The sequence below is a fragment of the Aythya marila genome (assembly GCF_965140915.1).
Source record: "Aythya marila genome assembly, chromosome: 1".
NCBI lineage: Eukaryota > Metazoa > Chordata > Aves > Anseriformes > Anatidae > Aythya > Aythya marila.
Genome location: NC_139042.1, coordinates 122,057,807 through 122,116,715, shown reverse-complemented (window position 1 = coordinate 122,116,715; position 58,909 = coordinate 122,057,807). Strand labels below are relative to the sequence as shown.

At 48.1% G+C, this 58,909-nt stretch overlaps 1 protein-coding gene across 1 annotated transcript; it reads right to left on the bottom strand.

Annotated features, from left to right (window-relative positions):
• Positions 1-17,776: 17,776 nt before the first annotated feature.
• ATP1A1 (ATPase Na+/K+ transporting subunit alpha 1) lies at positions 17,777-42,912 on the bottom strand. Its single transcript, XM_082780887.1, has 23 exons — positions 42,700-42,912; positions 36,601-36,711; positions 35,370-35,429; positions 34,140-34,343; positions 33,669-33,782; positions 32,965-33,099; positions 32,647-32,764; positions 31,520-31,788; positions 30,273-30,471; positions 28,742-28,851; positions 27,182-27,316; positions 26,240-26,432; positions 25,639-25,814; positions 25,014-25,150; positions 23,053-23,203; positions 22,445-22,613; positions 21,875-22,029; positions 21,400-21,523; positions 20,470-20,615; positions 20,211-20,341; positions 19,540-19,641; positions 18,505-18,596; positions 17,777-18,115 (listed from the first exon to the last, which is right to left on the bottom strand). Exons 1-23 carry the CDS (start codon positions 42,709-42,711, stop codon positions 18,087-18,089), a joined length of 3,072 nt encoding a protein of 1,023 aa, XP_082637013.1. The 5' UTR covers positions 42,712-42,912; the 3' UTR covers positions 17,777-18,086.
• Between the last annotated feature and the right edge of the window lie 15,997 nt (positions 42,913-58,909).

The following is a 58,909-nucleotide window of genomic DNA, read 5'->3' as shown; positions in this document are numbered from 1 at the left end:
GGGCAGTAGGAAAGAAACCACCAGCGTGGTTTCCCAAGCGATCTGCCCTTTTACTGGAGGGCAAATTAGCTGACACAGGCAAGGGGAAATGTTTGCTCAGTTTGAGATCAGAGGCCCTTGTTTTGAAAGCTCAGTTTTATCCTCCGTCCTAACTTCTCTCCGCGCAGCTTAATCGCTGGTCTGGGAACAGAGGATTTGAATGGTCTCCAGAGCTATACAAGCAGATTTGGTGGCTCTCAGCAGTGCTCTGTAAATAAGTCCCAGCGGGCAGCTCTGTAAGTAAACAGCTTCTTTGCAAGCACCAGTGCCTTTCTCCATAGGTCACTCCATCTGGCAGAGGATGCGAGAGCAGGGCTCTGCTAGCTTTTGCACGGACAGCCCGAGCACCGCAGAGAACAGGCAGGGATGGGCTGCAGCCACCAATTTACAGCTTTACCCCCCGCTTCTTTGCAGCTTAGCAAGAGCGGGATTTCTATCAGGGAGCCAGGAGGCCAGCTGTGTGGCCAAAACAGCTGTGCCTTGACATCATCGTTGTCCCTCGGTGTGTGTGTGTTACGACACGGGCTTTAATTACACAAGCGTGAACTCACCTTACCTACAGGGCCTGCTTTGTCGCAAGGTGGTTTCTACATGCAGGAGGAAAGGTGTGGCTTGGGGATGAATGACCGAGGGGCAAATTCTCTCTTAGCACTTCATGGTAGGCTTCTAAAACAGGGCATTCTGCTGCAACCAAGAGCAAGGTATGCCCTGGGACCTTGCCAATATTTTCTCGAACGTTTCCCTTAAGAAATTATAGTTTTGAACCATTTGTATGCAATGTCTCAGAAATTCCTCATGCACACATGCATGTGGTTGAAAATTTAGGGAAAGGGAGTGCATTTGCATAAGCATTCCCTATGCATTAAGGTATTCAGTTCCATCCAAAGGCTGTTTTTCTTTTTAGATATATGTGTTTAAGCATTTTTCGTTTGTCTCTGTGTGTATGTGTATTTATCTTTATTTTTTTTGGTTATGTTGGTTGGGATTTTTGTTTGTTTGTTTTTGTTTTTGTTTTGTTTTGTTTTTTTCCCAGAGGGACAATATTGCTTAGCCCCCGGGGACTTGATGCTATCAGGCAAGATTCAAATTATCGAACCACCGAGGATATAAATAAATGCCGCTAAATGGTTTAGCTCAATGGCCTTTGCCCTTCCTGGGGGATGGAGCTCATCTTCCATCAATATGATTAGCGGAGGAGATTGTGTATTGATTAATTGTCCAGGCTCATTTCTCATTAGCCTGTGATGCATGACCTTTTCCAGCGAGGCGAAGCAGTGCATTTTACTCCTTAGCGGTTGGGTGTGCGAATCCCTCAAAGCTCTCGAGGGCCTTGCTGGTGGCTGTCCCTATGTCTCAGTGATGACCCCAATTCAAGGCATGCCTCTAGGGAAGCAGATGGGGTGAAACCTGCCCTGCTGCTCCTTTGCATGTAGCCTGCCCCGGGGAAAACATCTCGGGCATGCAGGTCTATGCAAAAAGCAAGCACAAAGCAAACCCAGAGAGCAGGTGTGCACAGTGGTGCATGCACAGCTCCCCCCTTGGCTGGTGCACTGCTGAATGGCCTGATCACCCTGCCTGGGCATTGTCCCTAAATCGTGGCCTTCCTGCCAGCGCTGTCAGCGGGGCGTTGCTCTTTTCCTGGGGAGGAACTGGCAGTCCCACAGCAAGGGAGGGAGTGCCGGCGCAGCTGGATGGGGCCCCAGCGCGTTCCCGGCACAACCTGTCCCCAGGCCCCCAGCCTCCGGAGCTGGCACCTTGCGCTGCCTATTGTGTGCACGGCTGGGCTTTCTGCAGGAGTGTTAACCTGTTCTTCAGCTCCACAATAACACCCGGGCACTGCCGCCGCACTTGGCCGGATATTTCTTTTTCCCAGGGGCTTGGCCCTGGGACAAGCGGGATAAGGAGGTGGCATTCGCAAGCTCTATTCCTGTCACTGCCACGCGGCGTGACCTTGGGCAAGGCTGGCGGGAGGTGAGGGGACACGGTCTTGTGATGCTGCCGCCAGGCTTTGCTGTGCTGGGGCAGGTTGTTCCTCAGGCAGCAAGTGGAAGCATCATTTCTGGGATGGAAACTTCATGGAGGAAGCAAACGTGCTCCACATGAGCGATGCTGCTCAGTGGCACTGTGGTGGAAAGCACGGCACCCGAGGGAAAGAGGCAGGGGAGCTGTGGGGAGGACTGGGATTCAGGCATTGCAGAGGGGAGCAGGAGGTTTGACTCCTTCAGAAGCATGAAATAAGTTTCACTTATTTGTAAAATCACCTGGCTGAGGTGATTTTACTTCATTCTAGGCCATCTGAAGATGTGGAAATCCCACTGCAGCAGGGATCTTACTCTCCCATCCCCGTCTCCCTTCCCTAATTGCAGCACAGAGGTGGAAATGCTTGGGTCATCCCTACTGTGCCCGCTGAGCAGACACGAGAGCAGAGCTCATCAGGCATGTTAGCAAGTTCTTCCCTGCTACTACGTAACGTGAAATTCAAGAAAAGGCTTTAAGACTGGGAATGGGGAGGAAAAGCAACAAGGAGGAATGAAAAACTAAACCCATCAGCGAAGGAAAAGAGGAGGTGGAAATAACACAAAGTCAGAGGCCAGGGAAACATGAGGATGACATCCAGGAGCTGCTAAGGAGGAGAGGCTGCAGGAGGAGCTGCAAAGGGATGGGGGAATGGACAGAATGGAGCCAGAGACCCCAAGGAGCACTAGGGCGAACAGGTCTGTGTGACTGGGGACTCTTTAAGAGGAATAATTGCCCTGTTACAAAGGGAATCTGGAACTGAAAAGGAGCCTGACAGAGAGAGAGACTAATCCAGTGGCACCCTTCATGTTGGGACAAATGATGGCCAGATTCTCACTTAAGAGACTTGGGAGTTTATGTGGGCTTTTTGTCTGGGACTTGTGTATTTTCCACGCCTGCTTTTGATGCGTAGTTGAAGGAGGAGAATGAGCTTTAAGACAAAGTGATGAATGAAGGAACATGTAAGAGGAAGTACGTAATACTCACTGCAGCAAGAAGCTCTGTCCAAGACGACAGACCCAGTATTCATTGGAAATAGTGAGACATGGTGTCAAGATTGTCATTACTACTGGTTTTAACTTCCCTGTGGGGAGAATAATTGCTACTAGCATAGGCTGGACCCTGGTATTCCTGTACTGGCTGATATATTTCTGCACCAAAGAGGCAGCAAGATAATCAGAGCTGCTGTTGTGTTTGACCTGCTCTTGGTAACCAGTGAGACATTACAGAACAATGTGGCAGAAGATAACTTTTAACCTTGACTGGGCACAGGCTGATTCTGTTTAAATTAAATGGAAGAGTAAATATCATGGGACCACAGCGAAGGTTTTTTCCAACTGTGAAACGGGAATCGTCACAGAAGCTACGGGGCTGAGGCGATGAAGCAATATGAGCTAAAAGTCTCAAGTACTTGTATGTGGAAGACTTTCAGGCTCAGCATTGCAAGAGCTAACTTGCTTTCTTCAGAAAGGAAGTAGATGGAGAGCACTTACTTGGAAAACATGCCTCTCTCTGCTGATAAAACTTCCTCAGTGAAAGATGAGAGCGGTCAGCAAGAACAAATACATTGCACAGGTCACAAAGTTTAGGGGAAAAGACCTGTCAGTCAGAGGAAATCAAGGAGAGAGAGACCTGGCAAGGAAAATCATAAGCTGCTGAAAGAAGTTTTTTGCATGGGTAAGAGGATCAAGGAAAGAGACCAGACCTTTGTGCAGTGAGGCTAAGATCAAGGTATGCCTCAGAAACCCAACATTTTGCCTCATTTTGCAGGGAAAATGATATGGAAGAAAGGGGTTGTAAGCAACAGCTAAAACTACCTGCAGATAGAAACAGTTCCATCAGAAGTTAAGGCAAAACTTGCAAGGTTTATTCAGATCATCTGAATAAATCAGATGATTTATCAGAGATCTGAAAAAAATGACTTCATCAAGTAGCAAGAAATCCAAAACCAAGGATGTTCGATCAACTTGTTAGACTGAAGTGTAGATAAGGATGACACAGTTGAACAGTACCAACTATTTTACCTAAATTTAAGTAATGAAACAAAAAAGGCATGCTGTTATTTACAGACCCGAGATCTCAGAACAACAACTCTTTTTATTCCCAACCAAAGTAGGAACAATTAAACATGATGAAGTTGTTCTGAGATCTCGGGTCTGTAAATAACAACATGCCATGTACGGAGAATGGGAGAAAATTCAAGCTGGTTAAATGAAATGTGGGGTGGTTTGGATTATCTTTATGTTGGAGGAGAGAAAACTCATTTTTAGACATCAGTTATGTGGAGTATTAAATGCACTTGTGTTTCACAAGGGTGGTTAGTAAGACATGAAAGCAGGGGAGTACAGGGATTCACAGCTGAATTAGAAAGTGGGCAAGGAATTACTTGATAAAGAGACACTGAAACATAGAGCAGGAGGCAATTACTGATGACATTCCTTCGGGGCTGTTTTTGGCACCAGTCAAATTCATATCTCCAGTAATGACCTTGGAGAAAGAAACGTAGATGTTTGCTGAAGAGACAAAACAGGGAGGCACTGCCAGTACTGAGGAGGACAGAGGTAGCTTCCAGAGCTGGAAAAGGAGTGAGAAAAATGTACCAAGGGCAAGGACCAGCAGTAGAGTGATCTGGAAAAAAGAAAGAGGTGATGGTAGGAGTCTAACGGTCTTTGCTTTTTTTAGCCTAGCAATATGAATGTTAAGAGGGCATATGATTGCTGCCTATTAATACATCAGGTGGGTAAATCCCGGCGAAACAGAACTGCTATTTGAGCTAAAAGACTGGAGAGTACTGGCATGCGAACATATATGCATCACCGACTTAAAATAGAGGCCAGATACTCAGAGGTGATTTTAACTGTAATAACATGGAGGCTTCCTTCTCACCGCTTGTAAGCTGTTTTCAAATGCAAGCCATAAAAAACAGCTCCGGAGCCAAACTTTCTCCCTCCCTCGACCAACCTGGAATAAGCTGTCCCTCTGCTCTGTTGTGGGAAGTTAGCTAAACCATGCTGCTGGCCACTCCTAACTCCAGCTGCAGAAGGTCAGTCTGCCCAAATGCCATAGATTCAGTGGAAGTGGTTTTGCCCAAATTAACCTGAGCTACAAAATACAAACCCTCTTCTCATGGTTCCAGGGATCTGGCTGCATGGCTGGCTGCTAATAGCTAGAAGAAACTTCTCGAAGGAGAAACTTCTCTGGTGACCTCCCCAAAATGCACGTTTGGCACTGCCTTCAAAGTTTTGCACTCTCTGATACAAGCGGACATGTTGCCACTGCTCCTCATGAGGCTCTGGGCAGAAGCCCAAGAGGTAAGGGAAATAAATACATATGGGTTAGCAAGATGTCTTCCACTGCAAAACATCTTTCATCTTCCCTTTTCATTTTTCTTACCCTGCGTACATGTGGAATCAGCTGGCCCATCCCTGCTCTAAAAATAACAGAGATCCAGGACCCAAACCCCAGAGGAGAGGCTGAGCTGTGTTCCTGGGCTGCTCGTGGAGGCCCCAAGACAGAGGCAGGTCTGTCCTCACATGTGTGTGCCTGCTAGGCTTCATGTGAGCTTTCCTGCCTGGCCTCAGGCACAGCCCAAATGGGGAAAAATAGCTCCTGGGAGAGCTAAAGGGAGAGGAGAACATCAGTCATGTGCCCCCTGCTTCGAATGATGTGGTCAGCTCTGCCTGTTTTACCTCCATCCAGCGACGTTCATATTTCATGCAAGGGTGGCCACTCCTTGCAGTTTGGCTGCTACGCGTGAATGCAGCCTGGAGACACAGCTTCCAAGGAGAGATTTGGTCTCACTTCATCTGGACTGTGTGCAGGCACGATCGCCAGCGTGTGGTGTTCCCACTGAGTGCTTTGCATGGTTCAAAACTGCAGAGGAGGCTGCGGCACCTACGCTGTTGCCTCCTCCATACCCTGCTGTTTGCTGCTCTCACTGGTTAAAAAATGATTTCCCTATCTTCTGAAACGGAGATACTGAAGCATCAACTTCAGATCTAATGTACTGTGCTTCTTTTGTCAGACGCCCTTATGGACAATGACAGATTTCTTGTAGCACACTTGAGGATATCTTTCTGTCTGTCTGTCTGTCCTTATCTTCCTGCACTATGCTGTGTGACCATGCAAGATCCTTTTTCTGGCACGTGGGGCTCTGTGTTTTTGCTTCTGAATCTGTCTCATCAGGACCGGTGTGCATCACGGCACGGACCCTATTTTGTGTCTCTGCATGCCACTCTGCAAGTTCCTCCCTCCGTACCAAGAACGTGAGAAATGTAATGAAGGTGAAGTCCTTATGCTAACACGCTAAAGGGAGTTGGAAGTGCGGCTGTTGTAATCCCACTCACCACCACCACTCCCATTCCCCTACCTGCCGGGAATTTAGGATGAATTTAGGATGTGCTGAGGGTAACCAGAGAGTTGAACCACCCTGCCTGCCCCTTCCCAAGGGCTATGAGGCATCAGGGGTCCCAATGGGAGCCAGCCAAGGCATCCTACTACCCATAGCCGATGCGGTCCTAAAAGATGCACTGTTCCTACACATCCATGAGCAACTTGACTGAGGTAGAGGAAAGAAGGGAGCCCTTTGTCGCTGCGCTGGGAACAATGCCCTGTCTGTGAGTCCGCGAGCAATCCTGCCCTGACCAGCATCAGCTGCCTTTTTTTCTTCCGCCACGCTGACAATGCACAGTTGCAGGGCTTCTCTCCCCACGCGGAGAATGGGATTTAGTGATACCATAAGTTAGTCGAACCGGCAGCCAAGACGCCAATTCAGGTCCCGTTCAATGGACGCAGCGTTTGCTTTGTGTTGTTTTTCTTCCACTTCCTCTCTTTCGCACTGAGGCTCATTTCCTCTCTCTTTTTCTCTGCAGCTTGAGCACCATGAACGCGCACAGGCTTTCACTCATCTCTCTCCCATTCGCCTCCTGTTTGGGAGGAAGCAGCTGCGAATTTATATTGCTGGGGAGATGGAGTGTTTTTACCAGCGCTGCCCTCCGAGAAAACAAACAATATTAATCATCGAAATTAGTGCCAGTGTGCACCAGCAGCATTGCATGCACCCAAACCACAGTGTGGCCGAGATTGGCAGGGACCTCTGGGGGTCAACTGGTCCAACCCTCTGCTGGAGCAGGGCCACCTAGGACACCTTGCCCAGGACCATGTCCAGGTGGCTTCTGAAGATCTCCAAGGAGGGTCTTCCAGCAATTTTCCTCTGGGGCCAGGAGAGAGGAGGCAGCCAGTCCCTGCTGGTCTCCTCTACGTGCAGCTTAGCTGCTGGTTGATGACCTTGCCTTGTCGTTAGATAACCCGCAGGGAAGAGCCAGCCGGGAGCTTTGTGCACAGCAGCTGTCCCGGGAGAGATGCACGTACCCTCCGTGTATATCTAGCCAGGAGGGAGGCATGCGGTCTGGCTAGATTTTGTCTCCCTCCACAAGCCACCTGCTTAACTGCTTCCCATTGCTACATACTCCTGTAAAATCAGGACAGTCCTGGCTGACTCTCATCCGAAGCGCTGGAGATGGGCCATGGGTAGAGGCACCCTTGCCATACAGACTAGCGCCCGGGTTGTGGAGGTGGGTTCACAGGTGGGAAGCAGCAGAGGGAGTTCACAGCCTGTTTCCCTCTGTGCCTGGACCAGGTGTGAGGAAACAAAACGTCCTCGTGAAGCAGCCTCTGGGCTTACAGCGGCTGGCTCGGGTGTACTCGATGGGTTTGGTAGTTTTAGGGGAGGAGGAAGGAAAAGGGGAGTGCAGCCAGCTCCTTTAGAGGAGACCAGCCCACAGCTGGAACCGAAAACAAGACGGGCGGCTGGAGAGCCAGAACTAACCCCGGCTGTGCCAAGCGACACAGCGCATCCCCTCCAAAAAGTGGCTACGGCCCAGCAAATAGGATCCCAAATCTGTTTGTAGGGCCGGGAATCCACAGCACTGCAAGAAAGGGACCTAGAGCAGGAGTTAGGAGCTGCAGAGCTCTGTGTGTGGGCCAAGATCCAAAGAAGGGCCTAAACTGGCCCAGAAACTTGCCTGTTTAACCCACCATGTCTGTTGATCTGCTGAAATAATTGATCTTAGGGTTATCCTGCTATCCCAGCGACATGCTCAAAGCACTGCTGAGCAACTAGTAATGTGGTGGTGTGGTGTAGAGTGTGTAAATATACATGCGGATAATAGAGAGAGATATAGATGTCTGTGTGTGCACGGATATTTGTATATGTAGGTATATATTTACAGGATACACTCGCAGGCATGGATATGTGACGATATCTATGTATGTTACAGTAGAGCACCTAACAAAGAGTATGTTTCTACCTGCTGACGTTACCTTCAAGAGAAACCCGAAGAGAAAGACCCTGCTGCCAGAGGCACTGGGGATTTGAAGCAAGTGCTGAGAGACAAGGAAGAGAAAACAAAAGCAGCCGCCCCAGGATCTGAGGTGAGGGAGCAGGGAAGTGCTATGGCAGAACCACATCCCTGAGCACTGCAGGGACGGTGAAACACCCAGCTGAGGAAAATGCCTGCTCCTGGCAGCAATTGCAGGTGCCCCGGAGGAGTCCTGCGAGTCTGAACAACAGCAGTGGGTGCTGCAGCAGCTCTCAGGCATCGCTCTCCAGGTGGATTGTCCTGGCTCTTCGTTGCTGTGCCCTGAGCTAGTGAACTCTGCTGTTGTTCTCCCACTTTGATCTGAAAAGTAAGCCTGGGGTGGGTTGAGGCCAGTGCTGCCTGGCCAAAATTAACACGCTCCTTATTGCCTCATCTGTGAGGGCCTGAAAAACCCTCCTGAGCACAAGCTGAGGGTGGAGGGCAGAGCAGCACCTTGCTGGAATAGTGCTATCGTGTGTCACCCTAGGCGAGGGTGTGCTTTTCTCACCACGTGTGATAACTCACTGGAAACCTTTCTCATCCCGGCATGCAGAACATAAAGGGACGCAATGGGATTGCATCTCTGGCTTCAGCACATGTAACTGAGCTTCCCAAATATTGCTTTAACAGAGAGTTGGACTCTGAGCCGAACGAGGAGGGTGTCTCCCTCACATGGCGTGGGGACACCAAGCCCAGTTTCATGTAGTTCAGTATAAAGGAAGAGCAGCAGCGAAAGCATCCTTGAGATTCAGCCAAAATCAGCTCCAGAGGGAGCTTCAGGTGCCACTTCTACTGGGAGGTCGGGCTGGTGCGTGCAAGGGCAGATTCCCGATGGAGGCAGCTCCATTTGCTGCAAGGAGACACCCCAGGACAGGCACACACCCTGTTAAATCTGAACTGGTTGGCTTGACCAGCGAGGAGCAATCAAGAAATGTGATCAATGTTTAAAAAAAAGGGGGGTGAGCCTGGGTTGCTCGGGACAGAGGAGATCAGACCGGACCAGGAGGTCAGAGGAGGGATGCAGCTGGATATTCCTCACCTTCATGCAACTCAGGATGGGTCAGAGCCATAAATGTGCACAGCAGAGAAGAGGTTAAGCAAGGAAGGGTGGAAAAGGTAAAGCCACAACTACTCCCATATGAAGGCCGGGATGGGAACATTCTGCTTAGCTGCCTAGGACAGAGGTTTATGATTTTTTCCTATGCAGTTTGGTGGTGTTATCCACCGTGAAAAATCATTGGCCGTGGAGATATCTGATAAGAGCTGAGCTGGCATCAGTTGGGAGAACAAAATGTCAAGAATGCATCGGGCTGCGCCCCCCACTTTTACCAGCGGGCAGGACATCAGCATGGGAACAGTGTGTTGCCTGCCCTTATCTCTAATTGTCCTGCCTGCTTCGTTTCTTTACTGCCTCCTAATGAGTGCAAATGCTGTGTTTTGAGATTCGATCTTCTGCCGAGAACCCCCTTCTCCTGCATTCCCCAGCGCACAGCCTTGGCTGGGGATGGGAAGCTCAGGGCACTGGGAAGCTGGGGATGATGCGGGTACAGAGGAAGGAGGACCTGCGGTTTGGCTAGCTCTGTGCTCCTAGGTGAAGGGTAACACTGTTTTCCCCAGAGAACAGCAAAAACCTGCCATTTATAGCAAAAGCTGTCGGCTCCCAAGTGCTTTACAATGGAAAAAAGCAATGAATGAGCCTGTTCAGACTCGTCTTCCTGACAAGAACGGAGATACGGGCTTTGGGGTGCTCAGCAGCCTCCGCCTGCACCACAGCCATCCTGGGTGCACCAGAAATGTCCCACTGGGTGTCAGGAGCAGGCAGCTGGAAAAAGAACATCTTCAATGCATCTTCATGCATTTATGGCCCCGGAAGGCACATCCTAAGCTGCTCCCTGGGGCTGTGGGCAATTCAGCTCGTTTCCATAAAACCTTGGGCAAAATACCTGCTTCCCTCTGCCTTTCTGAGCAGAGGGTGCAACTGCTGTCCCTGAGGGCTGCTGCACCCTTCCCACGCTGCTGCTGGAGGACATCCAGGGCCTGTAGGGCACGGCTGCTGGGGGTCAGGCCCCACCGATGCCCTGGGAGAAACAGCATTGCTGTGCTCTGCCTAAGTACTGGGACAAGCCCATTCAGGCCTGCAAGGTGGTCAGGCAAGGGTATTTAGACAGCTGTAGATGTAAGACATCTCTGGTCAGGTATGTAAACAACCTGATGTTGCCTGAGTGCTCAGGTGCTAATATCCCACTGATTTGGGTGAAGACAAGGTAGCTTTTAAGGGTTATGTGGCAGAAAAGTTCTGCTAAGTCCTGAAAATTTGGTTATAGCATGGTTGCTCCTTACAATGAGGGGGTGTTTTTGGGAGGTGTGTTCAGTGAGGATCCAGAAACCATGTGCATGTAGCAGTGTGAGTGGCAAGCTTCATGTGAGGGGCTAACAGGAGGATGATGCACAGAGAGGAAGAGATGCTGACTTCCTCATGATTTCGTAGTAATCTGGGGCTTTCACACAACCTCATCGGTGAAATGGAAGCAGCTACCTCATGACGGCATAAAAAGGGACCCTGCTGACACCAACACCAGTCTCTTGGTGCCAGTAACAATACTGGGGGTTAACAGTGTCAGTGAGTTCAGGCATCTGATTGCAAAAATGCCCTGAAACCCACAAGGAAGAAGGGAGGCTCAGACAAACCTCAGCTATCTGGCTGCTTCCAGAGGAGGTGGTGAGCACCCTGCCTTGACCAAAATCTATCTGTGACCAAAATTGACCTTACCCAGCAGATCCTGAGGGTGTTCATCTTCATGCTAAGTTTTCTTTCCTGTCAGACTTTCATATTTCCAGGTGAAAATAGCCTCAGTGGAGAACAGATCCAGGTCTCTGTTAAGCCTCTTTTCCTCCCAGGGCTCTGGGTTCGGGCACCGGGACAGCAGGGAGGGAAGAGAGATGCTTCCCAGCTGACTCAGGTCGTAGCTTGACAATGTGGTAAACCCCACTGCCGGGCTCCTGACATCAGATCAAACGCACCCCAGCCATGCAACACGAAGGGCAGATGAGTACAAACTTGTTGGTTCAAAATCGCTTGTGAATTTTGGAGAGAGCAATTCGGCACAGCCAGGCTTTACAGCTGTGCTGCTCTTTTTTTTTTTTTTTTTTTTTTTTTTTTTTTCTGGGTCAGACGCTGCCTGTCCTGTACTTGGGGCCAAGCCAGCACAAACACCACACAGTCCTCATGAATGGGCAGTTTGACCGAAGCGCAGCACCTCAGCCAGATCAGATTTATATGGGTGGGTAATGCAGACTTTGGGCTTTGGATGGACATAAAACGACCATATCCTCACCACCTTTTACATGTATAAACTCCTTTGGCTGGTGCTCTGGCTGAGGAGCTCCGTGAGGAGCTCTGCATCCTCTGTAATGACACTCTGTCTGCTCCTTGCTGGCTCCTGATCCAGCCCAGGTCCGCCTCGCCATGAAATCCGAGAGCAGCATACTGTGTCAGGCAGGTATGAAGACCAAGGTAAATAACCCTCAAAAGAAAACAAACTTGTTACAGAGAGAACGCGTGTTCGATTTCATAATTCACCTTGGGACTCACTCCCCTACGGTGGCTCTCAGCCCTTACAGCCGATGCCTATTTTTAACCGTGATTTCAGACAGCTGTGGGTTCAAGCCCATATAGATGACATGGTGTCAAGAATCCTTTCCTTTCTTTTTTTCTTTTTTCTTTTTTCTTTTAACATTTAACCCCCCTGTGTCGCTATTCTGCTGGCCATTCAACCTCTGCACAGCACCATGGGGAGGAGCCGAGCCGATCTGCGTGGCAAGAGGTTTCCCATGCCTCGTGGCTGATGGTTTCCAAAGGATCCCTCCCTCTCCACCTTGCCTTTGTGCCTCTTGTGAATCACCCAGCTTGGCGAGCACGCTGCACCTTGGGGTGCCAGCCAGGCACACCCCCCAGCAGGGTGACACCGACTTTCCATGGCGCAGGGACCCGAGTCTCGTGCTGCTGAGGAAGCACGGCTTTTTCCAGCCGTAGTAGGAAAGTTCCCATGGCATTTCGCTCGAGAGGAGGTTTTCGGTATCTGCCTCCTGATCCAGTCTCCCCTCTTGACTGTTTGAACTGGCTGTTTGCCTGACAGCAGCGTGAGCCTCCCGGAGGCTGAGGGAGATTTTATGTGTACCCTGCAGGAAATTTGGGGCCTTTTAAAGTGAAAGGAACTGTAGAAATGTGAGAAGCTATTGCTGCTGTTATTAGAGCTGGGCAAACTCCCCATATTTGCTTTCCAGCCTTCAGAGGGTTCCAAGGTTCACGCAGGTGATGATGTTGCTGTGTTTGGGACAACCAGGTGAAAGAAGCGGGAGGAAGGATGAGTGTGATGAAAGGGGTAGGGAAAGAGGTAAATTTTCCCATAATTAGGGACCCTTCACCCTGCAAAGCCCAGGAATCCAGAAGCTCCTGGGAAGGCACGTGGAGTAAGGCAGAGAGAGATGGAGGAGGGCTGCGGGGGCTGGAAATGATGAGAAGAGGGGAGGAAGAGGGCAGTGTCTGATGCAAGGGCAGATAGGATCTGATCTGAGGCCGGCAGCTGCAGGAGAGCACAGAAAGGGCCCCAAGCACTGCCCAGGAGCTGATGAAGTGTGAAGCTGAGAGTGGGAGCTACTGGGCCTCCCTGGTCCCTGGGGGGTGTGCTCAATGCCAGGCTCCTGGGGAGCCTGTCCCAAAGGCCCTCAGCTAATCACTCCGCTTTACTGTTTGCTTACACATTTCCACCTAATTGGGGTTAATCTGCTTGGTGTTTTGGCTGATCGGATGGTTCAGGGCCAGATACATTGGAGGGTGTGGGGGGTGTTTTTAACCCTTCCTTGTGTTTCCAGGCCATGGAGCCAGGGGAAGGAGACAGATGTGGTGTCAGGTCTGCATGAGGCCTGTCCTGGCGGCCACCGAGCCTTCTGCTCCTGCCTGGCCCTTCACCCTGCTGCCTCGGGGCCCCAGGCAGAGGAGGTGCGTGGGCCGGGCACCCGCCTCTGCTGTCCTTCTGTACCCTGTGAACTTTGCCTTCAGGGAGCCCTTCTGCACTCATCTCGGCCTCCCTTGCTATTTCGGGTCCTTTCGCTGGTGGGGAAGGGGTGAGTCACAGGCAGCTCGTGCAAAATGGTGCTCGTCGTTACGTTAAAGGAGAAACCGCCACCACCAGGAACTGTCACCCTGCCCGCTGAGGGTGGAAGAAGAGCTGTGTTTTGGGGGGGGAGCTCAGCTGTGCAGCAAGTGTTCATTGCACTAAGGAGAAGCTGTGGTGAATGCCACCCCTCCGCCCTCACCCGAGCTTAAAGAGCTTTTCCTGGAGGCTGTGATGGAGGAGCACAGCTCCACGGGACGTGCCAGCAGTGGCTGTGTCATGTTGTGTGGCATTTTGGACCTCCTGAAAGCAAGGCTTGCTTACTAGGCTGAGGACGGGTCCGATCCCTTCAGATGTTGGAGCTGGTGTCCAGACTGGTCCCTAAAAAAGTCCTTGCTCCCCTGGAAAGGCACCGTGGAAGAGACAACACACAGCAGCGTGTTTTGGAAAGCTCCCAGTTCCCGGGCAGGAAACAAAAGGGAGCCCCGGAGCTGATAAGTTGTATGAAAAGGGGCAGAACAAAAACTCGGCTGTCTCCAGGGCCTCTCACACAAGCTCCCCCCCCGCACGGCGACAAAACCGCAAGAGAAACTACGCCGGTGGTGCGACGACGCCGAGCCGGCTGCCGGCAGACACTCAAGGTCTGGCGGTGTTTAATCACAGCAGACACAAACCTTCCTGTTATTCAAACCCGTCCTGGTGCCAGCTAATCCCGAGCCATCCTGCAGCCCGCCACCCAGCCCGGCTGCCCTCCCAGGGGGGCTGCAGAGGACCCCGTGGGGCAGTGTGTGACCATCCCACTAAAAAAAAAAATAGGGATTCGGTGGCTTTGCCCTCCTGCCCCTGTGCATTTGGGTGAGCCCCCATCGCTAGCCGGGGAAGAAGCCTCTCAGTGAAGCCAAGGTCAGGGGAGCGAAGCAGCTCCAGCTTCTCCCTCCTACTGTTTATGCAAGACGCCTGCTGCTTGTGCTTGGCCCGCCTGCCAAGCCCATGGGGCAGTGATTAAAGCTCTGCGCCTGGCACCCGTGCAGCAAATTCAGGTGGTTTCCCGTTGGGCTTTTTTCACCTCCCTCCTGCCCACTAAGGTGGAGCGTGCCCTTGCCACAAACGCGGCTGGCCTTGCACCTCTCTGTGTGGTGGGGAGGCTGAGCTGGCTTCCTAAAAATTCAAGAGGGAAGCTCTGTCAGGGACATGTGGCCCATCACTCCTGAAGACACCCCAGAGGAGGTTGCTGAGTCCCTCTATCATGGGGCCATGCTGAATCAAAACCCCGTCTCACCACCCGCCCACCTCTGCATGGGGCAGGAGTGACCAAACGAGAGAAAACGCCCTCTGGTTGGGACACGATGACATGAAATCCTCTGTGACACAGCCCAGGCTTGTCACCTCCACGACCATAAGTCTAGCTGATGGCCCATGCACGATAGACCCACCAGGTTGTGAAGCGAGAGCTTCCACAAAGGTGGGCCTGGGTCTTGGGCCCTCTGTGGCTGCGCTGAAGGAACCAGCATGGGTTCAGCACATGAGAAAAGTCAGGACACTCTTCAAGAGCAACACCATTTAAGCATCAGCGTTTGGCGTCAAAAGCCTGGAAATCCAACATCCACGGCATGAAATCACCACCACGCTCTTTGTTTCAGTCTCTGCCTAAACTGATCTCAATCAGGAAACCTTTCTGAAGGCTTTAGGAGCCTGGCACCATGGGCTGCACTTCTCAAGGGCATGAAGCCCTTAGAGCAGAAAATCACAGGGGACAGATTAGTGTTGGTTTTGCAGGTTTTATGCCAGGCACTGTCACCATAAGCTACTGCTCTGCTTTGTGCACAGCAGCACTGGGCCTCTGCCTTTGGCTTGGTAGTGGCTATGCAGTCCCAAGCAGCTGATGCTGACTCTGTAAACATGCATGGAACAGAGCAAATATTGCTATCAGGGTGGTCTCGGCATGGGGAAAACTGCTGGAAGGAACCTGCATTGAGATACCGTGGAGGGAAGGGTTTGTGCCTGGCCTCATTCATGCAGTTTCATGGCTCCCCAGGGCCAGCGCTCCAAAGTGGTATGAGCAGTGTGTACAGGCCACCCCTTATAAAAGCCTGTTATGTTTTTAGCCTGCACCTTGTACTCCACCTTTGTTGCCATTTAATAATTTTAGCCACTAATTAATGGGCATTGCTTAGCTTGTAAATATTGACAGATAGCCGGAGGCTATATAAAACATCTTGTGTTGCCTACAGGACCGCACTGATCCTGGTTGCCTGCTCCTTCCCTAAGCATCAGTCCCCTTTGCCCTTTCTTCACTCTGGAAGAGACGTTACTCCAGGCTCAGCTTCAGACCAGTTCTCTTTCAGGAGATCACAACTAGGCTGGCCAAAGACAGCAGGAATTGCAGGAGAGCCCCTGGACTGCTGGTATCCAGGTGAGATATTAGGCTGAAGCAGCAGGCGTAGCCAGGAAGCATTCCTGCAGGGCATGGCTGCTCTCTGATCAAGGCGTTGGACCTTCGTTTAGCCCCCCCAACCTGCATTTTTTGTTCTACTGAGAGGCCTGCTGCTAAGGCTGGTTAAAGCTGAACTGCCAGGGGGAGGAAGAACAGCTTCCTTATTTTTTTATTTTTTTTTCTGACAGCATCAGCAAAACTGATTTTGCAACCCAGTAGGACTCTCTGATGAGGAAGGCTCAGGCGCTAGTCAAAAAGTTCAAGCAAGCGTCACTTCTGGGTGGAGCAAGTGTCATTTCTGCATCACTACCCCATCATCATCAGAGCCAGTAAAACTCATCCCACCTTCCTCCTTCAGCGCAACTCCTCATCTCCCCCTTCCCACCTAGCATCACCACAATTGCACGGATTCAGCTGTTGGCATGGGCACTCACACAAGTGGAAGACTTTTTCTTTGTTTTAATAATCTCCAGGCAGGGGTCCCACATTCGAGCATCTCAGCTAAGGTACAAAGTTCCACCCCCAGCTTCTCACTTTCTACAACCATAGCTCCCTGGTGTACTACTAAAACTGTTCACAAGCCTACAACGTACAGGAGATGACAGAAGTGATCGCTTTAAAATAACATCCAAAAAAACAACATGGAAGGATGGATGACAACATGAGAGTTTTAACTGCAGATGCTTTCTGTAATATGGTTTAGAACAACACTTTGCAGAGACAGACACACAGGCAGGAGGTTCACAGACTTAGCAGTTCAGGGACAGGACTAAGGGCCTGAAGAACCTTCAGGTGGTTTAAGAACAACAACACAAGGAACATGAGGTTAGGACTTTGAGATGATGACTGTCCACACATGAAACGCCAACTCTCCCACAGAGCTCTCAGCAGTCAACCATACAGACATTAAACCATAGATCATAACATACAGAAAACAGCTGGAAATCCAGAGTGAAGCAGCATGACCCCCTTGAGCCCAGAGGCAGATTAGAGACCAGACAAGCACTGCCTTACAACAGCGATGAGTTATTTAAACCATTCGTGATGTGGCTGAAGAGAGAGGCGTTACCACTTGCTATTTTGCCCACCCTCGGTGATGAGACGAGGGTGGTGTTGAGAAATGGAGATGGGGTAGTGTGACATGACTTCCTCATTCTCACTCTACTCTGGAAAAAAGCAACATAGAGAGCTCCAAGAACAGAACCAGCTTAAAGTAAGAGAGGGAAGTAGGAAGCTTTGCAAGATGGACTTAACCACCCCCACTCCCACTAGAGACATAAAACCTAACCCCTGCTGCCACTGGCTTAGGGGCAGCACACACGCTCAGTGTGTATCCAAAAAGGGTGCTAGGAAACATGAGCCCTTGCTTGGCTAAGCAAGCAGGAAAACCACAATGGCAGGGCTGGGGGAAGACAAGGGTTTGGGGTCAAGTGCCAGCCAGTGGAAGCCTGTTCTCATTCTGAGCCCAGCCCACAAGTCACAGCCCGTGGGAGCAGGCCAGAGCAGACATTTAGCCACCACTTCTCTGCACCTGACGTTACATTTGCATGGCAGAAAACTCTTCCAGAAAGCAGCCAAGATACATAGTTAGAGGCCAGGAAGCTTCCTAGGCTTAAGGCTTTGCAGTGCGTTTGCTAGCAGGTTGTCCTGTTCAGCACTGACCTAGGCAGTGGAAAGGCACCGTGGCTCTTAAACTGCAGGTGCTGTTGGATCCAGCTACAAGAAGGGGAGGCCGAGGGCTGGAAACCTACGCTGTCAGTGCCACATCCTGAACGTTTTTTTTGCCTTGAGAAAAACAGCTGCCTAAGACCATGTGGGGGCATCCTCTTAGAATCCATCTTTATTTGTAAAAATCCACATATAAAATCTTCTGTTTCCTTTTACAAAAAAACAAAGGCACGTAAAGCTACTCAATCTCTCATCCCCATGGACTGATGGTCTGACACTTCCCCCCATTCTTCCCCCTTGCTTTCTCCTCCAGTCCATGTTTCTTCGTGCTTCCTCCAGTTTCAGCTCATTCCTGCCCAGGCACAGTTCTGCGCTTGCAAAGATGAAGTACATGCACACAGGGGAGATGGTGGAGAGGTGGCATGGGCTGTGCGTGGAATGTTCTACAGGCGCTTTTTAGTAGTAGGTCTCTTTTTCCACCCAACCTAGAAGATAAAAGGAAGGAGAAGTGAACTTTACAGCCTTGAGACTAATGCAGAGAGCTTATTTCAGGCTCTGAAAACTTGCACAGCCATACGTGTGCTAGAAAGGGACCTAGTCACATAAACTCTTGCCAGGTAACTGGGGTGCTGCAGCTTTCGGGCCTTCTCCTGACTTTTTAGAATTTCCCGAGCATTAATGCACAGAATTAATGCTTGAGAATTAAACTCACCACAGGTTAAGTGGCCCAAGTTGTCAAAGAATAGTAAACGCAGCAAAACACACCCCCCAAAACACACCCCCACGAGGTGCTCAGCACCGGGGGTCCCCAAGCACACCTCAGCAGCACGAGGAGGTAGGGAAGGGAACACAGAAATTAGCAACACATTCTTACCACCAGGGTTGCGTCTGATAATGAGCTTTCTGATTTCATCGTAGAGGAATATAAGGAGGGAGTATGGGAAGGCGCAGAACCACCACATGGGCCTGTTTGGGAGAGGAGACAATGAGAACACAGGCAGAGGAGATGCTCTTTGCCTAGAAGAGCTCTGATTTGATAGCACAGAGGAATACAGATCTTGAAGGCTGGCTAGCCCCAGCTTGCCAGTGCACCCACTCCCACGAGGCTGTGGTTCAATGAAAATGCTCCAAGCCAAGAATTACCACCTTTTTACTGCAGTAGATTAATCCACTTTTGTATATTAATTCCAACACAAGGTGTGTCACAGCACCTTTGTTCGTCTCTGTACCAGCACCTCCCCACCTATTAATCCAGCAACATTTCCTCTAAGTGCCTGTAACCTTTGTACCCATGGTCTTGCTCATTCAAACTGCGCTGCTTTCCCTTATGACTTACATGTGCTAACCTCCAGTTGCTGCAGGCACTGGGCAGATGCCAGCTTTTTGTTAGGAAATTCTAGCACTTCAGCACTTAACTCCAAACAACACTTCTGAGCAGAACTCAAAACATACCAGGAGTGGTTTTTTGTTGTTGTTTTGTTCTTGTGTTTATTTTTTTTTTTGTCGTGAAGATTTCATGGAAGTTAAGTGACAGTTAATCTGAGCCTAAATCCTGCTGTGAAATGTTGCAATGCTGTTGGGCAATGCTTATGCTGGCACTCTCTCAACCATTAGGATTATTAGCATGCACCAACTGATCTATCTGCACCTATGCCTCTTAAAAGATTTTGTGCTAATTCTTCGGAAGGTAGGATAAGGCACAAGATGTCATCACCAACTCTTCAGTAAAGAGGAGATAGCTGGCCTATATGTTAGAGCAATTCAGCTTGCTTTCTTTGGAGGTACAGTCCCCTACCCATAAAAATACCCCCATACAAGTGCAAGAGTAACTGCTCTTCTCTTATCTCCCTACTCAAGCACTCTTGTTCTGTGGTGTAGCCTGCCGCACAAGAAGCGTGATACAACTTACTTGAGGGGATACATCCTTAGAGCAACATCCATCCCGGGACAGTAGGAAAGGAAAGCAGCCAGAGCAGTCTCCTCAAAGAGACCAAATATTAAGATCTTGTTCCTAACAGAAACAGGAAAGAAAACAGTCAGGCTCAAAATGCTCTTGTGGATGATATCCTAGAACCCACCCTCGTTACCACATGGTAGTGACTGGAGCCAGACGTTCTGGGCTAGCCCAGAAGTCCATCAGGTGGGGGCTGTCAGGCAGTCCAAGCTGCTGGCATAGCTGTCAGAAGGGTCCTGTTGTGCCTCTAGAGCGAGTATTTCACAACTGCACCAACCAGCAGTGGCCTTCACCACAAGTTCAGAAGGCAGCTGGGGTTCAGGTCAGCAGCTCAAGACCTCGGCTGCTCTGTCACTGCACAAAGCTGTTGTGATGGAATATCTCCCTGCCACTGTCATTCGAGGTGAGTTAGCTTCTACAGACAGTGTCAAAACAAGTCAGCACTCCACTCTGTCTCAGCCCAGACTGCAGCAGGAAGAACGAGAAAGACACCTGATGCCTTTACCCACCACCAAGGCAGACTGTTTAAGACTTGTGCCAAGATGCCCAGGCACTGCTAGGATGGTGAACTGGAATGTCACGTGCTGTGGTCCCACCCCAAATCCTCCACAGATGGCCCTACTTACTTCATTCCCTGCTGGAAGACAGAATTCCTTCGGGTCTTACAAATGATCAAGTCCGCCCACTGCACAACCACAATGCTGACAAAGAAGGCTGTATGGCAAGTGAACTCCACTATTTTCCTCTGTTCATAGGTCTAGGGAACAGACAAAGCAGAGAACATTTGTTCAGGTACACTGCTTTTGCTCTCTGGTCTGAGCACCAAGTCCAGCAGACGCATTACTGATCTGTCTGGCAGCCTCTCAGCTGTGCCTCAAAACATACCCACTGCTGTCCGTAGCTGTCTTCGACGTCGTTAATCCATCGGTCATCCCACTGGACTCTGATTCCTAGCAATCCAGAGGGCCAGAACCCATTCTCTGCCATGATTACAAAATAGGTGAAGAAACCTCCAAGGGCCTGGATCATACCTGAACGGATAAGAAAAGGGAAGACAAAATGATTAAGCTACCGCACAGTGCAATTAACAGAAAGCAGTTTACTGGAGGCCCCAGGCACCTCAAAAAATTGCTCCCTGTGGGGCTCAGTCTCCCAAAACAGCAGCTGTGGAACTAGTTCATGCTAACAAACTCAACTGCAGACATTTGCTGAGCAGTTTCTGCTCCCAACTTTGTACACAGTTACTTCTGTTTTGCTCTGTACCGTGAAATGCATGGTACTCAAGGACAGCAGATAAAACTCTCTTTGTGTTCTCATTAAGCCTCATCCACCCCCCAGTCTTTGCAAAATACAGGCAAGAAGGTTCCCAAGGTCTGCTGCAATTAAGCACGAGCTCCCATCCTGTGAACCAGGCACGTCTCTGTAGCTGCCTTTAATCAAGGCTCCTAATGCTGTGTGTTTAGGGATATGCTGGAGAGAATCCTTTACTTCTAATTAAACTAACAATGGGATCTATGTTCCTGCTGAACAAGTCTGAACCAGAGGCGAGCTGGTTGTCAGCCAGCTCCTTTACAGTGCTATGCAATTAAACAAAATTACTGTGAAAGCGATTCAATGGATCAGGCTGCACAAGCCACTGCTATGTGCTGTAGGGGCAGGATCATGGAAAGTTCTCAAAAGCCTGAAGGTTCTGGTTTACACAGCCCAAATTTCAACCCTACCAAAATAAACACAACAGTCACTGACTCAGGATGGCATATAATCCCCCACTACCACCAAGTCCAAGACAGTGCCAGAGCAACCGGAGCAGCTTACCGATCTGCCCGTAGGCCATGCTGATCAGCCTTTCATTCACCAGCTTGTCTGTTTTGGGATTTCTGGGCTGCCTCTTCATAATGTCACTCTCAGCTTGCTCGTATGCCAGGGAGATAGCAGGGACCTTTGAAGGTGACAGGTTTGCCGTTAGAACCACTTCTGTTTTTTGTTGTGCATAGCCTCATCAGGCTGAAAGTATGAGGCAGGGGAACAGCACTGCCTCAAAACCCAAGATGTGGCATTTGGTAACGACCTCCACCCTCCCCAGCATGTCTTTACATGGAACTAAAGGATGCTCAGACTTGGGAGAGCCAAGAAATAGGGAGTAGGTTCTACAGAAGTATCAAGTGGGAACTTATTTAAAACAAAGCACTCAGGAAAAACTGTATTTGAACATTTCCTTACACCTGTTTTTTTAGGGTACCTAAAAACATCCACAGTTCTTTTTGAGATAAAAAAAAAAAAAGACATTCACCATGTCAGTGCCCAAGTCAATGCAGAGGATGGTGACCGTTCCCAGTGGAAGGGGGATGTTCGCAACGATGAAGATCAGGAAAGGTGTGATTTCAGGAATGTTACTGGTCAAGGTGTAAGCGATGGACTTCTTCAGGTTATCAAAGATCAGACGCCCTGGGGCAGGGAAGAGAAGAGCACAACCCTTGCTTATCAGGAGAAGTAGCTCACAGGCATCTTCATTAATAACAAGGAATGGCAAAGTGCTAGTGCAATAAATTGAAGAATTCTCCTGCATGTAAGGGTGCTGTACAAGGCAACAAGGACTGCGTACATCAAGCATTAAATCACCTGTTCAGAAGTAGCATTTTCTGGTCAGTGCAATCCTTGTCTGCAAGGTTAACTGCAATACAGCAATATAATACTGAGCCCTGCTTGCTGGAGGTCAAACAAGAGTCCTTGGAGGTACCTCACCCCTTCTGCTCTTCTTTGAGAGGATGACCATAGGGCCAAAGCACCAAGCTTTTGTTACCCAATTGCTTTCCACTGTTAGCTGTCCCAACTGTCCATTTAGATGCAGTTATAAACTCACCTTCTTCAACGCCCGTGACAATAGAGGCAAAGTTATCATCCAGCAGAATCATGTCAGCTGCCTGCTTGGAGACATCTGAGCCTGAAATGCCCATAGCAACACCGATGTCCGCCTTCTTCAGGGCTGGGGAATCGTTCACACCATCACCTGTGACTGCTACAATGGCACCCTAGTCATGAAGAGACATAAGGCAAAGAATGAAAACATCTGTATGGTGTTTTGGACAGAGAAGGTTTCTCCTATCTTCCCCTTACCCCTTTTTAGGTTCTGATCAGGCTTGGCTTATCAGGAAGGCATGCTGCTCCCTCCAAAGATGGTGGAGGAATTACTGCCATGTTGAACCTGAACCCTCCCCAAGCACCTCCAGAGAATTTAAGAATTAAGTGCAATTAACCTGTAAAACCTGTACACATAGGTACTAGCAATTAGCCTGACATCAGTAGCCCAATGGCTACTGACAGACTGAAGTTTAGTCCAGTTCCATTACCTGAGGGCACTGAGAAAACTTAACCCTGCTACTTCAGCAGGCTACACTGCTTGATAATTTATTGATAATTTATTGTCTAGGGATTGCTTTGATAAAAGTCTTTGGTCTCCTGTCTTTTTACCTGTCGCTGACAGCCTTCCACAATGATAAGCTTCTGCTGAGGAGATGTCCTGGCAAAGACAATTTCTGTATGATGCATCAGGATGTCATCCAGCTGCTCGCTAGTCATGTCCTTCAAGTCTGAGCCATGAACAACACAAGCCTTAGCATCCCTGCGATCAAGAGACAAGAACATTTGACTTCATAAGTTAGACTTATGTTATATTTGTCCTACAAAGCTACAGCTATTCAGTACTCTGGGCAAAGATCAACCCTTGCTGTGGGTGACTAAGCACCAATCCGGGCAGCCTCTGCACGGGAGTTTATGCATTTAGTCTAATGCTCCAAGTCTAAAGTCAGATGAGCAGCACAAGGCAGTGCCAAGCAACAGACAGAAAGCCCCACACGCAGCCTAATTCTTTCTATTGCTTTTGAAAAAGGCAAGGCGTACACAAATTGTTTCCACAGCTCTTGGTCTCCCTGCAAGAGAGGAACCCCTGGCTCAGGCAGTTAGCTTCTAACATCACAAAAGATGCTCTCGTCTTCTGCAGATGATCCTTTTTCCAACAGACTGTTGACCTACGCTTGGCTTTTCAGAGAGCTCGTGCTATGCCAGCTCAGCCTATCTTACTCTCTTCAGCAACAAAAGCACATGTTATATTTAGACTGGTTTGGTACCCTGCATGCTACGGCGAAATACCACCTCTCTAACCCAGCATACCATCCCTTATAGGTCTAGGGGATTATCCGTGCAGCTACTGACATCACGCAGTTTAGACAGGGAAATTCCTTCCCCACCCTTGCAGCCAGCTGTTGATATGCTCAGTCACACAGCCCAGCGATCCCCAGCCCTGCATTGCTAGGCTGTGAAGTTACCCTCAATAAAAGGGAGAAGAATTCAGCCACAATACTTGCCTTCCCCTAACAATTCATCCCACAGGGCGTCTCTATTCACAGTTCATAAACTACATGGCTACCCTCCAGGCCAAACACAGGCTGGGTCAAGCTAAGCAACGCAGACAGCCCAGCCATTCTGCAAACAGCCCACTTCTGCCAAAGCACATTTTCTTCGGACGCCTCAGTTCTGCACTGGGCTGCGAAGACGAACTTTAACCCCATAAAGGGAGAGAACTCCATCTTCACATTTATCCTGCGCTCACAGTTACTGACCAGCAATTCCTCCACCCAGCTCAAGACCTGCTCCCTTTGCCTACCTGAAATCAGACCCTGAACTGAGCCTGCAAGCAAGAGGAACAGAACTGGACGCTGAGTGCTCAAGTTCACATGTGGTGTTTCAACTCTTCTCTCAACAGTGAGAAACAGTTAAACCAGCTTGACTTTTTGTAGCCACAATCCAAAGTAAGTTGGCCACCAAACTGGTCTTTTTTTTTTTTTTTTTTTAGCAGAGTTTTCCTATGAACCTCTAAGGTAACTTAATAAAGAAGCTTAACTAAAATATATGTTTGGGGGCAAAACTAGATTTAACCTCTATTTAAAGATCGGAAATCACAGGAACGTGTGGGTTTGAGCACTGCTCAAAACAGTCCCTAAACCTTTTCTCCTAAACCACTACCTAGCTATTCTTTCCTGCCCAGTATGTAGTGCTTGTGTCCTCAGTGGAGAGGAAACACTCAGCTCCAGGGGAAAAAAGTTACATCCCCCACAAAAAGAGACTCCACCCAGCCTGCTGGTTGGTTGTTTCCCCCAGCTGGGGGGCAGACCATCAAGATATGGGGCAGAGGAAGGAAGGAACTGCTGAAGTTGTCTAGATAGGGCTTACTTTGAACTACATGCACACTCAAGGCAGCTTTATGTATTCTTCACATAGCTCACGACACATTGTGGAGGAGCCACAACAGGCTCAGCTAAGCCTAAGCCGAGCTTTTCATGTCTGGGGAGAAATGCCGACAGATTATCCGAGGCAAGGAGAGAGGCAAATACTTAATTCTTTGAAGAGCTTTAGTGTTCCCCACGAGTCAGTACCTAGGGTTTACTTGGCTGACAGGAATGTTGAGTCGAGCAGCAATGTCTTCCACTGTTTCATTGCCCTCAGAGATGATGCCGACACCCTTGGCAATAGCTTTGGCTGTGATCGGATGGTCTCCTGTAACCATGATGACCTGGAACACAAACAGACTGCCGTGAAAGCCTTGCCCCTGCTGCAGAGCAGCACTGCCCAGCAGGCAGGATCCCTTGAGACTGAAGGGCCACGTGGCTTTTGTTCCATTATCGAGTCCCAGTACAGAGCAAGCCTGAAGTACAGCTAGTATAACATGTTATGCATTTGCAAGGGATTGAGGTGAAGGGAAGACAAAATTGATAACCCTGAGTCACATCTCCAGTTCATTCTCCAATTTGTGCTTTTTGTTCTCTGGTTGCAGTCAGTACTGTGGGACATATAGAATGACACCTGAGCCAAATCATGTGTTTTGGGACAGACACCACTACAGCGTTTGCCAGTGTCCTACAAGTCTGGAGCCCTACAACTCTGGAGATCTTGACCAAATACTTCCCTTCACCCACATTATAGCCTCACACACAGCATGGGAAGAAGCCCTTCGTATCCAGAGGTTTAAAGCTAGGCAATCTCAGCCGAGAAAGTAGCTACCTTAATCCCAGCGCTTCTGCATTTGCCAACAGCATCTGGCACAGCAGCACGAGGAGGGTCAATCATAGACATCAATCCTACAAAGCAGAGTTTGTCTACAGGAAAGTTCACTTCGTCCGTGTCGAACTGGAAGCCTTCGGGGAACTGGTCATCAGGCAGAGCCAAGTGACAGAATCCTGCAACACATCAAAACCCACGATTATTCTGTTCCTACACATCAAAGAGGTAGAGAGTGTGAATGTTTATTGCACTCCTGTTCTGATAACTAATGGCCGTTGCTGGGTGCCCAAACACAGCTTGGTTCCCACGTAACAGAGCAAATCTAACATGATGTGACCCCACGGAGACTGAAGGGCTCAAATACTTTGCTTCACTTTGATCCAAGCAACCCAGCTGCTGGGCAGGACAAGACCCTGCAGGCTGCCCTGTAGGTTAAGAGCTAAAAGCAGAACTGTTCCTGTATGTATCACTGAAGTGACCTTGACTCAGCACTACACACTTCATTCCTGCAGTATAACGAGTGCTTTGTTTAATCTGCGGGGTCTCTGCACCAGAGCACGAGGGACAAGCCTTTATTTATTATTAAAGCTGTTTTTCTTACCCAACACTCTCTCCCCAAGGCCTCCCAGCTCAAGGTAGGCATTCTGAAAGGCATCTTTCATCTCCTCATCCAGTGGTTGCTCTTTGCCATGAAGAAGAATGGAGCTGCACCGATCCAAGATCCTCTCCGGAGCGCCCTTCATCACCAGCAAGTAACGGGATTCTGAAGGGTTTGCGTTCTTGTGGATGGACAGCTAGGATGGAAGAAATTAAAGTTTTAGACATTTACTTGTGCCCTTCCCAGCACATCACCATCGCTTTAAGTTTTTTGTGACTACAGCAGCTCAGGATTATTGGTGACATTCTGCTCTACTTTTCATTCATCCAGACTTGAAGGAGGTCCTCAAACTAAGGTTTTCATAGAATGGCTTGGGTTGGAAGGGACCTTAAAGATCATCTAACTCCAACCCCCCATCATAGGCAGGAATACCACCCACTAGATCAGGTTGGCCAAGGCCCCATCCAGCTTGGCCTTGAACATCTCCAGGGATGGGGCATCCACAGCTTCTCTGGGCAACCTTTTCCAGCATCTCACTACCCTTACAGTGAAGAATTTCCTCCTAATATGTTTTACTACATGTTCTGTAACATTACCATAAAACTACAGATGTGGCACAAGCCTTTTGTGTCCAAGCTTCACCTCTAAGATCATTTCCCTCTCAGCTCTGAGTTCCTCCATTCTCTGTGCACTACTACCACATAGGTGGGAAAGAGTCTTATCTTCTTTCAGCAACTGATGCCTCTGTGTCAAGGTAGCTCCAGCAGCTCTTACACAGCATAACTAAGTAAATTTCACTAGCTCTATACAGACTCAGTCTACAAGCAGTAACAGCTAGACAAGATTTTGGTGTCAAAACAAGTTTTGAAGTAGTCTTCATGCAAATTTACGTAAGTACTTCACACAGTGTCTCCCCCTCAAGAGATAAACGAGAAACGTGCTTACCTGGTACTTGTTGGTAGAGTTAAAAGGTATTTCCACCACTTTGGGATACCTCTCTCTCATCTCCTTGACAGAACCACAGCACAGTTCGATGCATTTCAGAAGTGCTGATTCAGAGGCATCCCCTGCCACTGCTCTCTGAGGAAAAAAGACAACTATCAAAGGGCATGTTCCAGTGAACTCACCACAAGATCAGACACGTCAAAAAAAAAAAAAAGTGCATTCAGCTCAGCCCAGTCCCAGGTTCTACATAACATGAGAGCAGTAAAGAATATTTCCATCATCCAGCCCTGACAAAGAGCTGCATTTCAGAACGCTAGGCCTTTTGTCTGAGAGAATAACAGTCTCCTGATACCAAAGCCAAGCCCTTTTAAATGGTAGAGAGTCAGCTAACCAGATGAAGTCAGAAAGAGGATGAATGGTGAACTTTAAGAACTGATATGAGGGATTTCTCAGTCATATACTGCAAGCTGTTTGCCACAAAAATGCAAATGCAAGATTGGAAACTAATGACATGCATAGAGATAGATACTTGTATGCCCTCTCCCACCCCAAGACAAGATCACCTTAACAAGCCTCTGGATGAGAAGGTTTAATCTATTCCCTTCCCCACTCCCCAAAGTAAAATCAGCACTGGTAGAGACTGCAGGTGAGTTCTCAGCCTTGGAGATCCGCGTGTGCTCTGTGTCCTGCCTGAATTTCCTTTGCTGTAATTTAAACTACTTCTTGCCCTTCTGTCTCTTTTGTCCATGAATATTTTTCTTCTATTTTTACACTACTATGTTGGTACCTAAAAACTTCTCTAGAACTATTCTTTGCTCAGTCTTCCTTAGACTGGAGGAAGTCCAGCTCTATCTTCCATGTTAAAAAAGACCAGAAGTTACAGTCAGGACTGCTATGGAAAAATAAATTGCCCTATTATTTCCATCACCACATTATGATAACATTCTCGGGAAGAAGTTTATGACATAATATGACTAATATTTGACAGATTATGAGCATTGTACAGTTAATTCAGCCCTGGCTTGGTCACAGTTCAGAATCAGGAATCCACGTTGATGTTATGTTGGCATTTGCACCCGTGCTGAACCAGCAAAAACTTAAAAAGCTAAGACTTGCCAGTGAGAACAGAACGGCCAAAGACAAACAGTCCCACGGCTGCTGCTCCCACAACTCTAGTGTCCACTTATCCTGGCTCCCAGAACTGGGTGTTTGTGGCTTTTAAGTATATACATGACAGAAACAGCAGTTCTTGGAACAGTTGGACAGGGGAAGCTGCCTAGAAAAAGTTTCTGGCCCTTCCTAGTCCTTTCCAATGTATCTGACCCCCAGACAAACCAAAGATAACAGTGGATGGCAAAGAGCCTGCTGTGGAAAGCATCTTCCCTGTCCTATTTCCTCTGTCAACAGCAAATCTATAAGGGCACTTGACTGCAGATGAGACCAAGAGTTACAGATGTCTCTATTTCAGAGTTCCTTAAGCCCTAATGAAATTGAATCTCACCACCATTATGGGAGACTGGTGGGAAAGGAGCAATGCAAGCGTTGCTTTTGGGAACTCACCTTAAGGATTGGTACATTTTCCTGATTGGCCTGGAACACGGCACGGTTGCAGAGACCTGCAACCCTGGACAAAGCAGTCCAAGTAGCTGAACTCTTGTCAAAGGAAGCACCTGAAAGCAGAGGAAGAATGTTAAAAAACAACCAAAAAACACACAAACACGATACTCCATAGGCTTAACAGTGAGAAGCCTGTACCTCATGATCAGGAGACTCACCTAGAGCACACTACAGCTCCTTTGTTTCCCCACCCCCTTCCCCAAGTACTCGATGAGCAGCTGATTATTTTAAGACCTGATGGTGAAACAGTGATAGCACAAAAAACCACCTCTGCCACCAAGTAACTGATGAATGCAATAGCAGCAGAGACCAGGCTGGCAACATCCTTTCAGAGTAGGTAAGTAAAGGATGCTGGGTGCCACTTCCAGCTTGTCTCACTTTATCCATCACCCCATGAAACACCCCCCAAAGAAACAATGCTTAAGTACACAGCGAGATAATGCTTCTCCCATGCTGCCTCTTAAGATGGCTTCAAGGGAGATGAAGTGAACAGCTAACTGATAAGCTGATGTACTTTCCACAAAGAGGAATCTTCTGTGTTTATTTCCACTGCAGCCAAGCCAACCGTTGCCAAGCCAGAACTAAGTGCTTCCAAATAACACTTTATTTATAGCTTGTTACTTTGCACTAGCGTTAAAGACTAAGAACAATAAAGCAGCTTTAAGTGGTTGGGACAAGAACAATGTTTTGTAGGGGTTGGGGGAGCAGGGCAGAGAACAGCAGCCCCATTGGAGAAAGGTTATGCTGGTAAAATGCTGCAAGCACAACCTTTCACAAGGTAGATGAGAGCTGGAAAACTCCTGAATTTGGTTGTACTTACTAAACAGTTCTGGAGAGATAAGTACCTCTCAATAGCACAGCATGCAGAGATTTCAGATTCTTATCAGTATCTGGAAGAAACTTCCTGCTCGCCTCTTACAGAGGCTTCATTCATTGCTACCACAACCAGGACGTTCTGGGAAAACCCCTGTCCAGGAGCAGCTGTCTACTTCAACATGGGAAATTTCAGTCCACGTCTAGTCTCAAGGAATTCATTATCAGTGTCAACATCTCTTCTGTCCACTTTTAAAGCTGTACACACAACTTAGGATGAGGCAATTTGGGATATATTTTGGCAGAAGTAATCAGGTACTGTGAAGTACTGACCAGCAAATACGCCTGTCCTGTTTGTGGAAATAAGGACCTGAACATTCAAGAGGTTAAAATTCCAATGGACTGGTTTGATGCAAAAGCAACCAAGGGATTTTTTCCTGTTTATGGATTTAGGTAATCCGTTTACGGATTAAACAGAACTGTGGTATAGTGCAAAGCTTCCTAAAATTCACCACAAGCCTTTTAGCAAATCATGATAGGAGTCCCTGCACCATGAACTTCACTTGCACTGAAGAGCTAGGAACACAGGCTCTTACACAAAACCCTTTTTTTTTTTTTTTTTAAAGAAAGAGATGCCTCCAGCACAAAGAGATGGCCTTACCACTCTGGTTCTCTGTAGTATCAGCCTCATGAATCTGATTGTCAAACCACATGTGTGCAACTGTCATGCGGTTTTGTGTCAGAGTGCCTGTTTTGTCAGAGCAGATGGTGGATGTGGATCCCAGAGTTTCCACAGCTTCCAGGTTCTTCACCAAGCAGTTCTTGCGAGCCATACGCTTGGCTGTTAGTGTCAGACATACCTGGAGACAAGGAATAAAACGGGTTAGATATGTTTGTGCACTAATACCATGCCACCCCACTCACTGTGGGCATGGAATGACAAAATTACACACCCTGCAGTGATTCCTGTTGCACACCAGCAGGGTGAGCATGAACTGCAGCGCTTAGGGTCAGCTCTTATACTACGTTTAAGTGACAGTTTTCTCCAGAAAATGGCTTAAGGTGTCAGCCTCCTGTTTCTCGGTGTATTAGGAAGGAGATAACATGCCCTGGAGTAACATTTTAGTGTTAACTAACGTTTAACATTACAGTTCCCTAATAAGAGGAACTCTCAAAATAGGTAGAGGCAGGCCACGTAGAAGAAAGCCCAAAACAGCCCTGGAGATAGGGCAGTGACTTGCTCGTATAGGAAGCAAGCAGACCCAGCTGCTTTCTTGCCAGAAGCTCTTTGGGGTTGAAGCTCCCAAATGTTTGTTTCCTGCTTCAGCAGCTGCTCTGCAGCCTAAAGCTGCACAGAAGCCTCTAGACCTGTCCACCAGGACCCTCTACACAGCTAAGAGCACCTAGATTCTCCTCTATCTGTATGGGAAACCAAGCTTACAAGAACCTCTACCAGCTGCCGGATCAAAACTGGGGACAACAGCAAGACTTGCTAGATGCTCTGATAGCCCTTCAGGACTGGGGGGCAGGTGTGTATGTGGATATAAAAAGCAAACAAATCAACACTTAGAGTAGAAGGACCCCTCCCCACCACAGAAAAAGGGAGAAAAGCCAAATTCAGGACTCCTAGCCTTACTCACTTCATTCTACAATGCCAAGGCTCTTTGCAGGTCTAATTCAAGAGACTCACCTTCATCAGATAAACAGCTGCAGAACCAGAGACTGATTCAGGCAACTGGTCAGAATACACTAAATTTATAAAACCTAACCCTGCACACTCACCACACAGAGAACCTACAGAACTTTAGGTTCACCTCTGCAAACACATGCTGAGCATGAAGCACTCCATTTGCTGAAGAACCATACAGTTTATGCATGAAGTCAACCTCTTCTTCCAGCTTCACTCACCGTGACAGTTGCGAGCAGTCCCTCGGGAACGTTGGCAACGATGATTCCTATAAGGAAGATTACTGCCTCCAGCCAAGTGTATTCAAGGATCAGGGAGAGGATGAAGAAGCTGACACCCAGGAACACAGCCACTCCGGTGATGAGGTGGATGAAGTGTTCAATCTCCATGGCAATGGGAGTCTTTCCCCCTTCCAGTCCAGATGCCAGACTGGCAATACGGCCCATCACAGTGCGGTCCCCAGTCCTAATAACAATGCCACGGGCAGTGCCTAGAAGAAAGACAGGCTTTAAGACAATCTCCCTTCCCAATACCCTAAACTGAGCTTGTTCAGCCTGTCCTACAGTTTAGCAAGCTTCATCCAAGATAATGCAGGTAGACAATCCAACAGGCCAAGGCCTCCCACCACAGCTTTAAAAAAGTTTCCAGAAATAAATGGGGACAAGGGCTACATAGGATTTATGCATGAGTGGCCACGCTGTATGCCCTATCCCTTCTACCCCAGGGAATCAAGAATCCACTTGGTTCACGTACCAATTGCATAAGCACTTAATGGGAGAAAGAAGTCTTCAAGAAGTGGGTTATGTCCTCCTCTCTCCCTTTAAAGGAGAAGCCCATTTTCTCTTCCCAAGGTTCTTAAAGATCAAGAATATTCCATGGTACTGCAGGTTATTTTGAGCTTTTTTTGGAGGTGGGACAGAATGTGGAACTTCCACACTAGTGGACACCCTGTGATATGGAAAATATGCTCTGGGCTGCAACATGAAGAGGGCCTACCACTGTACTTGGAGCTACTACAGAAGGTTTGCCAGAAATGTTTGATATTCTGGATTTCTGCAGTAGCTTGTTGTGTACACCTCAGACTAGCCCTCTTTGTTCAAATAATGGTACTTTGTGATTTAACACTGCTGTAACAGGGCAATCATGTTTGAAGACACACCATGTAGCTTCATGGTGTGAAGGGAATGGGCAATGGAAAGCCTTCACTGGGCATTTCCAGCCTGCTCTTGCATGGTAGGACTGGACTAACAGCAAGTACTCTAAACACATACAACGTTTGCACTGCTTACCTATGGAGTTCACTCCCTAGCACTGTTAATACTTTAGCAAACTAGGAAGAGCCACCTACCTTCCACACAGTTGGTGGAAAAGAAGGCAATGTTCCTGGTTTCCAGTGGGTTCTCGTTGGAGAAGTCTGGAGACCTGGTCTGAGGCTCTGACTCGCCAGTAAGTGAGGAGTTATCCACCTGCATGGAGGAGAGTGCTACTTCATACACAGCCGGACAGATGATTCAGCAGCGACAGCTGATAAAACACCAGGCGCTCCCCAAACGTTCCTCTTTTACCCCACCACTCAACCCGTTCACAACATAGAAGAAATTCTTAGAAACCAGACTAATTCATCATCCTCCACTACGAAGCTTTCAGACAGCCTGTCGCTGCTCACCTTGCAACCATGTGCAGAGATGATCCGAAGGTCAGCTGGAATTCTGTCTCCTCCTTTCACCTCCACTAGATCTCCAACTACAACACCTTCCGCATTGATGCTCATCTTCTCACCATTTCTGACTACAAGAGCTTGCTGGAAGACAGTAAAGAAACAACTTGCGTCAAAAGCAACTCTTAAGAAAGGTGCTCAAAATATCCAAGCATCCTAAAATAGTTGTCTCATGCGTCTAAGGAGCTTTCTGCTTGTGCTAACGTGTTTATCTCAGATACATTTAAGAAAGATAACTATTCTTGTTTTCTCACTACTTAAATTCCTTGTTGCCAAGGTGACAGTAAGATGGTTAGGTATGATACAGACCGTCCATGTCCTCTGAGTTTTAGCGCTCATTTATCACACCAGTTACAGAATTCCCTACACCATCAAGAAAGTTATGGATTTTAATAAGCTGGTGGATCTCACAGGGTGCCAGGAACTGCCCTGGATTATTAGCATAATTACTTGGAACAGAAAGAGGAACTAGCGTTCCCCTCAACATTAAGAGGGAGAAACCCACACTAACAGCTTGGCACAAAAGACATCTTGCCTGCTGAAAGCCAACACACAGCATTCACCACAAGGCATTTTTTGAGTGAAGCTCGTGTTTAATACAGCTAATAACCCTGAGCAAGCGTGGCAGATCAAGGAAACGAGGTATTCCATACCTGAGGCACCATGTTCTTGAAGGACTCCATGATCTTGGAACTTTTTGCTTCTTGGTAATACGAGAAACAGCCAGTAATGATAACCACAGCTGCCAACACAATACCTAGGTACAGCTACAAGGAGCAGAGAAAGTGATTGAGAGCGTGATCTGCCTGAAAGGCTTCCAGCTCGTCCAGATGAATTGCTTGGTATTTAAATGCCCCATTACAAAGCGTGGAGGTAATTGCAGTCTCCGTACATTTTGTACACAAAGGCTGTCCACAAGCCACTGTTGTTAACACAACATGAAGGAAGTCGGCTGTCCATTTCATTACATGGAAGCACTCCAAAACATGTTAAGCTCACCCACTGAATTTCCCGTACTTCTGGGAAAAGCTTCTGGACTGAATGCCTAGAGGAAGCCGATATGCTTTAAGCCAAACAAGCTGCTCAGCCTGCCTCGGAGGTAAAGCAGACATTTTTTTACTTACGTTATCTTTGTTGGGCTCCTCCTCCATCACGCTTTGTATGCCGTAAGCCAGAAAACACAGAATAGCACCGATCCACAAGAGGAGTGAGAACCCTCCGAAGAGCTGCCGACAGAACTTCACCCATTCAGGGGTGGTGGGTGGGGGCGTGAGGGTATTTGGGCCATCACGAGCCAAAATCTCAGCTGCGCGCGCAGTAGTCAAACCCTAGAAGAGAAGTTCCTTTTAGAGGCATCGTGGCACGACTGGCTGGGGAAAGCAGTTTTAAATTTGTTCATCTTCTGCTTGAGAATGCAGGTAGAGGCCTGCCACAGCAATAAGGAGATGCTAACAGATAATGGGAACCTCCACAGCTGCCAGGGCTCAGCAACCGAAGTGAAGGATGTGAAAGCTGCATGCTAGAAGAGGAGCTACAGGATGTTGGATGCTCCTTGAGGAGCCTGCACATCATATGGCTACAACACAGAAGGCAGGCAAGGGAAGAGTGCTACAGCAGCAGACTTTGATCAGTGATGAACAGCCCAGTGCAATCCATCCTATCAAATTATGGAACAAGTGAAAGCTGGGGACTATAAAGATGATGACACTTGAGATCGTCTTTCCAGGAAGTTCAGCTTTTAGAAGCCAAGGTCTTTGACAGAAGTATGCAAGCCTTCTGTAACAGAGACAGAGCAGACTTGTTGCTGTACGCAATCCTGAAAAAAACACACACCTTAAAGCAAACAAGAGCAAAGGTGCACTGCAGAATCACTGCAGTGCTTCTGCACTAGCCTTTGAGGTTAGCCAGAACATTTGCACACCTGTTACTATAAAAGGGTTGAAATTTTTAACTACTGCTAACCATCACCAAGTCTCTGGCATGTACTAGCTCACTAGATTACATCTGCAATATAACAAACATTTGCCTTTATTACAAGCTCTTAAGGAAAAAAAAAAAATCCAAGAATCAGTTTGACCTTGGAACAATTCAGAGGCAGATAACAGTGACTTTGTTAGAGAACAAAGTCACTAAAGCATTGCATGCTGGCTGTACAGTGGGAGGACGAAGAGGAGTATTTGTGAGCTCAACAGTTCTCTCAAAGCCTGGGAAACTTCACTGGAAGAGCAGAGATTAAACAAAAAAAAAAAGGAAAAGAAACAGACCACCCAGATCTCCCTTTGTGAAGTGCTCTGAGCCGAGACTGCTCCTTTTCCAATCAGGGCAAAGAGGGAGGGAAAACAAAGTCTACTTACCCGACTCAAGTCTGTTCCATATTTACGATGAAGTTCATCAAGGCTGAGCTTGTGGTCATCCTGAAAGACAAGAAACAGATGAGGGGTGACCACACTACCTGCAGATTGGTCAGTACAAACTCAATGATTCGCCCCATCAACAGGTTTCCCTTCTGTAACACCTCAGAGACTGAAACTCTTGTCACAGAGAAGATAAGCTAGAATCTTCCCATCTCGTTCAAGAATTCAAAACAGTCTCCTCTTCAGCATTCTTCTGGATATTTAGGCACAACATAACTTTTTAAGCAATCCCTGATTATATCAGGGCAGTCTATCTCACAACAAATTTTGTGAAGCCTCTTTTTTTTTTTGTTTTGGTTGTGGGAGGTGGGGGGGTTGGAAAGGAAGGTGTACATAAGATTAGCTGTGTAATTTCACATGTTTAAGTAACGCTGCCAGCTTAAATAATGTTTCTCCCCCAAAGAGGCTCTGTTTCACAGCCAGCTTATTTTCAGTTTAAAAAAAAAAAGTACACAGCAGTATCTCACTTAAACAGTGGCACTGCAAGGAACAGATGCCTTAAGCTAGCATCTCCACCAAACACAAAACCTGATCTTTGAGCAAGTTTTAGCAGTCCCTCTCCCTAACAAACAGGGCCAAAAAAAAAAAAAAAAAAGTGAGCCCAGTCTCCATACACAGCACAGAAATAAAGCCTGTATCAACTTCAAGGCGAGCAGATCTACGTCACGTGATGCTCATGCATATGTACAGCATCATCCACCATTCACAGATGGGGATGGAAGACGCTCCTCACGTCCTCACACACGATTAAGGAGTACTAATACTGAGGTCAGTCTGAGCTGAGGCCAACAGTAAATGGAGTTGTACAGATTCCACTCCTCAGCTGGAACGAAAACAGCAGTCTCACCCACATGACAGCACATAAAAGCACTGCTGCTCTCCAGATAATGCTTGCCTGGGTGAGGAGAAGCAGCTACACTTTGCTGCGTGTAACCCAGGCAAACAAAGACTTGGGTTCTGTGTCAAATGCTTTTGAGAAGTGATGTTTTCAGGGCCATCATGATGCTGAAACGCTCATAGGATGACAAGTTTGGAGGCAGAGGGGATGGGAAGGGAAATCAATGCCTTCCCTGCTGTCAGCTCACCAGCACTTTTCTACGAGAAGCCACGTGAGGCACAAGGCTTTGTGAACACTCTTAAAGCTGCTCTTTCCACGCCTTACAACTCTTACCATTGAGACTTCCTTCTTAAGCTCATCCATGTCCCTCTCCACCTTCGCCCCCTTTTTCTTCTTTGCGCCATGTTCGGATGTTGCAGTAGGCTCATACTTGTCTCTTCCAGCCTACAAGAGAAGACAGAGTACTGTTAAGAAACACCTAGACTCAGCTTCTTCAGCAGCAGATATGAGCCATATACACAAAATCGCCAGGCGGACAATAATTATGTTTGTGTTTTTTGGTTTTTGGTGTAACTTTAGTTACACCACTTTATTAAAGAACAGACTTAGTGAGCAGCTAGGTCTGCTCAACAGCATCGCAGCCTACAGCCTGACATTTTACAAGTCTGGCTGGGAGGAGAGCGAGCTGCATGCTATGCAGCCAGCCTTGGTGTGCGAGCCCCAGCTCAGGCAGAAAGTGATGAAGAGCAGAAGAAACCAATTCCTGAGTGCATACGTATGTTCCCTTCAAGGCATTAACTCCTCCTCCCCCCTGCTCAGCCCTCCACATCCTCTGGCAAGGAGCAGCCTATCAACTGGAGATAAGTAAGAGGTGGTATCTCTAACTCAAATTTGGGGGGATAAGTTCCAAACACTTTCATTCTCAGTTTGGCGCTCGAGCTGAGCTGTTACACAACGGAAACCTGCTTTCAATTTATGGAAATCTGTCCAGTAAGAACGATATTCAGAGCAGCTCACTTTCACAGCCCTGATCCGTGCTCAGTCCAGCTTCAGAGAAGCAGACGATTTGCTTAAAACCTCTTTACTCAGATGGATTTTTATTCTCTTTACTCGTGGTTAATTTTACATTGAATCACGCAAAGACTCAGATCTTAAATGCAAATGAGCATCTAAGGACAAAGAAAGCATGAAGCAGCAAATACAGGCATCACTTGAGACCAAAAAAAAACTACAAGAAACTTGGACAACCTGCAAGGTACCAAAGCCAGGCACCAGCACGGCCTCACAGAGCAGTTCCTCCTTTAAATACTCCATAGGCTCGTTCCCAACCCTCACAAGCCTCCAATAGCTGCTTTCCTCCCTCCTTCCCTACCGTGCAGGGCCTACGACATCCTGCCAAGTTTCATGCGATGACATTTTCACCCAGTAAGATCTCCGAGAAGTACTTTGAGATGAAACAGCCGCCAGCAACACCTCAGTCAAACCGGTAACAAGATTAAGGGGAGGTTTCAAAGGCGCTGCCTTGCTCTTTGCACGAGTGCCTCAACTCACAAGTCGGATTCCTGAGAGCAGTCTGGACACAGAAACTATTGTTGGGATCCAAGAATCGTCCTGTTCAGCAGCAAGCACGGGAAACTTATTTTTATTATTACTTACTGCAAGAGAAGCAGAAAACCAAACTAAAAGTGAAACTACACTAAAAAAATAATCCCCCCAAAAAAATAATCACAGCTTCCCTGCAAAAAATCATCGGGCACATCTAGACAAGGATTTATATTGTTCTAAGAAAGCTTTGGGCGCATCACACTGCAGCCACATTCACACATTTCACGTGTACAGAGGAATTCCTCCTTACTCTGGTCAGTAAAGGTGGGCTTTGCATCCCCTGCATGCAGCTGCAGAGCTGTGCAGTGGAAGCGGTTTTGAAGAAGTGGAGCAGAGTCTATTGGCTGTTTGCCACCTCCCAGCCAGGGAAACGAGACACACAACTGCAGATTGTCAGCATTCTTGACATTCTCTTCCCTGTACCTAAACTCCCATTGCACTATTAAAAAAAAAAAAAGGCGCGAAAGCCACAGAACTTCAAACAGCACAGTCCTCGCATTCCAGCATCCTAAGAATTTGCCATGGGGCAATTCACAAAGTCACCATGAAGCTTCTCTCTCTTTCCTTCAGTCTCTGAAAGAAACAACTTCGACCGCTGCTAGATCTCTGGCAGGCAAGTCCAAAACAGTCCCCCACAAAATTCATGCTTCTTGATTACTGCTTTAAATAAGTGACTTCTAATGAAGGTGAAGAAGCCGGTGCCCAAATTGGCATGCCAGCACCTCTGGCTTCACCCCTTCCCCACCAGAAAAGCATGGCAAGCTCTTGGGGACTTCCACAACAAGTACAGTGGCTTAGCCCACTGGGGCAGCAGTGAATATAGCCCAAGAACACAGGAAGCTTTAGCTCTTGCAGCTGCAGAGACAACCTGCAAGGAGGCCAAGATGAAAAGGCTCACCACCCTTGTTCACGCATGATTCGCTTAGAAAAAAAAAAAAAAAAATCAAAAGAGCCCAGCATCAGCTGCAGGCAGGACAAAAAGCAGACAGAGTTACTTGTTTCTGTAATAACCCAAGTACTTGCTAGCCTACCAGCTTCTCAGTTTAAGAAGAAAAAAAAAAAAAAAGCACAGTACCTTCCCTTCTGTTGCTTACTACCATCTCCCACCCTTACAGAAAAGGTGGGCCAGTAGGTTCGGTCTCAGCTCTGAGCTTCCTGCTCTGTTGTTCAAACGTGACCTTGAGGCATGGATCAAAGCACTTGCCCCTGGTCTCTGCCCTCAGGGCGGCTGGCAGAGGAACCTCACAGCTCCACAAAGGCTTGCCCTGGGACAAGGTGTCCATCCTGCCCCTCAGCGCTGGAAGGTCTCCCTGCTCTCCCCTCCTTTTCCTGCCAGACATAAGAGCAAGCATACGGTAGTCCTGACCCGCATCTTATCAAGATGCGAGCACACGGCCTGGACACAAAGGAAGGTCTGTCTCATCAGAAATGTCACATCTGTTACTTTGCTTAGCTGAGGAACACTTCTGACTCATCAAAAGTGCCACAGAAGAAAAAAAATAAAAGAAAAACACAACTTTTTCCTTCCCTTATGTTTTTTTTCTCCATTGGCTTAGGCAGAACAGTTGTCGACACCGGTGTAAGAAGTCTTACACATCCCCCAGAAAACCCTATTGTCTTTGAGGCAACTTATGCTTTTCCTCTCTGGACTAATTGAGCCATTCATGGCTGATGTCTTAAACACAAGCCATGATTGACCAGGAAACGGGAGGGGTGCAAATCAGCAGACAAGTTCTGAAGTATCCTATTCTGCCATTGCCTAATCCACCAAGCAGTGTCAAGAATAAGCCAAAACAAATTAAGCCGTCTCTGGAGGCCTGCTCTGTTCTAGTACTTATGTCATTACAATCAACTGTGCAGAGAAAACAGAAAAGTTACTGTCTTGCTGCCTCATGGGACAACCTTCAGTAAATATATTAAGCAGATGAGTCATGATACTGACCATCCCTACTGGACTGGAAAGGTTGCTCCATGACCCTATGCAATACTAAGAGAGGGACGTGAATGCCTTCCCAGGATCCTTCTTACTGCCTCCCAAAAAGCAGCGTTCAACCTCCTATCTTTCATCAAAAGCCCAACTGCCCGCCTCAGCTGAGCAGGCTCTCGGCAGCCAGGACAGGATGAGGCAGTTCGTGGCAGCCAGCAACTGCTCATCATGAGCTCTCCTCACTGAGATTCAGCAAGCAGACAGCTGCCTCCCTATCTATGGGAGGACAAGCCTTCCCTGCATGGCCAGAGGGCTAAAACTTGCAAGGGTTTTCATCCTCAAGGTTGAAGAGGGACTATCCACATTCCTCAAGTCTTCTCCACACCCCGGGACAAGCATTTCTTCTCATGGAGCCTCTTGAAGAGCCAGGTGCATAACTGGCTTTCCAAACACCAGAGTGTTTTTCAGTGCTGTATCGCTATAAACTGTAGCAGTGCCATCTCCTACAGTTCTTTATGTGGCGTATTAGTGCATCTCTACAGTCAAAGGGATCACATCTCCGGTGTCTGACACACACATGAAGACCAGAGGAGCTGGTACCTTCAGCAACCCCTTGGGAAGGGCTGGGTGAAGCACAGCCATGCAGCTTTCGGTGTGTCAGGACCCCACTGGCCCATACAACCTGTCAGAAACCTTTTTATCCTGTCACATTGCTTTGAGGAAGTGTGCGTTGACTAGGCCCAGCCTTTTCTTTGGCCAAAGGAATAGCCTCTCAGCATACCAGTAAGAAGTGGGAGTGAAAGACGTAGGTAGAGCAACATTGAGATTTCTTAATTGCACCAGATGATTGCTTTGATTTGCATAATTTCCCCTCAGTTGGTCTATTACACAACACACCTTCCTAGTTCCTGACAGGAGAAGAAAACTTAACCCGGGGTTCAGGCATTAGTATCGATCCCCAGAAGCCACTCCGAGCACGCAGTAATGACCATCCACCCTGTGAGCGTAATGAGGACAGAGTCTGCGGACAGAGATGAAATCCTGCCTGCCTGCCCTCCTCCCCTGATAATGCACATACCCAGGCAGCTCACGGCCCTCCCATTGCCATCTAAAGTAAAACAGCCGCTCCACTCAGCTGCTCTTCACAGCCGCCACACACAGGGAGCTTGTTCTCACACACACACACGCTCTTACTTTCTGTTCAAGGCCAGGCTCCCATGGGAAGGAGGTTTCCTTTTTGGGTGCCCTAAGTCAGGGCAAGCGCACGCTGTTGAGCTGTGCAGTCACACCCTGCCCTTTTTTTCCACTACCTTGCTCTTTCACATCCCTATTTTTTTTCAAAGGGTCCTAATTACCGCATGTTCTCCCTGCTAAATGAGCGAATCTTGTGACTGGAGGAATAATGCAACAGTGTGTGGCTGCCCCAGACTTCCCGGTAGTATGCTGCTGGTTCGGTTCCAAGCCAATTGTTTACTATGCACACACAACCCACGTAATTTGAAGTGCAAATGAGCTAGCTATATATATATATATATATATATATATATATTAGAGCTAGCCTTCTATATTAGAGAGCACTTAACTCCCATTAGTGAAGGCAAGATGGCCTGAGCCCCCGAAGCCTGTGGCAATGCTGTCACACACAGAGTTAAAAGGTTTAAAGCATCCAGAAGGCTGCATCGATGTCTCCCCCCCAAAAAAATATTAATTATATTTGAGGTGAGGTTATTGTACGTATTACCTGTTGCCCACTAGCCTGAAATGAAACGTGCAGTGTTACCTGACTACAACAGGACTTCACACCAAGGCAAGAGAGCAACCCTCCCAAGCTCCCCCCCGCGTGCTCCTCAAACCCTTCTCCAAACAACCATCCTTTCAGCCGTGTTCCTCCACCTCTCCTATTCGTGCTGGTGTGTCAATACCACTGGTTGTACCTCACATGGATGAGGACAATGGGGAATCAGCCAGTGTTTGAGCAGCGCCTGTAGGCAGCAGGCAGGGACAAGGCAGCCACCCCTGCGCCTCCGGGCACCTCACAGCTCCGCCCTCCACGTGGAAGGGCACATTTTGTTTCTGCTCCCCAGCCGGCCATGTGAGCTTAAACATCCAACTTCAAGTTCCCACTTCTGTTCTCAAGAGCCTTCGACTGCGTTTAGTTAAGAGATATAATCTGGATTAAGGACTTCTCGCTGCGCTGCGGGCTGAAGGCTGGAAGGAAGCCGGGGCTGACACAGCGCCTTGCGAGCTGCACAGCATGCTGGGAGGCTTTTATCAGCCCAATTAGCAGGATAGACATGATAAAGTCATGCATGATCACCTTCCTTATGCCACCAAGCCTTATGAGTAGCCGCGGGGGCAGATAAGCGAATGGGCGCTAATAACCAGCCCTTTATCCTGTCACACCCCCGCGGGGGCCTGCTGTCTCAACAAGTCTAAAGTACTCCTGCAGAGGCCAGGAGCCACGAGAGGGGCTCTAGAAGGGCAGGAGATAACCGCAGCCTCCCCCCGCAGCAGCCCGGGGACCCCCCCCTCGGATACCGCACCGGGCTCAGCCCCGCGCCCCGTAGGCGCGCCCTGCGCTCCCTCCGCGGCCATTGCCCACACCGCCCTCCTGCTTCGTCCCTCCCTGCTCCTCCCTTCCCTCTCCCGAAGCAGACGGCAACCCTGCACCGGGATGTGTCGGGGCGGCCCCGGCGCCACCCTCCGGCGGCGGCCCCAGCGAAAACGACATGGCCGTCTCCTCCCGCTTCTGCTCCTGCTCCTCCCAGAGCGCACAAAGCAAGGGGCGAGATGCAGCCGGGCAGCCCACCCCCCCAGCCGGCAGAGCACCCCCTTTTTACCCCCGCAGCCCCCTCCCCGGAGCAGCAGCAGCAGCGGCGCCCCCCAGCCCCGCCGCTCACCCCCTTGCCCATGGTGCGGGACGGCGGCGTGCAGACCACGCGGCAGGCGACAAGGAGCGGGGCTCAGCGCAGCCCGGCAGGTGCCGACCACCCTGCTCCTTCAGCGGCTGCTCGCTCCCTCCCTGCTGTCCCCCTCCTTGTCGCCGTCGTCCTTCTTCTTCGTTCCTCCACCTCCGGCACCGCTGCTCCAGCCGCAGCTCCAAATTCCGCCGGCTTCCCGCCGGATAAAGAGCCCCGGCTGCTCTGCACCTCCCCGTCCTGCATTGTCGCCCCGCCCCTTGCGGGCGGGGAGCCATTAGGCTCGGGGGCAGGTTTTTAGGGGGGAGCCGTGCCCGCAGAGCGGCTCCGGGGCTGCTTTCAGGCTCCCTTCCACCGCGCCTCGCCCGGGGGAGCGGAGCCCCGCGGGGGGCCGTGGGCTCCCGCTTGGCTCTGCCCGGGGCGGTGCCGCTGGAGGGCGCTGTGCTGGCTCCCGCTGCCGCCGCCGCCATGTCGGGTCGGGGCGCGCCGCTGCCCCGTGAGGGGTCGCCCACCGGACTGTGTCCCCTCATAGACAGCCGTGGGGACCCCCGAGGGACCGGGGGAGCCTGCTATGAGGGGCTGGGTGCCTCCCCGGGGCCCCCGCCTGACCCTGCTGCTGCCGTCGGGCTACGCTGGGTAGACGTGGCGGCCGAAGTGTTTTCACGCCTCCCCAGGTTAAAGCTCGTTGTTTGTGCTAGGAGATGGATAAATACTGGTCAAAACCGCAGGTTTAACGCTTTGTGATGACTGCAAACGGCGGCCGGGACCACAGGGAAGAGTTACGGGCTGTATTTCCATGCCCTCTGCTGCCCAGAGCACCTAACGATGTGGTGATACCCATAGTTGCTTTACACTCAAAAACATGGCAAAGAGATGCAGAAGCTGTAGCTCAGTGCACTTGCTCCTTACTTCTCTCTTTACACTCCGGCAAAGATAATCAGTTCATGATCTTTCTCATTCTTGACAGCTTAGAAGAACCATGAGGACCCTCTATGCACCTGGAAATGCACAGGGAGAGCCACCAAGGAAATATTTTGGGAGCCTCTTCCCTGCAGGAGGCTGCACTTGCTGAGAGCCCCAAGCACATTGAATTATAGCTGGGGGCATAGGGAACACTGCTGTGGAAGAGGAAAACTTACATTTAGATAAGCAAGCATAGAAGTAGGTAAGTATGGAAACTTACATTTAGGTAAGTACAGTTCTTTTGAGGTAAGTAGGGTTTGAAGCTGCCCTCAGCAGGAGAAGAGAACTGAACTCAAGCTGAGAAAGTCCTGGAGAAGAGCTTTCTGATCAAACTGTTTGCCCACAGGCCCATGTGTGTAACAGGAAGGGATGCCACCACAACCATGGCAAATGACTGTTTTAAAGGCTGGTGGGAGGCACTGCACCACTGGTGGAGCTTGATGCTGTCGCTGTGTCCTGGACTTGCTTTTGGAGCTTCTGATGGATGCGGTGTATGGGCAGACAAATCAGCATTGATCCATCTTGGGATTCCAGCTGGACTTAGAAATGGCTTGGCCTGTTCCATACCGAGGCACTTCTGGGAATCAACATAGTGAACTTTAAAGTAAAAACCTGTGATGAGCTCAGATGCGATTGTAGATGGCAGGAAAGTGTTTCAGAGCCATGTTTTTAGTCTGCTTTGTAAGCTCTGTTTTATCCCACTAATGGTCTGTATTGGATCTGGCATAGATCTGGCAGACTTGGAGGCTGGATCTTTCAGTTTACCTATAAAACCCATGGTACCTGAGCAGCAGTCTCCCTCCCAGGCTGCACCATCTTGACCTCAAGGCAGAACTCCCATTTAGTTCCCATTACTCATCTTTGAGGTTTTCTTTCCCATGAAAACACCAGCACTTGCCTGTGGGTGGAGAGAAGGAAACCGGCTAGGAATTAGGAACTGGGTAGAAGTTTCAGTCTGAAATCACCCATTCACTTCATTTTCAATCCTTAACAGCAGTTTACCGTATCAAGCTTCAGTTTCCTTCAATGTGGCTGTAAAGCATCATCAATAGGACATTAACAGAAGATCTCCAGACAACTTCTAAGCCATTTTGCCCCTTGATGTGAAACAGATGTTATGCTAACAATATAGCTGAGCTGGAACGCTATGAATTTCATCCATCTTTTGCTTTGAGATAGTTGACATGTTGCCATTTCTTCCTGACTTAAAACCAGAGGGTCCAACTCTGATGCTGTAAACTTATACCTAGCATCTCTTCCAGGAGAAAAACGTTCTCTTGCTGGCAGTGAGTTAAACAGAGGGCAAATCCATATGGATCAAAGGAAATTTTATTATCTAAGACCAGGCACAGAGGGTAGCATACTTGTGTTCTCCTCCCATAATAGGTACCAGAGAGATTAAGAAAAATCAAGAGAACTCTGTTTTCAGTATCTACAAGCAATTACAAAACTCTTTTTGATACCTTGGCATGATGACTAGGAGAAGCAGAGATAACATACAGGGAACTTCACTCCTGCCAGTGGATTAGGTCCAAGTCAGTTTTTAATGCCTGAAAAATCCTGCTCTTTGGCTTGCATGTCCCTCTCAGTTCATCCTGTGAGTAATCATGAATCCTTTCTGAAGATCTGAGGCAAGAGGTTGTTTTTCCCCGCCCTCCTTGTGGGGTGCTGAAGGGCTGTCAGATTCCAGGGGGAGGAAACAACAGATTACTGAAAAGGGTGGGCCTTCAGTAGATAGCACAGGGCACTATATGAATGCCTGCTGCTGGCTGCTGTTATCAATAGCTTGTCCATTGCACCATCTTTCTGTAACATTTTTTACTTTGAGAACCCAAGGGTGCTTTACAGCAGGGAGTTTTATTAAGTCCATTTTAGGGATGGGAAAAATGGAGTCAAAGGGAAGACAGGCAGAAAAGGTTTAGCAGATTCCAGGTAAATGTCCAAGGCTCTGACAGCCCTTTGCTCTTGGTGTTAGGGACAACAGCTTCTGCTCAGGCGTATTCCTGCTTTTGGTAGCAACCTGCATGTAGCTTGACGTAGAGAAACAAACCTTTATTCATTTGCAACTGCTGTAGCTTAGGGCTATGTTTGCTGGGAAAGCTAGGATGTTAGATACCATCTTGGAATAGGAAAGAAGGTCATCTCCCACCTCATTTTTCTTTCTGTGAGATCTACTGCGTCCATGAGCATTTTTCACATGCTGTAACTAGAGCCATGCTTTGGCCTTCACCTTGGAAACCACAGCTGCTGCTTCAGTGGCAAGTAATACACACACACTGGGGTGGTTTGCCTGTGGGCAGTACAACGTCCTTCACATCAGAGAAGAATCATAGAATCGTCAAGGTTCAAAAAGACCTTCAAGATCATCAAGTCCAACCATCACATCTCCCGCAGCTCCCACTTAGCAAAATAATAATCCATTCTCTCCGGAGAATGGAGTTGCGTACAGCACACTAAAGTAGGCAGTAAAAACAGCAGCAATGCGGATAAAGTGAGCTGTGTTCCTCCGTGAGATGTCTATATAAATGCAGTTTAGAAAGGCAATCAAAGAGGATTCACTTAATAGGGGACACGGAGAACCCCAGGTGATTGTATGTAACTTATTTCTCTCCACAGTCCAACTGCAATTACAGGTCTCACACCCCCTGCTGGCTTGTCTCCTGCCTTTAATGAGATCACTTTAAGAGATAAGGCTGTGACTGTATTAAAATGAGAAAACAATATGTAACTATGGAGTGAGCAAAGATCAAGATCCACTACAGCCAGTCAGGCTTGGCTAACTTTCTTCGTGCACTTTTTTCCCCTCCCTCTGGCTGACGGATACAACATTTTGCATTTTTGACAGCACTTTGCATTTTTCTGAAGCCTTTCAACTAAGTCATTCAAATGCCATTTGCAAAAAACATGACAAAGAGTTCTTAAAGTCCCTTTGAAAATTAGGCTTCCATCCTTCGCCACTGCACACGAATGGTACTACCTCCATTCAGAGCCACAACATTGTGGGTTGCAGAGGCAAAGGGCAGAAATATCAGACATTCCAGTCATTTTGAGTGCCTCAGCGTTACGCTTATATAAAATTCCTAGGCACTTGGTACTTCCGTAGGTGGGAACTTTAGCTGCTCAGCCTTTCTCAATAGTAAGTTGAAAGTGTGGTGGGGTTGGTTTGTTTTTGTTTTTCTTCTTCTCCTTTTGTTCTCTTCTGCTTTACTGAGGAGGTGGCAGAGGCTTGCCACAAATCATGTCAAAGTCTGGAATTTAAGAGAGTTGGGGTCCTGTCTAACTGCTTGATGAAGGGCTTTCAATGATGGTTGACAATGCCCCAAAGATGACTAGCAGGGGGATGCTGGGAGAGCAAGAAAAGCAAAGCCATTGACAGTACATTCAAACATGCCATTCAAGGATTTGCACTTCCCTAGGAAAAAAAAAAAAATTAGTAATCCACAAATAAAATGATTTAAAACTTGTGCTCTAGGAGTTCGAGACATTTAAAGCTGTAACCTCCTTGTGATGCCTTGTTTTTATAATGAAAAAAATACACACCATAATCTATCATTCCATTTTTAGTTACTGACACTGTTTTTAATTCGCCCTTCTTTGCCAGTTAGCTATCTGGAAGATAAAGCAGCTTTGAAATCCCCAGACTCCCTGGAATCACACTTTGTAGCTGTCCAGGGTCTTCTGTGCACTTCACGGTTCCAAAGCAGATAAACCAAGTGCCACCTAACTCACTGCTTCTCTGCAAAGTTTTGAGCATTAGTGGCTCTATGGGCATAATTGAAAGAGCGTATGATTGAGCTAAAAATGTCTTAATGTGCTCTTTATTTTTCCCTTCCCATTTGATAGCTTCCTATTAGAAATTTGCATTAGGAAAATGTGACGTTTTCAAAGAGAACCATCACGAGGTCAGGATGTGCCAAAAGTCCAGCCTCTCGTCTTTCCACCTGTCTGCACACACGCTGTGGTGCAGTCTTCAGATACAACAGGCTGCTGCATTCAGCGTTTCAGGTGAAATGCTGCCTGATAAGAGGGAGCAAGTTTCTGTAGACCAAGGTTTATCTTCATCATTCTGATCTCTGCCAAATTCATTTTATCCACTCCATTTTGTTCCCCAAAAGGTTTGCCCCATGAATACCTATCCCATACTTTGTATTCTCGGTTTACAAGCATGAAGTCAGATCTGGTCAAGAATAAAACGCTTGGCCTTGTTCTGTGCAATCCTGGACCATTTGCTGAACATGACACAGCTGGTGTGATCCCTGAGACCACAGGAAGGATTGGATGGAGTCGCATAAAAAGGAGGAGATGGTGCCAATTCAAAGGCAGCTCTCTTGTTACTACATCAGAAATTGCAGTTCTACATTTTAATGTTACTATCTGTAACGGTCTCAGCTTTGGCACTTCCGTGACACCTTAATGCTTCTTTTTACAAAATTAATGTTCTGAGATTGAAAGCACTCTCTTGTAGGGCACTGGGAGGTGTTAAGGAGAGGAAAGCAAGCTGATGGAGATCCTCCTGGCTGGGACTTAGCTGAGGCTGCGCCTGAGCTACCCCTGGAGACCAAGGTCTGCACAGAGCTTATCGCCTTGCCTGTTGACTGATTGCCAAGCAAGGATGACAGCAGGATCCTGAGATCTGCGTGATGGTGCTCTGATGGAGCTCACTGTCTCGATCTGATACCTGATGTGGTCTACAAGAGCTGTGCCTCGCTCCCCCCAACGCTGTACACCCAACAGGGCTACTAAAGCTGGGTGTTCTTGGCAGTAAAAGAGAAGATACAGCTCAAACTTATTGAAATAGCCTGAATGTGCTGAATTTCTGGGCTAGCTACTCCACAAGCCATCTAATTGACAGGGCACTTGGGGAAGACTGAGAATATTCTTCCCAGCACAACAAGGATGGATTTTCTGGAGGTGGCTGGTTCTGTTCCCGTAGAGATGATTACTTTAATACAATAAAAAATGAACAATATGAGTTTGGGCACCTACAGCCGTAAATAGCCGCGTCTTTAAATTTCATTTAAGTCTGCATCCATCAATAAAATATTTGATATTTTTTCGCTAGACAACTGAGTTCTGCACAAGATGTTCAGTCTGGCCCTGGTTCATCAAAACACTTAAGTGCTTTGCTGAATCAGGGACTTGCTTCTCATTAAATCAGGCACTTTATGCAAGGGAGCAGAGAGCATGCTGCAACCTTACCTCACAGTGTGGTCTCTCTTGGCAATTGCTGTGCACAGTAATAGGTTATGGATTAGGACCCTCATCTGAAGGCCCAGACTCACTCCAGAGCTTCCACCAGACACATTTTCAGTTGGTATTTATTGAACTGGCATGGGAGTGCTCGAGCATCAGCTAGTTGTTGGCTAGGGATGGCACTGAAATAAGTTTCCCTGTACCAATGAAATTCTTCTATACAGCCTCAGGCTTATAGAGAAAAGGTTGAAAGTGCTGGGCTCTGAAAGGGAGTCAGGCATCGTGCAAGTTCACTTTTGGGATAGTCCAGTCCCCATGAAGGTTTTAGCAAAAAGGCAAGCGCTACAGAGCAGACAGTCTAGTAACTCCTCTCTTTTCTTGTCTGAAAACTCCTTGTGAGTTTTTCTCTGGGATCTGCTGCCACATCAGTTCCACACAGACAGCATTGCCACTACAGCTTGGAAGCCAAGAGTCCCCAGATGTGTTGGTAATCGTGTATTGCCCCTATAGAGGTCCCAGAGCTTATAATACCCATATGATTCACAGCTGTTTGGAAAAGCATTCTGCACACCTGGAAATGGTAAGGAAGCGCTCATGTCTCCATTACCAGACTGAAGCACAGAGGTAGGAACTCAAGATGCTCCTGGGGTCCTGCAGAAGTGGCTAGACTAGGAAACACCCCAATCCCACTGCATTTGGGACAGTCTGAAGGTGGTCCCAATCCCTGATGCTCAGCAATACTCCTGATTCATGCAGTTTACATGCAGAAGAAATTGTCTCCTTTGCTGGGGGGTGCAAGATGTCTTGTAAAGAGCAAGGATGTCAGCTATCCCAGCCACAGCCAGGTAAGCCAGGAGGTGCAGTCCCACAGTAGTTCTCCTAAACTGCTTTTGCATAGTGAGTTTTGTGCCCTGGGAAATAAGAAGCACATACACATGATCGGTGTTTATATGTGGAGCTATTTCAGGGCAATGTAACCAGTGGGAAATATGAGGATTATAAAAAGGTTTTGAAACAGACAAGATATCTCCATAAAATCCTCCACTGCCTTAAGTGGAAAGCCAACAGAAATAAGCTCCGCCAACAAACACAATTCATTCCAGCTCTTGTGGCAGGGAAATAAGGCAAGAGAACTGCCAGAACAGTGGGTTGCAGTTCATCTCGGGAGTACATCAGGATCATTATATCCCTGAGATGAGCAGTTGCCCTTAGTAAGAAAAGCACACTCAGCAGCAAAATTGTTCTGTGCAGATGGGTGATAGCCCAAAGGTAACTTGTGTTCCCAGAGCAGCTCGGATAGATATGGGTAAGCAAAATGCTGACCAGCTGTAGGCTTTCATTTTGAGTTTATGAGGCCTTCTCATCTGTAACACGATTTTAAAACCGACCTATTAGCACTGAGCACTTGTTCTGGGACAGAAGAGCTGCCTATCAACACTCTGTAATTTTACCCCCTACAGGAAAAAGTAAGAAAATTAATTACAAGAAGAGAATTGATGAGGGAGAGGGAGAACTCAGATGACAGACATGGCTAACATGGTTGCTTGCTGCCTTCCACACACACACACAATTAATTTTGTGTATGTGTTCAGAATGCAAGTAAATGAGCTTAAAAAGCAGACTTGGAGGTCATCAAGATCTTGAGCATGTTTCCTCTGCATGTTGAAGCAGAGCAAGTCTTTAAAGCAGGTACTTCCAAATCCATTCAGCCCTTTGTCACAAAGAGCCCAGCCTAACACCCTCTCCTAACTTCAGCATGCCTTGCAAAGAAAAGGTTTGACTGTGTGCTGATGCATGACATACCCAGGGGAGGATGTCTGGATGTTGTCCCCACTGCACGAGCCCAGCCCGTGGCCAGGGCAGCAGACAGTTCACCCTCCTTCCAAAACTTAACGTGGAGCAGCAGTGGCTTTTAATCAAATTGGGCAGAGACCTGGGATGTCTCATCTAGGCGTGCAAATCCCGCAGTCCTGTTTTCCAGGGCAGAGCCAGCCACCAAGGAAAGGTTTTGGGGAGATGACTGCTCCAGGTCCTTTCTTGCCTATCGGGAGATGCCCACCTCCACCCCATCGTACCAGGCAGGCTATCGTGTGGCCGTCGCACTTCTGGGCACTGCTCCTGGCTGCCTGAGATAAGAGCTGAGCAGAGGCTCTGCCTGAGTGACAACATCCAGATTAGGAAGAAGAGGTCCCACACGCAGAACCCCATCGTGCCATTATCTACATTGTGCAAGAGGGAGGGAGGAGGAGAAAAAAAATTAAAAAAAATCAAAAACCTGAATTTTTGGGTAAGCTGAAGTTCACCAGGATACCAATGGTTCCCTTTAAAGGTATTTCTGGGAACATCTACTTTTGGGCAGCTTCAGCTTTACATTCATGCAACACATACTTTTACTACGACCATAATGTTGGTTTAGCAGCACTGGAAATTATGGCAAATCTGCTGACTTGTGCTTTTGGATTGTTCCCTGATGGAGCAAGGTGTCTCCTGCTGGGCTCTGCTCTGGGTGCTTTCCTGTTGCCCTCTTTGTTCTTTCTCCCAGGCTGCTGAAAAAGCAGCATCCCCTGGGGCTGTAGCACTTCTAACACTCCAAAATGCAATTACAGTGGAGACTGTGGATCAGGGGAGCAGCCCAGAGGAGAGAGCACATATCCTGGGAGAAGGTTCTTTGCTCCTTGCATGACGTTGCTCTCTCAAGGCCCACAGGTATCTGCCAAGTACATTCCTTACCAGCAGCCCAGCTCCCCATTCCCCACTGTGATTTTTTTTTTTTTTTTTTTGACTACATGGTGTTTAGATAGGTTAAGACTCCAGCTTGCCAGCACATAGCTATTGTCTGCACGGGCACGTCCTCAAGAAACAATAGAGAGAGCCCATTAGGGTTTGTGATAGACCTGAGCTGTATAATTGAGATCCACCCTTAAGCCTCAAGATGTTCTGATCTAATGCTCAAATCCATCAGTCTCCTCTCCTGCAGATAAAAGCAAAAAATCACCAGACACAGCATTTCCAGAGCTGAATTCTCCCAGTTTTAAGAAGTCTGAGGATTTTGTTTTGGCTCAGTGTAAGAGTTCAGCTCCTGTTCAGTGTATCACTGTTCAGGAGGAGAGCTGGATGTGCTAGCTGTCTCAAGCCTGGTCTGTAGTTACAATGGAAGTACCTTGTGGGGAGAGGCTAATCATGAGTTTAGTAAATACCTGGGAAAATTCATTGTAAGATAAGTCAGTAAAAGTCTTTTTTGTGCCAGAATAGCAATTATTGTTAAGGCACTTCTTTTTTTTTTTTTTTTTTTTTGGCAGATGAGTTGAAATTTCTGTAATGGCCAAAACCTTAATGCAAATGCTGTTGAATCCACTTATGTGTCTTTTTGCCAATATGTGGTCATTTTTGTTCCATTTATCAAGATCAGCTAAACCAACAAAATTCTTCTGAGAGAGAGTAAAAGCAGTACTCCCACAAGGAAGGTTTGCTAGGATAGCTCTTTTGGAATACTCACACTTGGAAATTTTAAGAATAAGACCCTGCTGAGGTTAAAAAAATAAATATATATATATGCATATAGCTTGTGCAAAGAGCTAGTGATGAGAACAGCTTAAAAATGAGTCTTCTCCAAGCTATCCCAATGGGAAGATGAGCAAACTTTGCCTTGCTTCCAGTTCCTACATAAACAGTGAGAGCTTCCTCTGTTATTTATGCCCCGGTGAGTAGGAAGACAGGAATAACAAACACCAGCCTTGTCTCATTCTTCTCAGCTTATTACCCTTACAGTGCGCACACAAACCTCTCCAAGGGCATTGCCAAGCTCACCAGACTGCTTCCCCGAGGTATGTTCTGGAGAGCTAAATGCACGTCACGCCCATTCAAACCTCTTTTCATGCATCTCCAGGCAAGGGCACGGACTGCCCATAAAAACATGCAAATGATTCTCCAGGCATTGTACAGACATGTGAAAGAAACTATTTCCTTGCCCTGAGGAAGTCACTGGCAATGAAGACGGAGACTCAGAGAAGACTGGGGAAGAAGCGGAGGGGGTTGGCTGCTCTCAAGCCGAAATAAGTGGCGGTGGGGGAATAAGCAGGGTGATGGAGGAGGCATAATGGTCATGCCTGCTGACAGGACTGGGAGGTAGGGCAGAATTCCCCTCCTGGCTCAGCTCAGCCTAAGCAGATCAGTTGTGGTGGCCCTTCCCTCTCCCTTCACTTTTGGGGTGACATTTTCCAGTTGTACTTGCAAACTTAAAAATGCAGCTGTCACAAAGGCTTCCTGGCACAAGCAGGGCGTGTTGAGCAAAACGCCAGCGTTATTAAACTGGAGTGGTACCTCTCCTTCCACAGAGCCACAGCGGAGGAAGCAGAAGGTTTTGCAAACCTCATCAGCTCGTCCTATGGGAAGTCACGAGACCAGCCCTCGTCAAACCAAAGCACTGAATGCTTAAACAACAAATTCAGATGTTGATTAACAGGAAAAAGCCTTTTAATCTATATTGGTCAATCAAGTTCAAAAGGGAGGTTTATTGTTGCAAGTGTATATACTACAAATAAGAGGGTTATTTGATGTTCTGAGCGTTGCACAACAGGCTGTTTTATATGATCTTTCAAGAAATGGTTTTCACATGAGCTAGGTGGGTGGTTCTCTGAGGTGTTGGATTTCATGAATATGCTGAGGCTCTGGGGAGAGCTTCCACCCTGAGAAAGATGGATCTGTTGTGTTGGCTTTCTGCCTCTCCCAGGTGACAGAGAACAGAGTGATAAAAGGATAAAACCCTCTTTGAGGAGACAAAGGAAAATAGAGTTGTTTGGGTGAAGGAGGAGGGAAGATTTGTTTATTGCTTGTCCAAAGGAGTCCGATCTCCATTTGAGTTTTGGAAATACGTTTTGTCCGTGTTGTCAACACAGGCAGCAGTGCACCAGGAGCCTGATAGATCCTAGCACTGCTTCTAGAGTCTCCTATAACAAAACACAGATGCTTCCATAGCCTGTGACCACCTGGCAATCCTGAAATCAGCTTCTAAGGGAATGAGAAAACAAAAACACAGCAGAACAAGCTAGTGCACAACAGGACATCAAGGCAGGGTGACATGAAGCCCCTGTAGCAAACTGGAGTGCAGTGAAAAGGTGGCAGCACCCACGCATCTGAACATCTTCAGGACCTCAGGGCAAAATTGGGTGCTCCACCTCCCATGCTTATCTTCTCAAATTTCTGCCCTGCTGTCATGCCATGGGGAGCCCCATTTCCTCTGCTCTGGATCAGCGCAGCAGATTACAAAAGGTCTCTCATAGACATAAGAGAAAAGGCTGGGGCAAAAAAACGTCTTTGCAGCTGGATGCAGCTCTCACCTATGGTTCCTGCTGGCAGACAGTACTTGTGCCTCTGGTGATGCTGGATTTTTGTTTGATGTGGCTGGGGCAGGAAAGCCAAGATCCTTGCTGCCAGTCTACCCAGGTTAATGAGTATGAACTGGGTCATTGCCACTATAAAAAGGAATGCCTTAAAGAAAGATTGCAGTGTAATAAAAAGGTAACCCAAGTACTGAAGTACTGCATCTAAGTGCTGAACACTGGGTAGCTGAGATCTTACTCACTCTTGCAAGAGTTTTTACACCAGTTTGACTGTGAGAATAGACTTCTGCCCTAAATCAGAAAGAAAAGGTTAAAGTTGAGCCAAAGGGTAGGATTTACTGCTGAACGGGGAAGGCCACCAATCTGCAGGCTTAACAGCACAGGTATTACCCTCCTTCCCACCATACTGAAGCCTAAAATACCATGTGCTAATTGGTGAGGATTCATCACAGAGCCTAGGGAACTCCAGCTACATCTTAAGTGGAAAACCATTGTTCTTCTCTGGACCACACACCTGTATACAAGAGTGCCTACCTCTGTGCCTTCTCCCACAGCAGTACAGCGGGGCTTTGATCACCCAGCCTCTTGGAACCAGATTTAGGGGATGCTGACTAAGTAGGTAACGCATTTCCCTAAAGCCTTCATCTTCCAAAGCTAAAGGTCACGGGCAGTACCTGATTGCCTCACTGGTTAGCTCATGCTGATCTAACATGTTCGTCAGAGGTCGTGTTTTCCGAGTCCTCTGTCTAGCTTGCTTTCTCTCAAAAATTTTAATCCCCTCTCTGGGTTATTTCACATTAAAGAATCTGAGATAACCTAAACTTCACCTGAATCCTGACACCAACATAAAATTCCCCTTGACCCTAAGTACACAATTTTTCCATTGAGAGAACAGATACAAGACAAACATGGGACCCACCAGTCTATGGGGATGTTTGCCCCTGGATCATAACATCATAGTATTTTTTTTTTTTTTTTTTTAAATAACGGTAATAAAAACTCCAAATCCTGCCTTTAGCCATCTCCAAACTTTGGATAAGCTCACATTTGAGATGAGTGCATAGGTCCACGAGCAGAGCCCAACCCATGTTAATTCCTGAACCAGACATAAATAATGCAGAGGAATTAGAAACTTGGGATACTCAGCTTGATTTACCAGAGGTCACACCTGTGGATTGAGTTGCAGGTCCTAGCACTCAGACTTGCAGGGCTCCTCTGTGAAGGCAAAGGAGCATTTGCAGGTGGCACTCCTCCCTGCCCTCCCACAGGCACCAGCAGCATAAGGCACAGTGTTTGTTGCTGATTTGGGTTTCAGCACAGCTACAGATGGTAACCAGAGAGGCCATAGCAGAGCCACGGGGAAGGCAAGCTGAAATCGATCCAAGAAACTTGTAGCCCATGGGCTATCCTGTTGCAAATCCTACCGAGAGGATGCCAATATAACAGTAATGGAGATTATTAGAGAACAGGCTTCTCATGTTTTATGAATTAAAAAACAAAACAAAAAAAAAGCACACAAATCCAACAAGTTTGCAGCTTATGTATCCCTGTCTCAGGCACCAAGTCTAAGAAACCACATGTAGGAAAGCAGCTGTAAGAAAGGCGGATCTCACGGGTATCAGCTTGGTCTCTGGAGCCCCACATCCAGGAGGAGGGCCTTTTCCCTTTCTCAGGAAGGGGAGCAGGGAGTCAACAGTCCTGCAGCTACCTGCTGCAGCTTGCGAGGGCACCCTGCATGCCCAGACCCAGAGGATGGGCCCTCAGGCTGCTGTGTGAAAGGAAGAGCTGCACCCTGCTTCACCAGGCTGTGCCAGCACCTACCCATGGCCTCGGAGGGGCTCTGGTCATCCCTGATATGTCCCCATGCACTCACCTTCATCCTCTGAAGCTGGTGGGTGGGGAATTCACATCTCCACGTTCATCTGCTTCTCTCACCATGCTACAGGGCTAAAAAGAGATGTACTCCCTGGGTGCCAGCACTTATCTCTGATTCCCAGCCCCTCTCAGCTGCATCCAGTTAGCCAGAAAAAGGCACGGTGCTCAGGAAGAGTTTGCTGCTGGTGTTACCTTGGCGTTACTGGGTCCCATCCTGTGTGTGACCTTGCCTGGAGAAGAGGGGAGGGTGGACCCTGGCTTGTGATGGGACATGGGGTAATGTGACATGAGCTTGCTCCTTGTGCTCACTGACACTGGGGTTTCACTGTAAAAACACAGCATTGTCAGAGCTGCTTTGGAAGCCGTGGTTTTCCAATAGCAGGTTGCAAGGGCTACATCCTCTCAATCCACACCTCTTGTCCCCTTCACCACACACTATAACAATGAGGTGAGAAGCAGATAAAGTTGACGCTTGTAAGGTCCTTTACCCATGTTACCTGAAAAGCAGTACCTAGATGACAGCGTCTGCTGCTGAAGGGGGGATTTTTTTCTGGCTGACTTCAGCTGGACTCACTCCCATCCTCCTTGGCTTTACCTATTCTCTGCCTTTTCAGATGGAAAGAGTTAATGCCCTTATTCTCACAAAGTCGGGCAAATATCCAGCTGAGCGTGGAGACACAGAAAGGACAGGGGTTCATTAGCAACCTCGGAGCAATGTATGAGAAATCTCGTGCTGTATTCATCGCTCGGCGCCACCACAGAGATTTGGACTGTATGGATGCTGCTTCCCAGCTTGTAAAACAAGAGATAATCAGAGTGCCCAAATCTGTTGCTGGGACAAAGTTTGTTATTGCTTATTAAGCCCTTTGAGGTTGCTAAAGGGCAGGCTAGCTGGCTGAAGGAGGTGAGGTCTAGCACCCAGCTGGCAGGCGCTCCAACTTGCAGTACAACAGCCCCTTGCAGGGGAGGGGGGGGTCGTAAATTCCACAGGGCACCAGATAAACCAGAGGCAGTGGAAAGACAAAGGGGCAGCAGCCACTTCAAGTCCCTTCCCCCCATCCCCTGCCTCCTCCCACCCATCTTTGCCATGCCAACACAACAATAATCCTGACAGCCCTCTCCATCAGCTCTCTGCGAAAGCAGCGTGCAGTTATGCTGTGCCAGGTCCTGCTGCCCATGAGCCACGTCTTTCCTTCATCCCTCTTCCTCCTCCCAAAATTGGTCAGCAGGTGGACAACCTGCCCAACTCCTCTCCTGGAAAATGGAGATGAATTATGATGGAAAGGGAGGATAGAGGAAGGTGGGAATGGGGTGTGATGGAAAAGGTAGAGCAGAGCAGGAGGAAGTGGAGATCCTGGGGTAAGAGAGGTGGAGAGGGGAAAGGAGCACACAGACACCCTCAGGAAAGAAGTGAAGGGGTGTCAGTATGGAGGAGAGACTGTTCTTTGGGGAACCAGTGCTGCAAAACATAGCAGAGGAGAGAGGTTGCACAGAGCCTCCTTCCCTCGTCCTCCTAGCATCGTCACCTTCTGCTACTGGTGCAGAGTCTTGGGGCCAGACCAGAGACCCACAGACACGATGCTGCCCGTGTTTGGTGCCAGAAGTGCCTGCTTTGCCCAGCTCAGCCCAGACTGTTTCCCTTCTCCCGTGCGGGGTGGCAATCAGTCACACACTCGTCACCCAACTTGTTCTACTGCTTTGCTTGGACAACGCGGAAAAGCTACAGGAGCCTGGAGGCTTTCTCTGAGGGTAAAGGCAAGGAAAACAAGGCTGCACTTAAAAGCTTTACCTGTGTAATCACTTCAGAAGGGGGCAGGAAGAGGAGGGAAGGCAGCACTTTGTCGGAGCGGTAACAACACATGCGTAGATACAGTCATGCTGCAAAAGAGCACTTTAACCAGGGTAGCTCACTTCACTTGCGAAATTATTGGGAAAAAAAACACCATTGGCAAGTGCTTTGTATGGAGAGGTATGTTGGCAAGACTGTAGGTATGCACCCAGGTCACTGTGGTGTAGCAAAGTTCTGCACATAGCTGCTCGTTGTCTGTGACAGAATTCAGAGTTCGCAGCACATGCAAGGATATTGAATGTATAGAAACAAACAAAAATATTTTTTGGGGGGTAGATTGTTGGCATCAATACCTTAACAGTGTGTCTTAGCTCTGAAATGGTTGGGTCCTTACGTTTTTGGACTCACCTCCAAACTCCCCTTCATCCAGAAGCTCGGGCGTTAGTTGGTCCTGCTGTGACAGACTGGGACCACAGGCTACTCGCAGCTTGCGGGCTGAGAACTGCCTTTCCCCAAGTGAACGGTAAAAGAATTTGCCTTTTTGTTTTAGGGATCGCTCTCCCCAGTCCTAAGCACCAGCTGAATATTCATGAACCCCCTATGTGAATTGGTTATCTTCTACATGCCAACACAAAGTCCCCATTCTGCATGAGGTGCCCAGGCGCTGGACAAAGCCGGGTGTCTGTTCTAACAGTGGATTTCCCAGACACTGTGCACGCTGCCGTAAACCAGTTATGATTGCCTGCTAAAGCAGTGTCACAACAGAACAAAGACAAAGACTCTTGCAGAGCTGTTGGAGGCAGCTGCAGCTAGTTCAGACTTCTACATCTCTTGACCTAACGTGACTCCCAGGCTGCCACAGTGTCTGGACGAGAAGCAAGAAGGGAAGATAATGTGTTTTTTGTGACAAGTGCTGCTGACTGGTGCAGCCAGCCTAGTTCATAGTAAGAGTTCAGGTTGCTAAGTAGCTTGCTAGCGCAGAGGTTCAGATTCCTGTTTGCGCTGTATTTGTGGTAGGAACAAATGGGTGTGT

What these genes read in the sequence shown, in the direction of transcription:
- ATP1A1 (XM_082780887.1), bottom strand. An exon ending in TGGAAGGCTGTCAGCGACAG is followed by an intron (nt 22,614 to 23,052) that starts GTAAAAAGACAG and finishes CTTCATGACTAG; the next exon opens with GGTGCCATTGTAGCAGTCAC. An exon ending in ACAGCTACGGACAGCAGTGG is followed by an intron (nt 20,342 to 20,469) that starts GTATGTTTTGAG and finishes TCTGTTCCCTAG; the next exon opens with ACCTATGAACAGAGGAAAAT.